This window comes from Mus caroli, unplaced genomic scaffold (assembly GCF_978045245.1).
Source record: "Mus caroli unplaced genomic scaffold, Mus_caroli_1 scaffold_11, whole genome shotgun sequence".
NCBI lineage: Eukaryota > Metazoa > Chordata > Mammalia > Rodentia > Muridae > Mus > Mus caroli.
In genome coordinates, this window is record NW_028227266.1 from 72,010,629 (window position 1) to 72,082,717 (window position 72,089).

Genomic DNA, 72,089 nt, shown 5'->3' on the forward strand with positions numbered 1-72,089 from the left:
TGGAAGTTAGTGTCACTAGAGACTGAGACTCAGTCCTTAAGCCCAGTTCATCAGGAATGAACAGACTCTATTGTTTAAAGTCACTCTGAAGTATGTGGCCCCTTTTCTAGATACTTTAGAGTCTATGTGGTCAAACAGCTTAAGTTAATGTTAATACCTGACCTAGAGAGAGATTTCTGGCTCATTGGGGAACAGTTTGCCTGATGGTTGAAGCATGAAATAACTTTCAGAGCATGAGCGATTTTGTCTCTTTATGCAAACTGAGATCATACAGATGTAAGACCATAACCACAAGGCCTAGGGAACTTATTCTTGGTTCTTATTGACAGGCTAAGCAATGTTGCATTGGGAGCAATTCTAATAAGTTTCTTTACTCCTTAGATCAAGGAGCTTCATGTACTTTCATCCCAAACAGTTTAATGTGCTACAGGAGTTAAAAACCCCAGAAAGTCCCTTTCCCATTGAGACTTTGAAGAGTTCTGCATTTCCAACTTAGTCAAAACTGAGTAGTGTACAATGTTTTTTTTTCTCATGAGTTTTTAGGGTAAGGCTGTCTCCAGTTTCTATTGCTGTGAAAAACCACCATGACCAAAAGCAATAGTCCATCATGAAAGGATGGCATGGCAGGAAGAGCAGGAACTTGGAGGCAGGAACTGAAGCAGAGGCCATGAATGAGTGCTGCTTACAGGCTGGCTTTCTTTGGCTTGCTAAGGGTACTTTCTTATGTACATCCCAGGACCATCTCCATAGGGATTAGCACTGCCCATAGTGGGATGGACTCTCCCACATCAATCCCTAATTAAGAATATGACAGAGTATTGCCTACTGGCTAATCTGGTGGAGATGATTTCTCAAATTTGGTTCATTCTTCTGAGATGACTCTATCTTGTGACAAGGTGACAAAAAACAAAAAACAAAAACCCACATACAAACAGAACAAGGGTTGGTTGTGTGGGTTGAAAACACAAATGCAGGTACTGACAAGATAGCCTCCCCATTTACAGGAAGAACAAAACCCAAAATAGAGAAAATGACAAAATTAACATGAAAAAAAGTTGTAAAGGTCTTCACTGCAATTTATAAGAATGAGTATGCTATATTAGAAGCAGTCCCAGACTGGTCCACCACTTAGCTGAATTTGGATGAATCATCCAATCTTGTAGGACCTCAGTCATAGCACTGAAGATGTCTGAACCAAATTAGTGGTTTCAAGATCTAGTCCGTAAAGGGTAGAATCTACAATGAAAAGATATAAAATTTAAGGGCAGTGGAAAACATTTTTCAGCTTAGGGGCTATTTTTATCTTTGTGAGATTAATACTGTAAGAATAGTGACTATTTTAACCCCCAACTTAATAAAATGCTGGTAGCTTTCTGCCTATGTCAGAGCTGTCATACTTTCTTTTAAATATCATTGTTTTAATAAATATTAAAAAGATGTAGAAATCTTGGGGTGATGGTACTCCGTGAGGACCAAAGTTAAATGCTGGGGGCTGTTTATATTTTCATTCTCCTAAACAAGTTTGTTTGACCCATTGCCACCTGCACCAGCTGTGGGCAGGAGGTACATGGACAGGAAATATATCAGGATGTCGGCTTGACCCTGATTGGATGTAGGTGAGAGTGGAGTGATGGTGTGGGGGATGTATATATATAGGCAGGAAATACATCAGGATATAAGCTTGCCTCTGATTGGCCTTGATGGAAAATACAGTGGCCTTATAGGATTACCTTTTTAAGCCTCTGCAAGGTGACTCTGTGGCCATTTTCTGGGAACCCAGAGATGGACCTGGCCAGAGAGTTTATCAACCTAGACAGTATTTAATTAAAGCTTGCTTGAAATTTGGCTTTAAACTATGGTAGTGATCTTATTCTTGACTGGGAAGATTGACACCTGTAGACTTTTCTTTAGCCTCCAACTTTCTATGATCATGAAATCTTATGTCAGCAACAGCCACAAGTGATAGGCTCACAGTGTAAGTATGGGTTAGCTGAGGGAAGAGCAAGACATTGGCAAGACTAGAATCTACCCCCATGACTCAGGAGAGAGGAGAGGAGATAGGCTTTCTGAGTTTAGTACATCTACTTCTCAACTACTCTCTGAATGTCTATGTGTTTCTCCTTCTTGGTCATTCATTGACTTCTAGTATTGTGGAGGCTGGAGATATGGTTCTTCAGTTAAGAGATCTTATGCTTTTTTCAGAGGACTTGAGTTCAGTCTCTAGCACTCACGTGGCAGCTCACAAATATCTGTAACTCCAGCTTCAGGGAACCTGGAGTCAACTATTCATTTCCTTTTGAAAAGAGATACATTTTTTTTTCTGAATTATACATGTTGATTGGGAAACTAACAGGCACTCAGGGCGTTCACATCAATAACTGAACTCAGTCCACATAGTAGCCCTCGAGCTGAATATCACTGTTCACATTTTAGCAACAAGAAAAGTGAGTTATCTCCAGGATTGGGACTGGGTCCAAGCTTCTGAACTTTAGGCCTGCATTCGAGTCCCTTTATCTCACTTCTAGGCAGCTGCCTGATTCTTCTTATGAGACTCTGACACCAAAAGATCCCCTTTAACCTAGTTTAGTTTCCATTAATTTTACATCACGTTATTACTCTCCACCTCCCAGCTTTGGTCTGACCTCTGTGGTGGCCACAACCTGAACCACAGGCTGATTTAAAGCAATGGGATCTCTTCTAGAGAGGTCAGAGGGGGTCAGGAAATGACATTTTTTTTCTTCTACTCAATCTTGATGTGCCTGGGGCTTGCTTGATGACTCTTTTTTTCCTTAATGTCTTAGAAATTGTGTGTGAATAAAGACATCTTTGAGCAGTAAGGACATTTTTAGAAATGAAAGCACAGAAAGGTGAGGCTGTCACATTTGAGCAGGTGGCACACAGGATGCAGAAAGAAGAATGCCTCTTCAGAATACAGAGGGGGTGGCTGTGTGATGCTCAGCATTAAAGCCCAGGAGAGAAAACCTGTTGAAGTTTTTGTTTCTTAATTCTACAACTGACAGAACCTTTGCTTTGAATCTCCCCTTTATTCCTGTGTCTCAGAAGTGACTTGTTTTAATTGTGCTTTGTAAGGCAGCTAGTACTTTTCTGTTACCTTTCTCTGGCTAATATTCCATGTAACTTTCAGCACTGTTCTGTCCTGTGATGCCACATGGTTATGCTTCATAAGGAATGCTTATTCTGCTTCTCACTGGGTAGGTATTTTCATTTCAGACTTTAATGGTTTCTTATTGCTGCCTGTGCCCTGGAACTCTCACTGCTTGACCCTACTTGCCTTAGGGGGTTGAGATGAGGTGGCATGGAATCAATGGCACAGACTAAGAGAGCAGGTGAGAAACACCACAACAAGCTTGTCTGAATGCTGCTGCAAGCTCCTTTAATGTCCTCTACCCATACCCCATTGGTCTTAAGAAAGCATCTCTTCTAAACAGCAGTTCTTGATTGGCTGGCATGGTCTGTATCAGTAATCCTTGGTCTCTCAGGCAGGCCTCAGTTAGGTCCTTCTGCAGGAGATGCTTTTGCAGCTGTGTGGCCTGTCATTTATGCAGAGGCGGCTGTGCTGTTCCTCCTACATTTCCACCCTTTTGTGTTTAGATTTTGACAGCCTAGTGGGAGTCGGAGTGCCATTGCCATCATTGTGGCCATCATTGTGGCCATCATTGCAGCCATCACTGGGACAACAACAGCTGCTGTTGCCTTGACCCAGACAGCCACTATGGTGGTCAATGTTGTAGTCTCTAAGTCAGTTGAGGTGCTACAGGTGCAGCAGATACTACATCAACATCTTTATCAAGCCATCCACATTTTACAACAACACATTGACTTACTGGCAGAAGAGTTGGCCCTTGTTAGTGACATGTCTCTATTGGCAGGAGATCCCAGCTTTCACTCAATCTACCTAACCCCTTACCAGGTACATAACACCACCGTAGCCCAACAACAGTTGACTCAATATCTTGACGGTCTCTGGTCAGACAAATTCCTTAACTGTTCTGTGCTGACTCCATTGTTGACTCCACCTCAGAGGATTCCCAGTATACTAGACTGTGCCCGTCTTAGATTGTCTTGTCTTTCAGGATCTTACATATCATTGACTACCAGCCCTCAAAGAGATATCACTCTGAAGGCATGCCATGCAAGGGGGAGATGAGGAACAGCCTACATGGTGGTCTCACAGATCTCTGCTATCTGGGCTTTGATTATTTCCTTAAGGGGGGCTGTAGTTGGGATTTTCAAGAGCCATCAGCACTTGGAGAGTTACCTTATTTATGGAGCACTGCCTGGAGATATGCTGTTTGAGACACTTAAAATAATTACTAACATGATAATTCCCCCATCATAGCATAAATGACTATCCATGAGGGGTCAAATAGTCTCTTAATATTGTCCCACACTTTTCCCAAGAATCCAGCATCTAGGGAGAACACAGATACCCTTGTCCCATTGAGGTTGGTTTTGTTCTCCTTTAACAGCTCAGCCCATTCTCATCTAAGGAGAGAAAGTTCACATGGAACAGGACCTGCACCAGTGCTAGGTGTGAATCTCTTTTGGATTCTGGGGAGTGCTCCCTTCAAGGAACGATTTGCTCTTTCTATGATTGCTTGACCTTGAGGATTATAGGGTATCCCAAAGGAGTGACTGACTTTCCATGAGGATAAGAAGGCACTGAACTGGTGAGATGAATAAACAGGTCCATTGTCAGTCTTGAGTGCCCAAGGCTCCCATTACCAGCATTGCTGATTTCATGGCCTTAATAGCATGAGGAGCCTTTTCACCTGCCATGTCCACTGCGTATATGAAGGCCAAGCGATTATCTACCACAACATGTGTGTACCTAAGATAACCAATTGGGTGACATCCACATGCCAGATTGCATTGGGAAGTAGACCTCTAGGGTTAACTCCTCATCTGCCAAGGATCCCAATGGTGATTAAGGTATGTACATTGCACAGGACCTTGCAAGATGTTTACATTGCAACATAGGCAATTCAGACAAGAGCTTATGTAAATTCTGAGGGGAAAGGTGAAATTGCTGGTGTAACATTCTGGCTTGTTCTAGCAATTCCATGTCTACAACCAATTCCAGTAGTCCAAGGCTCACACATCTGAGCTTGAGTCAAGGCAATGTATGTTTGGTTCTCTAATTGTCAGAAGCTCTAAGTCTGGCCTAGGACTTAGTTTAATGTACCTCAGGGAGAAGGATTGGAAAAGGTACACCATACCCATTGGGTTCTACAAAGCAGTACCCCGAGGACTCCTCCCAAAATGACCCTGGACTCCCGAAGCTTTGGAAGCCTTGAAGAGTCTCACATTCTCTTCTGGGTACCGAAGCAGAGATGGCAGGTCACAGGATTTCTGACTCTCTAGCATAGCTAGCATATGCTCTTTTTGTTAATGTTTTTCCAACGTCCTTGTTGGGGCAGGGGGCTATCTTATGTCTATTGACGGCACATTAATAATAAACCTAGCTATCCCAAGGGGCTGGGGGGGGGGCGGAGAAAAGTCAAGGGCAAGCAGCTAGCCAATTGCACTTGACTTTCTTCCCTCTCCCTTGGGATAGCTAGGTTTATTATTAATGTACCATCGATAGACATAAGACCCCATCAATTACAAAACTTGAATCCATCAATGAAATTAATAGCTACCGCCTTCCTCTCTTCAGATATCCAGCATGCTTTTCTAGAGGCCCTCTACCATGACTTTGAGGAGTAGTTGGTTTTCACTGTGAAAGTTGATCTGGAACGTTGAAATCGGGCAGGAAGCATTGTACCTCTCCAGGTATCTATCAACTACCTGCATCCTGATTTCTGCAAATGCCAAAACCATCTGGCACTGTGTGTACTATGACTTATGTACTTGACTTTTATAATATGAGCTCTCCTAAAGTCTATAAATATTAAACATGAGGATCAATTTTTCCAAGTGTGGCCTTTGAATTTTTGGCAGATTGGTTGCTGGAAAGAGGTCAGTGGACATAATGAATAGTTAGACAAAGGCCCAAATCTCTTGTTAGAGTGAATTTTTGAATCTTTCAGTTCATGATCTCTTCATTTTGGAGCCACGAAGGAAGATGTTTGCTTCCCTGAAGGCTGGAGTTATGTGCTCTTCCATCAGAGGAGTGGAATTACATTGTGAATAATGCATTAATTCCTATCAGAGACAAAGACACAAAGGACCATAAAGTGTATTTTCCCTCCTTATTAAAAAAAAAATCTCTGTATGTTTAGGTGTGGTTTTTCCTTCTAGTGGTTTCGTTCCTGTTAATTCCTTTTAACTAGATAAGTAGAAAGGAGTCATATTGAATCCCTTCTTTCTCTTTCTTGCAACCTGCACATCAACCCCCTCCAGTTCTTGGCATTCACTCCAAACATCTCTGTTTTTTTTTGTTTTGCTTTTTTTCCCCAGACTGAGCTCTGCTGCACCTAAGGCCCCATACTGAAGTCCTAAGCTGTAGCACTCTAGAACCGACCCTGTTTGGACAGAGGGTCTTTACAGATGTAGCCAAGTTAAAATGACACCTATTCCCTCATTTCCATCCTTACCGTCTTAGGTCACCTCCCACCATCAGCACTAACTTATTTTGTGTCAGAGAGAATAGTTTCTCATCTTGTTTTATGGTTACTCTGTAGAAAACTGCCTTTTCAAGGGAAGTCTTGGACACATATATAAACACCTATTATCACAATACTTGCCTTTTTTTCCTTCAGTGTGAGAAAAACCCTTGTTTTCCCTCTGACTTTAAAGTGGGCAGTGCTTTTTCCTGTGTTATAACTCTGCTGGCCCTTTCAAGACTGTTGAAATATGTTGAGCTACTTCTAAAAGACTGAAGACAAAAAGCTTTATAAACTCCAGGAGCTCCTTTTGTGTCTCTAGTCCTGCTTTTTTTTGTCTTTGTTTTCTTTGTGGTTTGTTTTTCTTTTCTTTCTTTTTCTTTTTTCTTTTTTTGTACTATGAAGTGGAAAATCAGGTAACAAGAGCCAACTGCCATAGTTGATGTCACTTGATCAGGTGCCAGCTGCTGCGCTAAGCACCTTGTGTGCACTAACCCACAGTGATCCTTGAGAAAGAGCATCTAATGTCTTCAGATGGCTAGAGAAAACAGCATACCCCGAATACACTGGTATTCGGGAGCAGCCATAGGGCTTCAAGACTGGAAATTGGGTTCCTGAAATTGGTCGTTGTAACTGTGACATTCGAGCTCAAACCATGAAATGCTTTCTCAGAAGGGATGCGACAGTTTCTACAAAGTCAATGTATTTAATATGTGGAATATAACCCTTATTTCACTCATGCAGAATTGTTAGTTTGTGTTAACAGGTTCTGAGCTTCTGGTCCTGGGTGTTGGTGATGAGAAAGTTGTATGACAGGGGGACTGGCGACTCAGGGATTATTCATGAGCGCATCGAGTACTTACTGTAGGACAGGTGCTGTACTAATTGCAACTGTTGGGGTTGGGGTGGAAGCTGAGAATACTCACTTCAGATATGAAAGTTTAAAAAAATGAAAGCTTCATTTTCTGAGATTTCAGGGAGCTGGCCCCTTTGGGATCTGAACTGCATCCCTTAGGGGATGCTGTATTGAACACAAAGCAAGGGGTGAGCTGGGATGATCTGTGGTGTCATCCAATTATATTTTGACATTATGGGTTAAAATAAGGGAGTACCTAATGGAGACTGGGCCATATCCAGGGCACCTGGCTTCAAGGTCCTTAATTCATTCTCTGAGAACTTAGGTCTAGAGCTCAGAGTGATAAGGAAACAAAGGAGTGGGTAAGGCATGTAGTTAACTAGGTCATAACAGGCAATTGTGAAATATATATATATATATATATATATATATATATATATATATATATATATATTACAACTTATGAACCTTGGTCTAGATAAGGACAATTTCTATATTCTTTACTGGTTAATAAATAATTAAGAAAACATTTGGGGTAGTGCGATAGGTGTTCATTCCTACCTAGGCCTGGGAACATGAACTAGTTTGATCTTGCCAGCAAGATGGAGAAGTTGTCCCTGAGATGTCTGGTCTCAGACAACTGTTTACTGTTGGGAACAAAATAAAAGGGGGGCCCAGGAGGAGGGCAGGGGAAGTGGGGGAAGGGAAAGGTGCCTAACGTCCGGCCAGAGTTCCTGTGCTCTGGGAGCAGATGCAGGCAGAGCTGACGGACAGATGCTTTTCCACAGGGCCCTGGGTGAGCATGCCTGACCCATGCGATGGGGGTGGAAAAGGGGCAGTCCCAGACCTGGACCCCCCCCCCCCACCCCCCACGTGCTACTTTGCTAAAGCCACCAGGGTTGTGGGAGAGAGGGAATAGGGGAAGAAGTTCCCAACATTAGCCAGAGTGCACAGCGGAACTTGAAGAAACAGAGATACTCTCTGGTTTAAGAGCTTTATTATAGAAATGCAGGGGAAAGAGAGAAGGTGGAAAAGAGAGAGGGAGAGGGAGGAGAAGGAGAGGGAGGGGAGGAGAGGGAGAGGGAGAAGGAGGTGAGGGAGAGGGAGGAGAGGGAGGAGAGGAGGGGGAGGAGGGGAGAGGGAGGAGAGGAGGGGGAGGAGGGGAGAGGGAGGAGAGGGAGGAGAGGGAGGAGAGGAGAGGGAGAGGGAGGAGAGGGAGGAGAGGGAGGAGAGGGAGAGGAAGAGGGAGGAGAGGGAAGAGAGGAGGGGGAGGAGGGGAGAGGGAGGAGAGGGAGAGGAAGAGGGAGGAGAGGGAGGAGAGGAGGGGGAGGAGGGGAGAGGGAGGAGAGGGAGGAGAGGAGAGGGAGAGGGAGGAGAGGAGAGGGAGAGGGAGGAGAGGGAGAGGGAGGAGAGGGAGAGGGAGAGGGAGAGGGAGGAGAGGGAGAGGGAGAGGGAGGAGAGAGAGAGGGAGAGGGAGGAGAGGGAGAGGGAGAGGGAGAGGGAGGAGAGGGAGAGGGAGGAGAGGGAGAGGGAGAGGGAGAGGGAGGAGAGGGAGAGGGAGAGGGAGGAGAGAGAGAGGGAGAGGGAGGAGAGGGAGAGGGAGAGGGAGAGGGAGGAGAGGGAGAGGGAGGAGAGGGAGAGGGAGAGGGAGGAGAGGGAGAGGGAGAGGGAGGAGAGGGAGAGGGAGAGGGAGAGGGAGGAGAGAGAGAGGGAGAGGGAGGAGAGGGAGAGGGAGAGGGAGGAGAGGGAGAGGGAGAGGGGAAAGAAGACAAAGAGAAAGGGAAATGGAGAGAAAAGTGAGAGATGAGAGGACAAAGGAGTGAGAGCAAGAGAGCGTGGGGGGGGGCTGAGCACCCCTTTTTATGGTCTTCACTGTTGCTAGGTAACTGGGGAGGAGTTTAGCCTGAAGGTCAGAAGCTTGGGCCATTGCTTCCGTGACTACTGACCATGCTTCTCTTGTGGGGGCTGTGGGAGGTGGTACCTTAGGCAGGGGCGGGAGTTCCAGGAGCATGAGGGAACACCTATCATGTCATGTAGGTGAATTATGACCATCGGGGTTCAGACCTCAGCTCGACCAGCCTGCGATTCCCCACAGTTTACAACAGAAGCTATTCAGCTATAGGGAAGTTTCCATCTCCTCTAGAGCTTGGAACTTTGAATTTAGTTCCTCCCTATGATTAAATGGTGACTGAAAAGGAAATGGTAGTGGTTAGAATACATTTCTTTTGCTTGTTCCCAACACTAGTAGTAGAGTGTGGAGTTCACTGAGTCATACACCTTGACTACTGATATAGACACATCCTCATTCTCTTTTGAATCCTGTTATCGAGTATACTCACATCATGAGAAACAAGGGGGAGGCATTATTAAAACAAGGGTGAACATGAGAAATAGGGAGCTCTCATGACAGAGGGAGGGATGAATGGAGAGATAGAGGGATGGAGAGGGAGAGGGAGAAAGTGTTACACAATTTTAACAGGAAGACCAGCAAAACCTGAATTAAAAAATCTCACCATGAGCCTAGAAAGATGAAGGTTGCTTTTAGTGACAGTTTGATGACAATTATAGACAGTGTTGCCATTCATCCCTTTGTGCATGGACCAGACTTCAGGTTAGAAATTGTGGATTTTGTCTTTGTTCTTCAACAGCCCTGTGGTTTTATTTTTATTTATTTTTGGTTTTTTGAGACAGGGTTTCTCTGTATAGCCCTGGCTGTCCTGGAACTCACTCTGTAGACCAGGCTGGCCTCGAACTCAGAAATCTGCCTGCCTCTGCCTCCCAAGTGCTGGGATTAAAGGCGTGCGCCACCACGCCCTTCGAGCCCTGTGGTTTTAGGAAAGAAGAGAGAGTAAGTCAATTTTAATGAAAGCAATGGGTTAAAATCCACAGTTGAATAAAGGAACACAGGTTTAGAATAAGTGTGCTTCCAACTAGGGGTCAGCCAAGAATGTCTCTGTACAATAAATTCTGCACGGGAGAGCTGAGTTGTTCAGTAAGAATTTATGGGGCACTGTGCAGGAGTGTAGAATAAGAGACTCAGAGAAATGCTTAGTGTCTGGTAAATCTGGGAAAAGCTGGCTTCTTAAATCTTGTGACCTTTAGTTTGTGGTAATGATACTCTGCATTTAAAAAGTGGGGCGTGGTTATATTGCTGCGGGAATTTCAATAACGGCCAAGATGAGCCTGCCCTCCTCCAAACTCTCCCTCCCAGGTTTCCAGATCTGTGTCATTTTTCCAAAATGAATCACAGTTATTAACGTTGGAGGTAGCTTGTCTGCTTCCATTTCAAGAACAGAGTATTTTGTGGTTTTAAATGTATGGCCGCAAATCTGTGTTGGTCAGCAATTTCCTTTTCATTTGTGGGATCAGGCTTCTTTTGGAGGCGGCATAGTAGGGCCACATATAAGGTGTATATATTAGACTATCCATTCAGCCCTTTGGTTTCCTTTTTTAAAAAATTATTTAATGTGCAGTGGTGTGAGGCTGTCAGACAGTTATGAGCTGCCATGTGGGTGCTGGGAATTGAACCTGTGTCCTTTGGAAGAACAGACAGTGCTCTTAACCACTGAGCCATCTCTCCAGCCCCCCATTCAGCCCTTTGTATCCACTTTTCCCTCTGTCTAAATGAAGCCTGGGGTTTCTGGGTCCACATGAGCATGTGTTTACAGCCTCAGGAGAGGCTTGAGCATTGTGCCCCAAGTCTTCCCACAGTCTGCCCTTCAATACGTGGTGAGAGCAATGTTCCCACAGCTCTGGGAGAGCTCTATATTATCAGTCTTCCACATTTTAGTCAAATAAAGCTGGACTAACCTTATTTATTACACTTGCTTTTATGCTGCTGCTACTAAACTCGTTTCCATGTTTCTATTAGCACCTGTGAGTTTCCTGAACCTTTTTTATTTTTTTATTTTACACCTTTTTACATTTTGTACCTTTTAATTCCGGTATTTTCTAAACACATCGATTCCAGATAGAACCAGTTACTGTGTGATTTGTGCTGCCAACAGGCTCTCCGACCGCTTCTCTTTTAACTCCATGACTGGTTTTATGCTTCTCAAAGTTGAAGTATTAAAATCTACTCATATCTTCTGCATATCTCTGCATTCTAGGACACAGCTAAGGGGTCTTCTTCCACCTCCATGTGGGTTTCTTGATGGAAACACAGTCTTCATTCTAATAGCTAACTGGAAACTAATATCAATAGTTCAATCCATTTTCAAAGCTGTAGAGTTTCTATTAGCACCTATAAAAATAAACTAGAATGTGAGGGAAGAGGACATAAAGAGAATTAACAACTATCTATTATCCATCTGTTGCCAAGGACCGATAAAACTTTAATTAGTGAGTTGAATTGATGTTTCTCGGTGATTTGACCTACTTTCAAATAACTTAAGGAAACGACAACGAGATGGGGGTGGGGGTAGCTGTGGACTTCCTTATCAATCTTGGGGAGGTTTGACTCATGGCTTCCAGTGTCAGTACCAGATCGACTCTTAGCCCCTAATTGAAAGTTGCCCAATCACAGCAAATAAAACCAAACCAAATCTCTAGCTAACATTTTTATTTTTTATTTCATGTGTATCAGTGTTTTGCCTGTATGTGTGTACACCAACCACATATGCACAGTGTCTGTGGAGACCAGAGGACTGAATTCCCTGGTACTGGACTTACAGATATGACTGTGGCTGCCATGTGGGTTGTTTAGGAGTTGAACTCTGATCCTATGGAAGAGCATGAATGCTCTTTCTCTGTTTTTCCAGGCGCTATCCCAACCTAAAATTTTGTATAATGAATTCAAAGACCAAGTCATCCTGGAATGTTATTACTTCTAGTTATAGGAAGTAATTTAAAAGTCTCAAGAATATTAGTTATTTATAAACAAGCTTAAAACAGAGACACCTGGCTTCTCAAAACAAGAGTTTTGGGAGAAAGGAGGCAGAACAGCGTGGCACTGCCACATGGTGGAGAGAATGCTGGTTTATGGCAAGGGCATAAACCAAGATAGTCCGTGGTTGTAGATAAGCTTGCCTCCCCTAGTTGAGTCTCTAGTGAAACTTCCAAGCATTTGGTAATGAGTTACCTCACTGCATGGATTCCTAGTCAGTTAGAATCACATAAGCCACTGAGGCTTGAGAGTTCCTCTGACCAATCCTGGCTTGTCTTAATGTTCCTAAGTCGGGAGGTCTGCTATAGAAGACCTCTGTCCAAAATGAGGGGAGGGGAGATGGGCTGTGAGGATACCCAGCTAGCCTTAGGTTTCCCTCATTTCTTAGCCCCTTTTAATATTATATAACTGTACATCTCATGCTTTAACAGAGAGAAGAATGGAGGAGGGAAGAGAGTCTTTATCCTTGGCTCTACTCTGCCGCCCAGATGTCACAGATTGTTGATTCTTTCTTCGTTCCGTTTAGGTTTTCTGGGGAAAGGGTGAAGGTGGTGGGGCCATGATACTTAATTTGTGCACAATCTCTAGTCAGGTGGCAGGAGCTCATGTAAATTTCCTTTTCCTGGGGCTTACATAGATATTATATTTAATGGAAACAAAAGCATTACATAAGAGTCCAGGAATGTTTAATGACTTCCTTAAACTTAATATATATCAAATAAATGTGTAAGATTTCAGCTTAGAAAACTGTCTTACAGTTTGTCAACCCAGAATTCTGTGTTAGAGGGGAGACCTTTGGGCTTAGAATCAGGCACAGAATGTAGCGCCAACAGCACATTGCAGAGGCTTCACGTATTGTTTCTAATGCTTTTATGTCTCCAAAAAGCTACAAGAGGTCATATTCCTGGGGTTTCCTTGTAAAAGTACTTTGTCCATGGAATCAAGATAAATGTTTGAAATTCACTTCTAAAATAAAGGGTACTCCACTACAGTAGTATGTTTATAGAATTGAGATGATTAAAATTAATTTAAAATCTGAAATGTCATAACTTTACTTAGTAATAATGTTAGTATTGATTCCAGCATCTACTTGAGTATACCCATGCTCTACTTGTGAAGGTTGTTTGTTGTTGTTGGTGGTTTTTTTTTTTTTTTTTAGTTTTGCCTTGTTTTGGTTTTTGAGACAAGGTTTCTCTGTGCAGCCCTGGCTGTTAGTATTCTGTCTGGACTCTACCCCCACAGTTACCTGCAGCCAGGTAGGCCTGGCCCTATAAAATGGGCTGCTTGGTCCCTCCTCTCTCTCTTACTCTCTTGCTCCCTTGCCTCTTGCCCCCTTGCTCCCTTTCCCTTCCCTCCTCTCTCTACGTGGTCATTGCCAGCCTCCACTTCTCTACTCTCTCCTTCTCTTTGCCTTTCTCTACCTCTACTACTCTCTTAACTCCCCTCCCCATGCCCCGAATACACTCTATTCTATACTATACCATTGTGTGGCAGGTCTTTCAGGGGGAAGGGATGCCTTAGCATGGGCCCGCTGAGGCACCCCCTTCCCCCACACCCCCATAGAACATATTTTTATACCCTTTATCTTTTTTTATAATCACATCACTGGCTGTCCTGGAACTCATTCTGTAGACCAGGCTGGCTACTAACTCATAGATTTGCCAGCCTCTTGCTTCGAGAGTGCTGGCATTAAAGGTATGTGCCACCACTGTCCAGTAGCAAAATTCTTTTCTTTCTTTTGTTTCTTTGTTCCTCCTCCTCCTTCTTTCTTTCTTTCTTTCTTTCTTTCTTTCTTTCTTTCTTTCTTTCTTTCTTTCTTTTTTTCTTTTTTTATTTTTTGTATGAGAAGATGGTTATAAGAAATCTGAAAGAATCATGGGGAAAAAATAAGTCAGGAGGCAAGTCAAATGGACACTGGAGAAAATTCTTCTCAACACAGAGATAAGCATTAGCTAATCTAAATAGTGCAACAATGTAACAAAAATGAATTAGCAATATACTGTTTCACACATCTCAACTTGGTAGTAATGGTTAGTGCCCAGTTAAACTCCCACTACTTTTCCTTGCTTGCTAGAATTCTCTTGGCTGCCCGTGAGATGCCTGTAAATCCACTGAGCACTTCTGCACACATTCTGTACCTCAGGTGTTTTCAAGCTGCATTCTCTTCTTTTGTTTAATTATTCATAGGCTTGCTTATTTTGAGGTAGAGCTGTTGTTGATATGGGAAATCCCCTGGAAGTCACGATGTTGACCAACTTGCTAGAGATAAATAATTGCAAACATTTTAGATAGATAAACTGAAAACACTCTGAGCTTTTGTGTACACACCTGAGGTGGTGGTTTCTTACCTGTGTTAATGTGTTCAACCCCTGTAATGACCTTTGGGTTAAACGCAGCCACTATCCCTGCATTTCAGATACAGAAGCAGAAAGATGGAGAGCTGCACAGCTGCAAGTCAGAAGGAGCCAGGTCCAGGGCTCCCCTGGGGGTTCTGTGCTTTAACTTGTTCACAGTCTCTGCATTTAGCAACATGCTACCCTGGAGCTGATGTGCCCAAGGCCGCCCCTGCTTTCCTGACAGTGTAGGAGGGTCATCCAGTCTGACATCCTTGTTTCTAGGTGCTCCACATTTTTAAGTTCCATTGCAAGTGTTTTGTTTGGACTTCTAGTCCTAATTCCTACTTTGCTGTTGTCTGCTTTTTGTGTGTTTGCGTGTAGGTGTGGGTGTGAACGGAGACCAGAAGTAGCCTCAAGTGCCTTCCTCAGTTCTTCACCTTAGTTTTTTTGAGGCAGGGTCTCTCAGTTTTACTGATTTAGCTGATTGACTGGCTGGCCAGTGAGCCCCAGGGACTCTCCTTTGTCTGCTTTCCCAGTAGGATTACCAAGGTAGGCCATCTCCTCCTCTTCCTCCTCCCCCCTCCCTTCTCTCTCCCCACCACCCTGTTGTCCTCTCACTTTAATCCTCTCATACTTTGCATCCAGGACCATGGTTTCCCCTCCCTCCACTCCTTCCTGTCCCTACCTCATCTTCCTTCTCCCCCAGATAAACAAATAAATAAGAGCAGGCCTCTCAGGGATATCCACCCAACATAGCTTAACAAGATACAATAAGACTGGGCACAAATCCTCATATCACGCCTGAATGTGGCAACCCAGTAGGAGGAAAGGGGTCTCAACCAAGGCAAAAGAGATACCCCACCCCCATTCCCATTGTTGGGAGTCTCACAAAAACACTAAAGTACACAACCATAAAGCATTTGCAGAGGACCTATCTCAGAGCCATACAGGGTCCATGTTTGTTTCTTCAGTCTCTGTGAGCTCCTATGATACCTGCTTGGTTGGTTCTGTGGTCCAAGTTTTCATGTTGTCCTTTACCCTTCTGGTTTGTTTCTACAATCCTTCCTCCCCACTCTTCTGTAGGGTTCTCCTGGCTCCACCTAGTGTTTGGCTGTGGGTCTTTGCATCTCTCCTATCAGTTATTGGATGACAGTTACCTCTCATCAGTTATTGATGACAGTTGGCCTAGGCACTGATCTATGAGTATAGCTGAGTATCATTAGGAATCATTTCATTGACTGTTTTTTGGTTTTGGGTTTTTTTTTTTTTTTTTTTTTTTTTTTTTTGCCAGTCATGTTTGGTTCTCTCCTGGGTCTGTGGATGTCCTGTCTCTGGTTCCTGGCCATCCAGGGTGTGTCATGCATGGGCTCCCTATTGTGTCATGGGCCTCAGGTTGGATCAGTCATATAGCTATCCCGAGTAGTAAAGACATTGAACTTTTAGGTTTATCTAAGTAACTAGAGATGTGATCTGAAGGAACATTTTATTTTGTTATAAAATTGTTAGTATTGCCTGTCACTTTAAAAAATGCTTGAAAGTGTATATGTATCTTACAAGCGACTCCATTTTCTCCTCACTACCTCATGCATATATATATTTCCAACTCACGAGTAACCACAAATACATATATATTACCTTATTTTTCATTATGTTCACTTTTATTTATGAATTTCATTTTTGGATTTGTGCAATAACATTTTATTTGGTAATATTTGTTGTCCAGATTCTTTGGGTTTTTAGTGTATTAGACTATTATAAGTAACTTTTTAAGCAATATATCTACTTTGTCCAAATAGTAATTACATCCATCTGACTTTTCCGGGTAGATTTTATTTCCCATTCCCAGTAAGTCTTCTGATTGGCACTGGAGAAATGATCATTTAGTCTTATTTACTCTGGATCGCCAATAAGGTCTTTGCCTCATTTTAGACCCCCCCCATTATATTTTTCAACGTGATAATCATTTTTATTTCTCCTATCATCATTTTCTTTTTTATCTTAATTTATTTCCTTTAAGGATTATTGCTTAACTCTTCTGCCAATATCTCAGTATTCTGAGGAATCACTCACCATCCAGAATAGTATATGGTTTGATTTTTTTTATTTTATTTTATAGGAATAGAGAGGTTACTTTAGATCTTTTATAAGAATAGATTTTTTTTTGTTAATGCAGAAAGTTATTTTTATCAAGCTTTTATCTTTCTTTGACCTTTTAGAACTTTGAAAATGAATGGATAAAAAGACACTTTTGTGAGCTCAAGGACCGCGTCACACTCAACTATGACTTAAAAAATGTTCTCATTCTCTAGATAGACTTCCTGTCTATATGCTGAGGGAAGGTTGAGCCCCACCCTCATCTCGCAGGGGAGCCTAATGCATGCCAAGCACAGTAAAGGAACACAGCCAGCACAGTGACCCCTCTGCTAACGTGGACAGCTGAGCCCTTCCTGCACTCCCCTTTATTTAGAGAAGAAAACGGACTTTATTTTCCACATGTGCTCACAAAGTTAAGGTAGAGACACAGGCTTCTGATTAGCTGTGATTGTGCCGACTAAGGGCAAGTCCTCCAAACAGGGATGTAAGGTATTGGGTAGAAGAATTGAGGTGGGGGACATCTCTAGGATGTGACAAAGACCTGGAATAAGGGGGGGTGGCCCAAGAATCAATGGGGTGACCTTAGCTGAGATTCACTACATTGGAGATGTGGAACCTGAAGAGTCCACCTCTTGTAGTCAAACAGAAACCCCAGTGGAGCAATAGAGACACCAACCCATGTAAGGAGCCGCCTTCACATTCGCCATTACAAGATGGCGCTGATGGCACTGACACCCGTGTTCTAAGTAGTAAACAAGCAATCTGCACATGCGCTGGGGTAGTTTTCCACCCCATGTGCTCTGCCTTTCCCGTGACGACAACTCCGGCTGATGGGCTGCAGCCAATCAGGGAGTGACACGTCCGAGGCGGAGGACAGGCCTCCATAAAAGGGAGGGGGCTCCGCCATCTCTCTCTCTCTCTGGCTCTCTTCTCCACTGGCTCCTGATGGGGTAAGCAATAAAGCTTGTGCTGCAGAAGATTCCGGTTGCCCTGAGCGTGTTCTTACCAGGGGTAAGTAAAGCGGTGCGCAATAAATGGTGCCGGAACCCGTGAGCTACTGCATCACGGAGAAGGAGCGGTTAATGAAGTGTTCCCGGAAACAGACTGTTGAGAAGGATCCAGTGTGGATTCAGAACTCATCAGCTGGGGAACTGTGGTTAATGAAGTGTTCCCGGAAACAGACTGTTGAGAAGGATCCGGCGTAGATTCAGAACTCTTCAGCTGGGGAACGGATGCGCGTTCGTTACAGCTTTACAAGGTATGTCTGGTCTTGAACTTTCTCTAGTGTTAAAAGCCCTTTTATTTCTTTTCATATGTCAACAAGCAGTTAAGACAGGGTGGAGAATTCTGGACAAAATTCAAGACAGTCTATCAGAAGTAAAGCGGGGAGAGAGAGCAGGAAAAAAGAGAAAGCATGGCGCGCGAAATAAGTATACAGGCCTTTCCACGGGTCTTGAACCCGAGGAAAAGTTAATGTCAGGGAAGAATACCTGGGGAGAGATTAGAAGGAAAGAGGAGAAAAAACAAAGGAAAAAAGAAAAGTTAATGTCAGGGAAAAATACCTGGGGAGAGATTAGAAGGAAAGAGGAGAAAAGAGATGAGTTTAAAGAGCCAGTTCTTAGTAGCTGTGAATCAGATGAAAAAATTAGCCCTTCTGAGAAAACAGACTTGGAGGAGGGAGCAGCTCGTTATGAGAGAGAAATTCGAGCTTTTAAGTCAAGAAAAAAGCCAAAAGCGGCTGGCAAAGGCCAGCTTGCTGCTTGGCCTCAGGGCAGTTGGCTTCAGGGTCATAGTGCACCTCTGCCCTATGCGGAGCCCCCGCCCTGCATAGGTCGGCTGTGTGCAGAGCAGCAGTGCGCAGACTCGTTCATTCCAAGAGAGGAACAAAGGAAGATACAACAGGCATTTCCGGTCTTTGAAGGAGCTGAGGGTGGGTGTGTCCACGCTCCAGTAGAGTATATACAGATGAAAGAGCTTGCTGAATTGGTGCGTAAATATGGAGCCAATGCTAATTTTACTTTGGTGCAGTTAGACAGACTTGCCGGCATGGCACTAACTCCTGCCGACTGGCAAATGATTGCAAAAGCCGCTCTCCCCAATGCGGGCAAATATATGGAATGGAGAGCTCTATGGCAAGAGGCTGCACAAACGCAGGCCCGAGCAAACGCTGCTGCTTTGACTCCAGAGCAGAGAGATTGGACTTTTGACAGGTTCAAACCTTGGCAGCCACATCCAATGATTGGGCAGTTTTAGTTACCTCCTTTTCAGGACAAATAGATAACCATTATCCAAAACATCCAATTTTACAATTCGCCCAAAATCAATCTGTTGTGTTTCCACAAATAACAGTAAGAAACCCACTTAAAAATGGGGTTGTGGTATATACTGATGGATCAAAAACTGGCATAGGTGCCTATGTGGCTAATGGTGAAGTAGTATCCAAACAATATAATGAAAATTCACCTCAAGTGGTAAAATGTTTAGTGGTTTTAGAAGTTTTAAAAAACCTTTTTAGAACCCCTTAATTTTTTAGAAATGGCTGGAGTGATTAAGCCTTCCAGTAAAGTTGCCAATATTTTTCAGTAGATACAATTAGTTTTGTTTGCCTCTCCTTTAACTGGAGAAAAGGCCTCACATGTGATTCAACATTGCCTTGAGGCATGGAGTGCTTGGGGGAAACCCAAACTCCTTAAGACTGATAATGGACCAGCTTATACATCTCAAAAATTCCAACAGTTCTGCCGTCAGATGGACGTGACCCACCTGACTGGACTTCCATCTAATAAAACAGAAAGGGGGAGTCGAGGAGGCTCTACCCCGAGTACCAAGAGTGTCTGTGTCTACAGCACTTTTTACACTCAATTTTTTAAATCTTGATTCTCATGGCCATACCGCGGCTGAACGACATTGTTCAGAGCCAGATAGGCCCAAAGAGATGGTTAAATGGAAAGATGTTTTAAATAACAAATGGAAAGGCCCGGATCCTATTTTGATAAGATCCAGGGGAGCTGTTTGTGTTTTTCCACAGAATGAAGACAACCCATTTTGGATACCAGAAAGACTCACCCGAAAAATCCAGACTGACCAAGGGAATACTGATGTCCCTCGTCTTGGTGATGTCCAGTGCGATAACAACAAAGAGAGAGCAGCATTGGGAGATACAGAATTGGACGGCTAAATTTGAACAGACCCTTCAAAAATTGAGACTTGCCCCACGCACTTGGACCTGTCCCTGACCTAAGGACTATCTTTTCAACATTTTCCTTCTTTAAAGAATGGGTGGGGGTGGAATTATTTGGAGCTGTTCTTTGCTGTGGATTAGTGTTGCTTCTCTGATTGGTCTGTAAGCTTAAGGCCAAAATTAGGAGAGACATGGTGATTATTTCCCAGGCGCTTGCAGCACTAGAACATGGTGCTTCCCTTGATATATGGTTATCTATGCTTAAGCAATAGGTCGCTGGCCACTCAGCTCTTGCACCCCACGAGGCTAGTCTCATTGTACGGGATAGAGTGAGTGTGCTTCAGCAGCCCGAGAGAGTTGCATGGCTAAGCACTGCAGTAGAAGGGCTCTGTGGCATATATGAGCCTATTCTAGGGAGACATGTCATCTTTCAAGAAGGTTGAGTGTCCAAGTGTCCTTCCCCCAGGAAAAACGACACGGGAGCGGACCAAGACCCCTTTGGGTGATGAGCCTGGGAGGAGGTTTTGTGTAAAGCCCCTATTTTACACACTGGGGATTTGACCTCTATCTCCACTCTCATTAATATGGGTGGCCTATTGCTCTTATATAAAAGAAAAGGGGGAGATGTAAGGAGCCGCCTTCACATTCGCCATTACAAGATGGCGCTGATGGCACTGACACCCGTGTTCTAAGTAGTAAACAAGCAATCTGCACATGCGCTGGGGTAGTTTTCCACCCCATGTGCTCTGCCTTTCCCGTGACGACAACTCCGGCTGATGGGCTGCAGCCAATCAGGGAGTGACACGTCCGAGGCGGAGGACAGGCCTCCATAAAAGGGAGGGGGCTCCGCCATCTCTCTCTCTCCCTGGCTCTCTTCTCCACTGGCTCCTGATGGGGTAAGCAATAAAGCTTGTGCTGCAGAAGATTCCGGTTGCCCTGAGCGTGTTCTTACCAGGGGACACAAAAGCGCGGGCAATAAACCCATCCACAAAACTTTCAACTCTACATTTATCCTGTCTAAAGGTAATGCAGGCACATGGAAGGGAGCAAGGAGACTGAGGGAATGGCAAACCAATAACTGGCCCAACTTGAGACCCATTCCATAAGCAAGCATCAATTCCTAACACTATTAATGATACCCTGTTATGCTTGCAGACAGGAGGCTACAGATACAGACATCTACAGACAAGCTGTGAATGGAGCTTGGGGACTCTTATGGAAGAATTGTAGAAAGACTGCAGGTCACAAAGGTGATAGGAACTCCACAGGAAGACCAACAGAATCAACTAACATGGTCCCTTGGGGTTCTCAGGGCATGAACCACTAGCCAATGAACATACATGGGCTGGATGTAGGCTTCCCTGATCATATGTAGCAAATGTGCAGCTTGACCTTCATGTGGGTCCCGAACAACTGGAATGGGGGGGGGTATCCCTAAAGCTGTTGCTTGTATGTGGAGTATGTTCTTCTAGCTGGGCTGCCTTGTCTGGCCTCAGTGGGAGAGGAAACACCTAGCCTCACAGAAACTTGAAGTGCTAGGGTTGAGGGAGGGGCGGGTACCCAGGGATCCTACCTGCTCAGAGGAGAAGGGAAGGAGAATGGGGTAAGGATTTAAAGAGGGTGACCGGGAGGAGGGCAGTGAGCTGGATGTAAAGTGAATAAGTAAACAAAATAAAGCTAAATATTAAAAGGAATTGAATTTGTCTCTGATGTTTTTCTGTCAGCAAGTCCAGTTAACTCCACCTTTTGAATTTACCTTGAATCTGAGTAATTCCCGTTTAGCCTGCTCATGTTTGTTTCCTGGCTGTGAAACTGAGGAAATTCCTTAACCACTTTCCCACTCTCATTTGTAAGATGGAGATCATAAAACACAGTCCTTGTGAGGGCATATGAGCGTCAATACTAAGTAGTGGCTGTGAACACATTTTCATGGTATTATAAACATATGCCCTAACTAGGAACATGGAGTCGATTGGGAGGGGTTTTGGAGATAAAGTACCTAAATGCCCTTTCTCCTCACTATATGTTAGCGAAGTTGAGGGAGCACAGTGTCTTTGAATTTATACAGTGACTTAGAGGGGTTTTTATTAGGAAGGAGATCTCTAGGATGTGTTGAAAAGCACTCTAGTCCTCTATCCAAAGCACTTTGCTTTCATGTCTGCTCCAAGGTTTCATGTCTGCTCAGAAGGCTTGTCCAGCAAGGCTTCTGAACTCTACTCATCAGTGAAGGACGCTGAGCATTGTGCCTAGCTCTTTCCTGCTCCACGAGAGCTTCCCTCTGGATTCAGTAGTGTGTATTTTCTCCTTAGAGATAACACCACATCAGATAGTATGGTGGTTTAAATGAGAATGGTCCCTACAAGGCTCATATATTGGAATGTCTGGCTCCTAGCTGGTGGGCTGTTTAGGAAGGATTAGGAAATATGGCCTTGTTGGAGGAAGTATGTTATCAGTGGTGGGCTTTGAGGTTTCAAAAGCCCATGCTAGGTCCAGGCTTATTCTCTCTCTGCCTGGTGCCTGTGGATCAGGATGAAAACTCTTAGCTATTATTCCAGCACTATGTCTGTCTATCTGTCTGCCCCTACCAGCCATGCTGGTCATGGACTAACCCTATGAAACTGTAAGCAAGCCTCCAGTTAAATGCTTCTGTAAGTTGCCTCGGTCATGGTGTTTCTTCATAGCAATAGAATAGTAACTAAAACTGATGGCTTCAAGCCATACATATGTAGTACTGTATTCCTTGTACTGCTTTGCACACAGACCATAGTCCCTTTTCCATGTTGTTCTGCTTCCCTGGCCTCTTCTCCTCAGTGCCACTCTTCAGTCACCCAGGAACCTGTTCTTCAGTGAGGATTTCTTAGTCAACTTCTCCCAAGTTTTGTAGGTGGGACTCGGGCAGTTTCATAGATGTACCTAGAACTGTGCTAGATGCTGGTAGAGACTAAGACCCAGGAAACTGAGAAGCTGACTGGCAACAGTTGGAATCCTTCACTATGCCTGTCGATGTCTTTTTGGTGTGATGCTGATCTTGAAATGAGTAAGTTCTGGTGTTGCCTAAACTAACCACCTTCCTCTGTGTTCAACTTTATACTCTAGAGAGTAGTGAGGGGTCCAGCTCTATTCCATGTACTTTCCTTTTCCTGCAAGACATTTAGTTACCCTGAAGAATTTTAGAAAAGGAACTTTAAATTCTGAAATAATAGAGTTCTTACCTCCCTCTCACCCAGTTTCCCTTAACATTCTCATCTTGCATAATGGCATACTGCTTGTCAGAAGTAAATAAATTAAAGTTTGTAGATCATGCCTCACTAAACTATGGATGTTATTCATATTGACCAAATATCACCTCTCCAAGAGCCAGCCCAGAATAATGATGTGTAGCATTTAATCTCAGTATTTTTTGAAGTTTTATCCAATAGTGTTGGTTCAGTAGCCCGAGGGGAGATACCAAGCCCATTTTCAGTGCTCTTTGACACAAGATCAACAATCAAGACCATGACCTTCTGCAGAGTTTTCATCTCGATTTGCAGGAGAAGTTGCTCAAGGGTGTTAGGGCATGGTAAAGGAAACTTAATGTGAAATGCCACCTTCTTTCCCACGAGTAATAAAATTTTAAGATCGCAATATTATTTCTATCACAGTGTAGATGGAGGTTTTATTGTCACGGAATGTTTTGTTGGGCACATTTTTATTGAATCAATTTATGTTTTAAAATTTTAGACACCGAGAAAATAGAATTGACGTGGAGCATCAAGGGAAGCTCAGCTCCTGGTCAGTTGCCCTGTCATTTTCCTTGTGAAAAGCCAGGCACCAAGCTCACAGTTCTGACCCAGTGTCATGGTGGATTTTAATTTTCACTCTTGAAGATAAAAGACTTTAGCCATCAAATACTTCTAAAATTTTCTTGATTTATATACTAGTTAGTTTTGTCACCTTGGAGCAAATGCAGGTCATCTTGGAAGAGGGAACCTCACCGGAGAAAATCTCCTCATCACTCTGGCATGAAACCAAGCCCATGGGGACATTTTCTTGATTAATGATTGATGTAGGAGGGCCCAGTACACTCTGGGTGGTACCACCCTTGGGCAAGTAGTCCTGAGAGCTATAAGAAAGAGGCTGAACAAGTCATGGAAGCAAGCCAGTAAGCAGTATTCCTCTATGACTTCTGTTTCCGTTCCTGCCCTGATTTCTCTTAGTGATGGACTATTACCTTGAAATGTAAACTGAAATAAACCCTATCTTTCCCAGGTTGCTTTTGGTCTGTGTTTTATCACAGCAATAGACGGCAACGAAGACAGTATATTAGTAGGCCACCTTTAGTAGAGAATCCATCAACCCAACTTTCACAGGTCCAAAGCCGTACTTTTCCCATGATGTCAGGACCATTCATTGTAGGATTGAGCAAAGCATGTGTGTTTATTAAAGCGCTTCTAGCCTTCAAAGTGACCCTAATAGGATTATAATCATTGCAAGTATTATAATCTGAATTTGTTCTAAAAACAATTTGATTCTGGTATGCATAGGCTTTCCTAGAGGTGCTTAGCTATTACATTCTGAGAAGGCTTTGAGCCTAAGCCATAAACCCCACTGTCGTGCATTCACATGGCAGAGGAGCATCTGCTTTTACTTTTGAGTTTCTCACGAATCGCAGAACTGCCAAAATCTGAACAACAGAATTAATATTACAAAAAGGTTTCTGTTCACAGGATGCTAAAAGTACAAGACGCCTACATGTGTTTGGACTTTCAGACATTTGCTTGAAGATTAATTATAATAATTTTGCTTTAATAACTGTAGTTTTGTCCTTTTACTAGCAAGGACACAATTAGCTGTTTACATCTGATAGGTCCTCAGCTGAGAATCAATACACTCAGCTTCTAGATCGTCTAGTAATTTGTACCTGTCCTGATCTATGTATCAGTTATTACCTTGGGGAGGATGCTTAACCTCTCTGGCATCCTTGTTCATCTTTACCTCCTGATGTGGTTGATGTGGGTCAGTAACGTCTATGTATGATGACCATTGACTGGATCAGCACCTGTGAGCACTACATAGACTGGATCAGCACCTGTAAGCACTGCATGGACTGTTGAGTCACACTGGATCAGCACCTGTGAGCACTACATAGACTGGATTGCACCTGTGAGCACTACATAGACTGGATCAGCACCTGTGAGCACTGCATGGACTGGATCAGCACCTGTGAGCACTGCATGGACTGGATCAGCACCTGTGAGCACTGCATGGACTGGATCAGCACCTGTGAGCACTGCATGGACTGGATAAGCACATGTGAGCACTGCATAGACTGGATCAGCACCTGTGAGCACTGCATGGACTGTTGAGTCACACTGGATCAGCACCTGTGAGCACTACATAGACTAGATTGCACCTGTGAGCACTACATAGACTGGATCAGCACCTGTGAGCACTGCATGGACTGGATCAGCACCTGTGAGCACTGCATGGACTGGATAAGCACCTGTGAGCACTGCATAGACTGGATCAGCACCTGTGAGCACTGCATGGACTGTTGAGTCACACTGGATCAGCACCTGTGAGCACTGCATGGACTGTTGAGTCATGAAGGCTCAGCTTCACCTTGAGCTCCCCCTCTATTCATTTCTTATCCAACCATTTTTCACCTCAGCATGGCTGAGCAGAATAATTTGTCTAAGTTGTGCAAATAGCCAGTGATGGAGAATTAGCACAGGCTCTCTGACTCTAAAGTATACTCTGCTCTCAGCACCCACTTTCCTAATGTAGCAGTTTGCGTGATGTCCTGCTTCCCTTATTATCACCTGGAACTGTTCCTATCCCTTCTAGATGGCATCTCTTTCACCTCTGTCTCCTGCCTTCTTTAAAATGACTTTCATCACTTTGAATAGTTCCCTCCCCTGGGACTCCTCTCTGTCATCTCCCATTATGACATCCCTCCTCTGGTCTCCTGTCATCTCCCATTAGGATGTCCCTCCTCTGGGACTCTGCCGTATCATTCCCTGTTATGATTACGTCTTCATTTTCACCTGCTCTCTCTCACCTCTTTCTTCATGCCCCGCCTCCTTTGTCCACAGCTTTTCCAATGACATAGGAACTAGAAGACCCCATTTAAATCCTAGCTCATGCCTTGACTCTGTTTATTTTAATTTGGCAACCAACCACGTTTTGACCTTGGTTTATCTGGAAAGTCTCATGTCATTGTTGGAACCTTAGAATACAGGTCCACCTCTGTCTTCCCTGGATGCTCAGGTTAGAGGTGTTCAGACTTCATCGGTCATATTAGTTCTGTGTTTCTGTTGGCCTGGCCCACCCCCATTGCTCATTAGGCTCATCTTTTCTGCAAGAGTTTCAATTTTTTTTTTCTTAGACAGCAAAGAGCAACACCAGGTGTTCAATTAATTCATTACATAGAATAGGTTAGCTTCCTGCTTAAACATCTTGCATCTGAGCTGTGGTCTAGAGGTAGCCCTTGGGCTCAAGTTTGTAGAACTCTTAGGTTTGGGGCAGATCTGAGGGAGGAGTGTTCTAAACAAAGCAGCTGTGTGAGGGATGGACTGAGGAAGAAGAGGTGGAGTGAGGGAAGCCTGTCTTACTAGCTGAGGGAGAATGAGCCTTGGGGATGCAGAAGATTTTCAGTGGAAGTGGAATTAAATTTGGGGCCAGAGAAGGGAAAGCCCAGTAGTTAATAACTATAAGGTTCCAGGCTTTGGTGGTTGAGAGGATGGTGGCAACATTAGAAGGAAGGAATGTGGTCGGGTGAGCAGCATCTGGGTTAGTAGGACCCCTGACTGTATAAGCAAGATTGTATCTTATCATGGCTTCACATTTGCTGGGCTAGACAAACAGTGAAGGGCACAGATTCACGACTTTGGGACCCAGCTGAGGAGAGCATAGCTGTGCATGCAACTGGATGGTCATGTCAGACAAAATGTTCATTTCTTTGAGAAGTGAGGGAAGAAATAAAAGTTGGCAAGAAACCAGATGCTGTTCAGTGGTGAGAGGTGAATGAGGCATGTGGACCTTCACAAAAGCAGTCCAGGCCTTGGCTGTTGGGTAGGGCTGCTGGATCACTCTCAGCAAACATCGCTCAGGATGGGCGAATCAGCTTGGAGAGGCATGCCGGGCTGTGATGAGAAAAGCCAGCGGCCCGTAGAGAAGCACTTTCATTTTTCTTTTCAATTTGTTTCACCTTCATCGGTATGATATCCATTCCTTGCCACAACAAGCAATTCCTCATGCCCGGCTTAACCTCTCGCTCTGGCGAAGGTGCCTCTTGCATCTTTGTACCATCTGCTTCTGCTTTCGCCTGTTTCAGTTTTGGAAATGAACTCTGCTCTGTTGAAAATCCTCCAAGCAAATTTGCCCAACAGAATTCTTTGAACCCTCTCTGTCTTAAGATGAAGGTCTGGAGATTATTTGCTACAAATGAGCATGGGTTGGGAAAAAGCAAACAAACACACAAACCAAACAAATCAACAAAGCTAAAGGGTTCTGGGGCCGTGTGTCCAAACCCTTGACATTGTGACAGGCATTGCTGTTTATAAATTCATGCTTGAGAGACACACAATGGAAGAGTGGGTGGGTGACGTGTGATCATTTCCCTCTGAGAATTACACACTACCACTATAAAGCAGAAAGTTATCTGACATTTAAAACACATTAGCATCTGTAGTTCTTAAGTTGGGAAGCTCTATGTTCACACTTGCCCAATGACTGCAATTGGAATGTTTTCACTAGACTTATACAATATTATGTTTTACCATCCTTTTTCCTGGCCCCTTCCTCCTCAGCTGCCTTGTCTACAGCATGAAGGGGAAAGGCCATTTGCAGTCTAGTTTTCTACTTCATTGCTAGAGTAAGAGCCAGGAAGTGTGGCCACCGTGGCAGCGGAACAACAAAACCCTAACCCAACAAAACAAGACCTGGGCTTCACTGATTGGTTCTTTTCCCAAGTGTTCATAAGGAGTGGCAACCTATTCAACCTCTGCAGGAGAGCACGCATCTTGTCTAGAAGAGTGAGGCTGCTGGCGAGAACCATTTAGTCACACCCTGCATACAAGTTGCTTTAGAACTGTAGTGTCTGGGGGTCAGCTACAGTCACCTCTGTTGTCATCTCTGTATAAGGTGCAGACCTTGTCTAAAAAGGACAACATGGTGAAATGTGTCTATGGGTGGCAGTGTCCTGTGCTGACAACTCTAAGACAGAGAAGCACATCCCAATCCATGGAAAGCATTTCTATTAGCTTCTGTTGGGATTTAAGGAGGAGGTTATTTCCATGTGAAAACACACTGAAGGAAAAAATTAACAAGATAGAGGAATAGTTTTATTTAAATGCCCACAACTTACAGTTTGAGTGTGAAATATCTTCAATGGGTACCCATATGAACAATTTTTCCCTAGCCAGTGACAGTGTTTTGGGAGATTGTTGAACTTTATGAACATGGAGCCTAGCTGGAAGATACAGGGCTATAGCATTCCATTGTATGGATTATATACCAGTCCCACTTCTGATCCTGTCTCTTCTTTATGCTTCTCTAAGTTGTGATGATGTGAGGAGTCTCAATTGCCCGTTAGAGCTGCCTGTTGACATGCCTTTCTCTCCTTAAACCATAAGTCAAGACAAATTCATCTCCCTCAAGGTGCTTCTTGTCAGGTCTTTGGTCACAGTGACAAGAAAAACAGCTTAATACAGAGCATGTGTTTACAAAAGGAATATTTGTAATATAAAAGTAGAGGATGCTGGATGCTGAGGAAGTCTGGCATTTCCAAAACTAGGAGTAGGGAGGGAGAGGCATAGTCTGGTGATGAGTGGAAAGGGTGAAAACCAAGGGCTCAGGAGCCTAGGGAATGGCAGCTGCCAACGCACAGGATGGGCTCCCCCTCCCCCTGTGAAGGCTTCACAGCTGGGGTGAGCCTGACCAAGAAAGCAAATCTAGACTGATGACCAGGAAGAAAGAGTCATGGGAAGGGAAGAGGCTAGGCAAGGTGTTTTGTGTGTGAGTATGTGCGTATGTGTTTGTGGAGGCCAGAGGGGTGGACACTGTGTTTCTCTCTATAATTCTACACCTTAGTTTCGAGACAGGGTCTCTCTCTCTGAATCTAAAGTTTGCTGACTATCTAGGCTGGTGGGGCAGACCCTGGGTCCTTCTGTGTGCACCTCCCTAAATTCTGTGATCACAGGTGCACACCACTTTTTAAGTAGGTGATGGGATCTGAATTCAGGTCTTTAGGTACTTTATTGACTGAGCTATCACCCCCTCCTCTTGGCAGGGTATTACGTGTATCAATCTATGTAGGACAGCAGGAGTCATGTTTTGGAGTTTATATTCTGTGACACAGAATTATAATAAATATGATCCATGGAAAAATGACATCTTCTTTGGCCTTATTATCCCTATTTGTAAAATGTGTCTAATAAGGTTTTTCTGAAAACTTAAGAGAATTAAATTGGATCACATGACAGTCCTTTGGAACTGGTAACAAAATATGTGAACTAAAGATAAGTTTGATTTGCTATAATTAAGTATGAGTGATGGCTTTAGGCTATATGTGGCCATCTTAGTTCCAATAAAACCATTCTAAAATAATTATAAACTCTATGTGTGGAAGAGTTACCAGGAAGGGCTGGGGGCTTATCTGAGTTCTTACTTAAGCAGAGGAAAGTTTCTAATTTTAATAAGAAGCAGTATTTCATTTATATTCATTTTACCCCTTAAGATGTAAGATTGTAGGTATAGAAATGTCAGTTGTGAAGGGAGAATTCACACATTTCTTCTGCAGAGAAATCTTTGCTCTGTCCCTGGAGCATTGGCAGGTTCTATCATCTATGTAGCTTTTATAGACTCATTTGGGAAATGTCATGGCTTATCAGAGTTATGTAAGTCAGGGTTGCATGGCTTTAATATTTAATTCTTCAAATGTCACCTGGTGATGAGGGAACAGTATTGAGTGATTTTTTTAAAAATTATTATTTGTGTGTGTGTGTGCTTGCTCATTGGTGCAGACAAATTTAAATAAAACCAGTAAGAACAAGTAAGAAAAAAAATAACCAAAATTTAAGAAAAATTACATGAACCAGAAATTGATCTCTCTCAGTATAAGAAATTTGAATTTTCTTAAAATTTTAAGTTCATAAAACTGGTACCATATTCAGTGGCTTCCAGCAACAAAGGTTCATTTTTGACACCCAGGCCATCAGTTTTTGACTCTGCATTGTTTTCACTAACAGAATAGGAAACTTCCTTCGCTAAGTTTAAGTATGACATCTGAGCTTATCAATAACTGTCCTGTCAGCTGGAAGAAATGTTAGCAAATGAATTAGCATATACTGCCTTGAAAAGATAAGGAAGAATGGTTGTTGTCTGAAGCTGTGAGATTACCTGGTCCTGACTGGGAGCATCATAGTGGCTTTAGAATACAGCCAGAGGGGAGGAGGAAAGAAGAGGGTTCCACCATCCTCCTGTGCTCAGCTGATAGAGCAACCACCATCATTCAGATACCTGTATGTTCCCCGCTGCCCACTGTGGAGAGCTAAGGCTAACGGCATGGCCACTCCCCTTCCACTCAGAGGCAAAAAACAAGTCACAGAAATTCCTGTGTGTGAGAAGAAAGATGTGAATTCTCCTGCAGTGTGGGTGATCGAGTCATTTTCAATAACATCCCAAGCTATCGTTCATATAACGTGTCAAGGTGTATGCTGCCTGAGAAGCAGTCACCAAGCCTCCAGAGACAGAATGAGATGCCTGTGATGTGTCTTTTCCCCTGTCAGGACATCTTATGATTGTTTGTGACCCACGGGGTCTGAATACCTCTGATTTCCTCCATGTGATATCAGGAGGTGAGGTATTTGCCACATGGTTAGTTCAGAAAGCCCTCATAGATGTTAGGATTAGTGGGTGTTGAGGTAAATATTTAATATTAATTGGGGATTTCTAGTCTGCCTTTGTTCATTCAGTTCCCAGATAAAAGACACAAAATCTTAACATTTATAATATGCCTTAACAGCACTAGAGCTGGGCAGATATCAACCCTCTAAGCTATGTATCTATGTCCCCATCAATAACCCTAACATATGACTTGCCATGTTCTGCCTGGGATGCTCTTATTCCAGTTGACCAACCCTCATGGCCATGTTTTCATGAGTCACCTACCTCATGGCATCCTCAACTCTCCTCACTTTCTCTCTCTTCTTCTCATGGACCCTGCCTCAGACCCAGACCCCGGAGCCTGGGAACCAAAGCACCATCCCATCTACCTCTCTTTTGCCCAACTATAGGCTATAGGCATCTTAATTCAACCACAAGTTTAAAACTAAGGAGCAAGGTTACATAGCATCACTTGTTATATGTGAGGATCTCCTTGTCCCTGGGGGCAACCAGACTTTGGGGACCAGTATTTAGCATTACAGTACATAGCAAAAGACCAAACCTCAACTGAAGAGTCTACTTTGAAAGTGTTGAATTCTTTGGAATGATAACCTGGAGACTTCAACAAAACTAACCATAGTGAATGTGCCTAAATCTCAAAACATGCTATTCTCATGTTAAAACTAAGTACTGGCTGCTAGATGAGACCAAAGAAGATGGGGAGAAGCATGGCTTAAAGCTTTGTAAAGTGCTGCGTCTCCAGAAGCAGAGACTTTCTGTTGAATCTCAGTGCTATTCTAAAGATGTATTGTTCAGGCTGGGTGATGACTCAGTCAGAAAAGTGTTTGTCTTGTAAGCAAGGGGACCTGAATTTTATACCCAAAGCCCACATGGAAAATCTGGGCATAGTGGCAGTACAGATGTGATGCCAGCATGGGGAGGCAGAAACAGGAGGACCCCTGAGGCTCCCCACCCAGCCAGCCTAGAGAGACTCTGTCTCAAAAGAAGGTGGACAGTATTTCTGAGGATGACACCTGAGGTTGTCCACTGGCCTCCACTCACGTATTTACCCACACATGCATGAAACACACGTGAATAAATACTCAATAAATTAATATTTCCTATCGAACAAGTTCATTTTGTTCCTAGGCTTCTGTTTCCCCATATTTGAAGCAGGCATGAGGCACATGTGCCAAAAGGGACATTCAATGACATGATGCATATTATAGGGAATTCCATCCCATAGTGGATGTGGAGCAAATGCTAACTCTTTTTTTTAATTTTTAATATTTTTTATTACATATTTTCCTCAATTACATTTACAATGCTATCCCAAAAGTCCCCCATAGCGCCCCCCACTTCCCTACCCACCCATTCCCATTCTTTTGGCCCTGGCATTCCCCTATATTGGGGCATATAAAGTTTGCAAGTCCAATGGGCCTCTCTTTCCAGTGATGGCCGACTAGGCCATCTTTCGATACATATGCAGCTAGAGACAAGAGCTCTGGGGTACTGGTTAGTTCATCATGTTGTTCCAACTATAGGGTTGCAGATCCCTTTAGGTCCTTGGGTACTTTCTCTAGCTTCTCCATTGGGAGCCCTGTGATACATCCAATAGCTGACTGTGAGCATCCACTCCTGTGTTTGCTAGGCCCTGGCATCGTCTCACAAGAGACAGCTATATTTGGGTCCTTTCAGCAAAATCTTGCTAGTGTATGCAATGGTGTCAGCGTTTAGAAGCTGATTATGGGATGGATCCCTGGATGTGGCAGTCTCTAGATGGTCCATCCTTTCATCACAGCTCCAAACTTTGTCTCTGTAACTCCTTCCATGGGTGTTTTGTTCCTAATTCTAAGAAGGGGCACAGTGTCCACACTTTGGTCTTCATTCTTCTTGAGTTTCATGCGTTTATCAAATTGTATCTTATATCTTGGGTATCCTAAGTTTTGGGCTAATATCCACTTATCAGTGAATACATATTGTGTGAGTTCCTTTGTGATTGTGTTACTTCACTCAAGATGATGCCCTCCAGGTCCATCCATTTGGCTAGGAATTTCATAAATTCATTCTTTTTAATAGCTGAGTAGTACTCCATTGTGTAAATGTACCATATTTTCTGTATCCATTCCTCTGTTGAGGGACATCTGGGTTCTTTCCAGCTTCTGGCTATTATAAATAGGGCTGCTATGAACATAGTGGAGCATGTGTCCTTCTTACCGGTTGGGACATCTTCTGGATATATGCCCAGGAGAGGTATTGCTGGATCCTCCGGTAGTACTATGTCCAATTTTCTGAGGAACCGCCAGACTGATTTCCAGAGTGGTTGTACAAGCTTGCAATCCCACCAACAATGGAGGAGTGTTCCTCTTTCTCCACATCCTCGCCAGCATCTGCTCTCACCTGAATTTTTGATCTTAGCCATTCTGACTGATGTGAGGTGGAATCTCAGGGTTGTTTTGATTTGGCAAATGCTAACTCTTAAAGTCAAAGCAGAAATAAAATGGCCTGGACTCTCCGAGACATAGGCAGTTGTCACTTGAGCTATTCATTTTTAAAAATTCCAAGTTCCTCTAGTGAGCCTCTTTGATGAAAATCTAATGAAAGTGTTCTCTGAGTAAAATTCACTCCCCACCCAACCCATGCCCACAGTTAGGCTGAAAAAATTCCAACAAGCCTTTCAGGAGCCAGCTTCCCAGCCTTCTCCTCACTTCCTGTCAGAACTCCTTGCTTCCTTTTTAATTCTCCACAGCACCTGCAGAGGCTTTATGGCTGCAGCCCTGGCTCTCAGTTGCTTGCTCTGAGCAAACAACTCACTCTTCCCACTAGCTCTGGAGTTTCTTAAGGTGAGGGTTATGTCTTATGTATCTCTATACTGCTCTAGCCTGACATCAAATCAAAGATAAATAATGGATTAATGTCTGAGTAGAATACAGCACAATATAAATAACCTGTGTTGGAAAACCCGAAGAGTCAGTTGTTTGAACAAGGTATGGTGTCTGTCTTTCCAGATGAAAGTTCAAAGATAGGCTGGATAGTTTTAAGTCAACTTGACACAAACTAAAGTTGTCTGAGAAAAAGAAACCTTGATAAGAAAAGGCCTCTATAAGATTGGGTGGTAGGCAAGCCCGTAGAGCATTTTCTTAATTAATTATTGATGGAGAAGGGCCCAGCCCATTGTGAGTGGTGTCATCCCTGGGCAGGTGATCCTGGGTTCTCTCAGAAATTAGGCTAAGCAAGCCACAGGGAAGAAGCCAGTAAGCAGAGCCCTCCACGTCCTTTCCACCAGTTCCTGCTTCCAGCATCCTGCTTGAGTTCCTGCCTTGACTTTCTTTGATGAGGGACTGTGATGTGGAGGGTCCAAATAACCCTTTCCTCCATCAGCTGCTTTGGTCATGATGTTTCATCACAGTAATCGTAACTGTAACTGAGACAGGTGCCAACACATCAATGTTGCATCACTCCTGTGGGGATGTGGCCTCATTTGTGCTCACAGCTTCACTGCCCTAAGGATGAGGCTCTCATCAAACACAACTTCATTTTCCCATTCTTTTCTAGCACAGAAAGGAAAATGAAGGAGAATGGCCCAGTTCTCTTGAGACAATGTCTCAGAGGCCTGGGGAGATGGTGCATAGGCTTGTTATGCAAGCAAGATGTCTTCAGTTCAAATTCCCAGAATCCACCTAAAAACCTAGGCACGACAAGGTGTGTCTATAACCCTGGCACTGTCAGGGGTAGAGACAGAAGGACTGCTGAATCTTGATGGGGACCAGCTGAGCTCCAGGCTCAGTGAGAGACCCTCACTCGAAGGAATAAGGCAGAGAATAATAGAGGAAGGGTATCTGACATCCTTCTCCAGCCTCAAGGCATGCATGCACATGGGCATTCTCAACACACACATGTACTCATCCACGCATGCACCCACATATAGAAAGAATAAGACAATTTCTGAGAGGTACTACAAAACAACGCTTGAGCTTTCTGGTTACAAGATGTCACATGATCACATACTCTAAGATGTTTGTCAATGGCAAAAGATAAAGCTTTCCAATTTGGGTTCCATCTTCAAAGAAAAATGAGTGAGCTCTTACTGAGAGCTCAAAGGAGGAGTTCAGAGACTAACCTAATTACTCTTCTTCACGTGAATTTATGAGAATATTAAACCAGGAGACCCATTGGAGGGCTTATTAGAATAATGAAAAGAAAGAGGAGGAGGAGGAGGAGAATTTTTCATAGATCTAGTGGCTAGATATGGAGATAAGGTTCTAGCATGGGGGATCTGGTGAGGACCCACTTCAGATTGATGGTTGCAGACTTCTGGTCTCTACAGCCAGTGAAAGGAATGAGGTGAATGCCTGAAATCACTGTCACAAGGACACTCACTTGTTGAAGTTTGGTTCTTTGACATGTATTGTAATGCTTAATACTGGTCCCCAAGGTCTGGTTGCTCCTAGGGACAAGGAGATCCTCACATACACCAAGTGATGCTATGTAACCTTGCTCCTTAGTTTAAAACTACTGGTTGAATAAAGACACCTATAGTCTATAGCTGGGTAAAAGAGAGGTAGATGATGCTTTGGTTCTGGGCTCCAGGGTCTGGGTCTGAGGTAGGGTCCATGAGAAGAGAGAGAAGGTGAGGAGAGTTGAGGATGCCATGAGGTAGGTGAATCATGAAAACATGGCCATGAAGGCTGGCCAGGCAGAACATGGCAAGTCATATGTTGTGGTTATTGATGGAGACATAGATACTAATAGTTTAGAGGGATGATATCTGCCCAGCTCTAATTGCTGTTAAGATTTATTATAAATGTAAAGGTTTTGTGTCTTTTATCTGAGAACTGAACGAACAAAAGCAGAGTAGAAACCCCCAATTAATATTAAATTTTTACCATAACATTTTGTCTTTTCTTTTCAACTCCTTTTCCCTTACCTAAGGAAGAAAAATAGAGAACAGGAAAGGAAAGAGAAAAGAAATCCCAGAATCTAACTTCCCAACTTTGTTTCCTCTGTATCCAAGACTGTAATTATTTGTAATCATTCCCTAAAATGACAACAAATGTATAATTCATAAAATTACCAAAACCATCCACTCCAACTTAAGTGACTGAGACAACAGTCTTCTTATACTCTGCCCATTGTTCATTATGTTGGCTATTGCCACAACCATTTAAAAAATACTATTAGATGAAATTTGGTAATTTACAAAGGTTGTATATACTTACGTGCATCCATATTTATCTATACATGGCTATGCTTGCTCCTTCCCTCTTGTGGGGGTTTAAATATGCTTGGACCAGAGAGTGGCATCATAAGGAGGTGTGGCCTGGTTGGAGTAGGTGTGGCCTTGTTGGAGGAAGTGTGTCATTATGGACATGGGCTTTAAGACCCTTTTCCTAGCTGCCTGGAAGCTCGTCTTAGCTGCCTTCAGAACAAGAGGTAGAACTCTCAGCTCCTCTAGTGCCATGCCTGCCTGGACATTGCCATAAGGATAATGGACTGAACCTCTGAACCTGTAAGCCAGCCCCAATTAAATGTCTTTATAAGAGTTACCATGGTCATTGTGTCTCTTCACAGCAATGAAACCCTAACTAAAACACCTTTCCTCTTTGTTTCCTTCCCTTTTTGTTTTTTCTCCATCTTTCCCTTGCTTTCTCCTTCCATCCCTCTTTTCCTTCCTCCTTTTCTTCCCTTCCTTCCTTCCTTCCTTCCTTCCTTCCTTCCTTCCTTCCTTCCTTCCTTCCTTCCTTCCTTCCTTCTTTTCTTCCTTCCTTCCTTCCTACCTTCTTTTCTTCCTTCCTTCCTTCCTCCTTCCTTCCTTCTTCCTTCCTTCCTTCCTTCCTTCCTTCCTTCCTTCCTTCCTTCCTTCCTTCAAGAAGTCATAGAAATACAGACCCAGAAGTCTCCTTGGAAAACTGTCTGATAACTCTCAAAGCTTTAAGAAAGCAATTAAGGTTTTAAAGACAAATTACATTTTTGAGTTTTTGGCTTCTTAGCAAATGGTTTCTCATTCACCAACAGCCAGAAACTTTTTGATGTATATTCAGACATCATCTGCTGATTTCCTGATGAAGGTGACTTGGTGCCATTTAGAACAGAGGGCACATCTGTTAAGTCATCAATGTCTGATGAAAATGCAAACTGAATGATGGTGGCTGTTCTGAGGGGCCAAGAGAGTTGCTGAAAGTTCACAAGAGATGGTACTTTGGTAGAGGAATCTCAAAACATCATTGGGAACTTGTATGTAGAGTCAGACTGATGTGAGAAATGTCACAGTCATCTGTGCAGAAGGTGGGCGTCTGATGAATATGCAAACAAAAGAAACTGTGACTTGGTGACAGAAGCGGAGTTTGTGTCTGCCTGCCTGCCTTTATGTTGTAGCATGATATTTAGTGTGTATTCAATACCACCTTTGCTTCTTTTCTGACCTTGTGGCTTATGGCACTGGAGCATCCTTGGAGGATTCTGAGGTTCATGTGTTCCATCTTGGGTTTCATATGCTCACAGCACTGACTATTAGAGCTTCCATTTTTTCTTTCTTTCAGTTTTAACTCCAAAATGTTGCCTTGTTTATTTATTTATTTATTTACTTATTTATTTTAAATTTAGCTCTAGCAGAAGTTCCCACCACCTCCATAAATAGTGCCACCAGTTGTACTAGCCCTCCAATCCATGATACTTTTAAGGGGATACTTGATATATAAACCCTAACAAAGTCTGTAGTAACTACATGCATAGATGTATCTTTTTTTTTTTTTTTTTTTTTGGTTTTTCGAGACAAGGTTTCTCTGTGTAGCCCTGGCTGTCCTGGAGCTCACTCTGTAGACCAGGCTGGCCTCGAACTCAGAAATCCGCCTGTCTCTGCCTCCCGAGTGCTGGGATTAAAGGCGTGCGCCACCACACCCGGCTGCATAGATGTATCTTATACACGACGTCCAGAGCCACGAAGAGGAGAGACCAGCAAGATCGCCTTACCAAGAGAGCCAAGATTGTATACTATATAGAAAAATAATTATCAGAAAGATACTAATACAAAGTATTGTTTTGATATTATATTAGTGAAGCTTTCATTTTGTATCAGATTCATCACAAAAGCATGTAGAATTTGATATATAAAAGACAAAGTAGGAGCTGCAGAGATGGCACAGGAGTTAAGAGTATCTGTGCTCTTCCAGAGAATCCACATTTAGTTCCTAGCCCCATTACTGGGGTGCTTACAACCACCTGTAAGTTCAGTCCCAGGGGATCTGACACCTTCTCCATCTATGGGTACCCACATATATGTGGCATATAGTAGCACATAGATATATGAATTATTTAACAAAGCATGATGATTGGCCTTGGAGTAGAGATGGTAACCTCTTCCTAGGAAACAAGAGATCCACATTATGACTCTGTCACTATGATGAGCTATGTGATGGAAATAACTTGAGACTGTTTACTATGTGAGATTTTTGGTGGGGGCTTTTGCTATCTAAGCCATGACAAGGTCTGTAATAGAGATAAAGCAAGCATATGGGGTACCAGGGTAGCACTAGGGTGTTCACATCAAGGTGCTGTAGTTTAAAGAGTACTTTGCACTCCTTTATTGACTTGAAAACCACCTCAAAGTATCAGACAAATAAGAAGTGGAATTAAATTTTTTCAGCCAATGAAAATGTGCTAATTAGAAGATGGCCTAGTCAGCCATCATTGGGAAGAGAGGCCCCTTGGTATTGTAAACTTTATATGCCCTAGTACAGGGGTATGCCAGGGCCAAGAAGTGGGAGTGGGTGGGTAGGGGAGCAGGACAGGGGGAGGGTATAGGGATCTTTTGGGATAGCATTTGAAATGTAAATATAGAAAGTATCTAATAAAAAAAAGAAAATGAGTTAATTATAATCATAATGCTGTATTGTAATTATGATCATAATGCTGTATTGCAGCTGAGAGAAACCCAACATGCTTTCCTTTGTGATTGAAATAATAATTGTGTGTGCCAACTTGGCTGGGCTAAGGAATACCCAGGGATCTTATTTTTAGGTACATTTGGGAGGGTTCTTCAGGAGAGAGTTAGCATTGAGTTGGTGGGTTTCATAAGCATACTCATTGAGAGGGATCTGAGGCATCTGTTTTCTGCTTCTGCTCTTTGGTCCTTGTGGTGGTTTGACTATGCTTGGCTCAGGAGTGGCACTATTAGGAGGTGTGGCCTTGTTTCGGTATGTGTGCCCTTGTTGGAGGAAGTGTGTCACTTTGGGGCTGGGCTTTGATACCTTCCTCCTAGCTGCCTGGATGAGACACTTTTGGATGAAGATGTAGAACTCTCAGTTCCTCCAGTGCCATACCTCCCTGGATGCTGCCATGCTTCCTGCCATGATGATAGTAGACTGGACCTCAGAACCTGTAAGCCAGCTCCAGTGAAATGTCTTTTACAAGAGTTGCTTTGGTCATGGTGTCTCTTCCCAACAATGGGAACCCTAACTAAGACAGTCCTGTAGTCCTGTAGATGTAGGCCAGTGGTTCTCAACCTGTGGGTCATGACTCCTTTGGTGGTGGTGGTGATGGTGGGGCGTTGAACTAAGACCATCAGAAAACAGATATTTACATTATGATTAATAACAGTAGCAAAGTTGCTACTATAGTTATATAGTAGCAGCAGAAATAATTTATGTGTGCTGTCACCACCATATGAGGAACTGTATTAAAGGGTTGCAGCATTTGGAAGGTTGAGAAGCACTGATTTAGGTCCATACTCACATGTCAGCATTTTCATCTTTCTCTTCTCATGCTTCAGACTTGGACTGAATTGCACTGCTTGCTTACTTCCCTGGAGCTCCAGTTTGTAAGCAATTTTTAGTTTTCTTAGTGTAAGAGTTGATTTGCATAGAGTTTTTCTTTGTTTTCTTTCTTTTTTTTTTTCTTCCTTTTTAAAAAAAGTTTTTCTAGTCAGTGTTTTTCTGTGTAGCCCTAGCTTTCCTGGAACTTGTGCTATAGACAGGGCTGGCCTTTAACTCAGAGTTCCTCCTGCCCCTGCCTCTCAAGTGCTGGGATTAAAGGCCTGTGTCACCACCACCTGGATTTCTACCCTTCTGCTTGTTTTTGTTTCTTTTAATCATCTATCTGCCACGTATGTATCTATGCATGTATCTATCTTTTATTTGTTTTTCTTGCATCTATTTGTATCATGTGTTTATTATTTGTCTATGTTTATAATCTGTTATCTCTCTACCATCTTTTGTTGGTTGTATTTTCCTGGAAATGTCTGGTTAGTACAGTATTATTTTTACCAAAAATAAGACAGCTTATACCCCCAAATGTAGAGAGAAGCCATGGTGGATAGATTGAAAATCTATATCAATAGAAATTGTGATTCCAGGCTTCAACATACACAGTGGTTATCCATTCTGCTTCCTACAACAGACTGCAGATACATTCTCTGAGGGGGTGGAACCATAGAGATCATAAGTGTTAGGATATGAGGGAGATGGGGCCCCTATAAAAGTACAGGGATTAGAGTTGTACACCAAATGGGAAGCCCCAAAGCTTTGTTTCCACCATCTCCAGATCTGAGCAGCCATGTTTCCTCATGCTCACCCACCTACAGTACTCAGCTGACTTGTTCTCTAAGACCCTGTCTTAGTCAGGGTTTCTATTCCTGCACAAACATCATGACCAAGAAGCAAGTTGGGGAGGAAAGGGTTTATTCAGCTTACATTTCCATACTGCTGTTGATCACCAAAGGATGCAGGACTGGAACTCAAGCAGGTCAGAAAGCAGGAGCTGATGCAGAGGCCATAGAGGGATGTTTTTTACTGGCTTGAACCCCTGGCTTGCTCAGCCTGCTCTCTTATAGAACCCAAGACTGCCAGCCCAGGGATGGTCCCACCCGCAAGGGGCCTTTCCCCCTTCATCACTAATTGAGAAAATGCCTTACAGCTGGATCTCATGGAGGCATTTCCTCAACTGAAGCTCCTTTTTTCTGTGATAACTCCAGCTGTGTCAAGTTGACACAAAACTAGTCAGTACAGACCTCTACTTCTCCCTCCTCTGCTGGCGAAGCCCCTCTCCTGTCATCTGACAATGGTGTAAGCCCTGCCTGTAGGAGAGACAAACACACAAGTCAGTATCTAAAAGTATTTTCTGATACTGGGAGGTGCAGGGTAAGCAGAAGGAATAAACCTGGAATCAAACAACAACCACGGGCACCAGCCAGATGTCTGTTGTACCTACCACAATGTTAAAAACAAAAACAACAAAACAATACCTGAATTCTGGCATGGATGGGGGAGCTGCTCATGAGACCCTACTTCTGGCTGAGAGTTGTTGGCATTTGGTGTCGATCAAGGCTGGAAGAGGGGGAGTCAGTTTTGTCCTAGGATGTGGCCCCTGTAGGTTTTCCATGTTCCAGTGGATGGCCCCACACTCCTGTGCATATGGGAGCACTGTTTAGACTTGGTGGGGTATTCAAAACCAAAGTTAGAAGAGGCTAGGAAGTTAGGAGGGAGCTGGGGAGCCAGAGGAGTATCAGGGATGGATTGGGGGTGGTGGAGGAAATGATGGAAGTACATTTTATGCAAGTATGTGATTCTCAACCAGTGAATGGATATAAAACTAACTCTATACAAAGTAAGTATCACTAGAGCTTCATCCTAAATGCATAATGATAATATATTTTGTTTTGGAAAATCTAGAAGAAATGGGTTTTGAATGTTTTAACTTCAGAATGATAAATGATTGGGGGAAAGATGTTTTATGTAATTTAAACATTACATTGTGTATACATAGATTAAAAACTGCACATACCACCCCCTAAGTATTTATAGTTATGTTCTATATCAGTTAAAATACTTACTTATGATTAAGAGAGATCAAAATATCAGGAAACAGGGTTAAATAAGTGGAAGATATATTTGAATGATATCATATAAAAGGAAATAAAAGTCTTTAAAAAAATAGCTAAACTTTGTAAACATGATTTTAAGAGTCAAGGATTGGCCAGGTGGTGGTGGTTGTGCACTTTAATTTCAGCACTTCATAGGCAGAGGCAGGCGCATCTCTGAGTTCAAGGCCAGAATGTCCTACAAAGTAAGTTCCAGGACACCTAGGGCCACACAGAGAAACACTGTCTCAAAAATCCAAATGAGCCAAAGGAGTAGATTTTCTAGTGTATTTTTTATTTTGTGTATTTTTCTTTTTTTTTTAATATTTTTATTACATATTTTCCTCAATTACATTTCCGATACTACCCCAAAAGTCCCCCATAGCGCCCCCCACTTCCCTACCCACCCATTCCCATTCTTTTGGCCCTGGCATTCCCCTATATTGGGGCATATAAAGTTTGCAAGTCCAATGGGCCTCTCTTTCCATTGATGGCCGACTAGGCCATCTTTCGATACATATGCAGCTAGAGACAAGAGCTCCAGGGTTCTGGTTAGTACATCATGTTGTTCCAACAATAGGGTTGCAGATCCCTTTAGCTCCTTGGGTACTTTCTCTAGCTTCTCCAGTGGGAGCCCTGTGATACATCCAATAGCTGACTGTGAACATCCACTCCTGTGTTTGCTAGGCCCCAGCATCGTCTCACAAGAGACAGCTATATTTGGGTCCTTTCAGCAAAATCTTGCTAGTGTATGCAATGGTGTCAGCGTTTAGAAGCTGATTATGGGACGGATCCCTGGATACAGCAGTCTCTAAATGGTCCATCCTTTCATCACAGCTACGAACTTTGTCTCTGTAACTCCTTCCCTGGGTGTTTTGTTCCCAATTCTAAGAAGGTGCACAGTGTCCACACTTTGGTCTTCATTCTTCTTGAGTTTCATGCGTTTATCAAATTGTATCTTATATCTTGGGTATCCTAAGTTTTGGGCTAATATCCACTTATCAATGAATACATATTGTGTGAGTTCTTTTGTGATTGTGTTACTTCACTCAAGATGATGCCCTCCAGGTCCATCCATTTGGCTAGGAATTTCATAAATTCATTCTTTTTAATAGCTGAGTAGTACTCCATTGTGTAAATGTACCATAATTTCTGTATCCATTCCTCTGTTGAGGGACATCTGGGTTCTTTCCAGCTTCTGGCTATTATAAATAGGGCTGCTATGAACATAGTGGAGCATGTGTCCTTTTGACCGGTTGGGACATCTTCTGGATATATGCCCAGGAGAGGTATTGCTGGATCCTCCGGTAGTACTATGTCCAATTTTCTGAGGAACCGCCAGACTGATTTCCAGAGTGGTTGTACAAGCTTGCAATCCCACCAACAATGGAGGAGTGTTCCTCTTTCTCCACATCCTCGCCAGCATCTGCTGTCACCTGAATTTTTGATCTTAGCCATTCTGACTGGTGTGAGGTGGAATCTCAGGGTTGTTTTGATTTGCATTTCCCTGATGATTAAGGATGTTGAACATTTTTTCAGGTGCTTCTCTGCCATTCGGTATTCCTCAGGTGAGACTTCTTTGTTCAGTTCTGAGCCCCATTTTTTAATGGGGTTATTTGACTTTCTGGAGTCCACCTTCTTGAGTTCTTTATATATATTGGATATTAGTCCCTTATCTGATTTAGGATAGGTGAAGATCCTTTCCCAGTCTGTTGGTGGTTTTTTTGTCTTATTGATGGTGTCTTTAGCCTTGCAGAAGCTTTGTAGTTTCATGAGGTCCCACTTGTCAATTCTCGATCTTACAGCACAAGCCATTACTGTTCTATTCAGGAATTTTTCCCCTGTGCCCATATCTTCAAGGCTTTTCCCCACTTTCTCCTCTATAAGTTTCAGTGTCTCTGGTTTTATGTGAAGTTCCTTGATCCACTTAGACTTGACCTTAGTACAAGGAGATAGGAATGGATCGATTCGCATTCTTCTACATGTTAACAACCAGTTGTGCCAGCACCATTTGTTGAAAATGCTGTTTTTCTTCCACTGGATGTTTTTAGCTCCCTTGTCGAAGATCAAGTGACCATAGGTGTGTGGGTTCATTTCTGGGTCTTCAATTCTATTCCATGCAGTTTTTATCACAATTGCTCTGTAGTAGAGCTTTAGGTCCGGCATGGTGATTCCACCAGAGGTTCTTTTATCCTTGAGAAGAGTTTTTGCTATCCTAGGTTTTTTGTTATTCCAGATGAATTTGCAGATTGCACTTTCTAATTCGTTGAAGAATTGATTTGGAATTTTGATGGGGATTGCATTGAATCTGTAGATTGCTTTTGGCAAGATAGCCATTTTTACAATGTTGATCCTGCTAATCCATGAGCATGGGAGATCTTTCCATCTTCTGAGATCTTCTATAATTTCTTTCTTCAGAGACTTGAAGTTTTTATTATACAGATCTTTCACTTCCTTAGTTAGAGTCACGCCAAGATATTTTATATTATTTGTGACTATTGAGAAGGGTGTTGTTTCCCTAATTTCTTTCTCAGCCTGTTTATTCTTTGTGTAGAGAAAGGCCATTGATTTGTTTGAGTTAATTTTATATCCAGCTACTTCACCGAAGCTGTTTATCAGGCTTAGGAGTTCTCTGGTGGAATTTTTAGGGTCACTTATATATACTATCATATCATCTGCAAAAAGTGATATTTTAACTTCATCTTTTCCAATTTGTATCCCTTTGATCTCCTTTTGTTGTCGAATTGCTCTGGCTAGGACTTCAAGTACAATGTTGAATAGGTATGGAGAAAGTGGACAGCCTTGTCTAGTCCCTGATTTTAGAGGGATTGCTTCAAGCTTCTCACCATTTACTTTGATGTTGGCTACTGGTTTGCTGTAGATTGCTTTTATCATGTTTAGGTATGGGCCTTGAATTCCTGATCTTTCCAAGACTTTTATCATGAATGGGTGTTGGATCTTGTCAAATGCTTTTTCCGCATCTAAGGAGATGACCATGTGGTTTTTGTCTTTGAGTTTGTTTATATACTGGATTACGTTGATGGATTTCCGTATATTGAACCATCCCTGCATCCCTGGGATGAAACCTACTTGGTCAGGATGGATGATTGTTTTGATGTGTTCTTGGATTCGGTTAGCAAGAACTTTATTGAGGATTTTTGCATCAATATTCATAAGGGATATTGGTCTGAAGTTTTCTATCTTTGTTGGGTCTTTTTGTGGTTTAGGTATCAGAGTAATTGTGGCTTCATAGAATGAGTTGGGTAGAGTACCTTCTGTTTCTATTTTGTGGAATAGTTTGTGAAGAACTGGGATTAGATCTTCTTTGAAGGTCTGATAGAACTCTGCACTAAACCCATCTGGTCCTGGGCTTTTTTTAGTTGGGAGACTATTAATGACTGCTTCTATTTCTTTGGGGGATATAGGGCTGTTTAGATCATTAACCTGATCTTGATTCAACTTTGGTACCTGGTATCTGTCTAGGAACTTCTCCATTTCATCCAGGTTCTCCAGTTTTGTTGAGTATAGCCTTTGGTAGAAGGATCTGATGGTGTTTTGGATGTCTTCAGGATCTGTTGTTATGTCTCCTTTTTCATTTCTGATTTTGTTAATTAGGATGCTTTCCCTGTGCCCTCTAGTGAGTCTGGCTAAGGGTTTATCTATCTTGGTGATTTTCTCAAAGAACCAGCTCCTTGATTGGTTGATTCTTTGAATAGTTTTTCTTGTTTCCACTTGGTTGATTTCACCCCTGAGTTTGATTATTTCCTGCCATCTACTCCTCTTGGGTGAATTTGCTTCCTTTTGTTCTAGTGCTTTTAGGTGTGTTGTCAAGCTGCTAATGTGTGCTCTATCTAGTTTCCTTTTGGAGGCACTCAGAGCTATGAGTTTTCCTCTTAGAAATGCTTTCATTGCGTCCCATAAGTTTGGGTATGTTGTGGCTTCATTTTCATTGAACTCTAAAAAGTCCTTAATTTCTTTCTTTATTCCTTCCTTGACCAAGGTATCATTGAGAAGAGTGTTGTTCAGTTTCCACGTGAAGGTTGGCTTTCTATTATTTATTTTGTTATTGAAGATCAGCCTTAGTCCATGGTGATCTGATAGGATGCATGGGACAATTTCAATATTTTTATATCTGTTGAGGCCTGCTTTGTGACCAATTATGTGGTCAATTTTGGAGAAGGTACCATGAGGTGCTGAGAAGAAGTTATATCCTTTTGTTTTAGGATAGAATGTTCTGTAGATATCTGCCAGATCCATTTGATTCATAACTTCTGTTAGTTTCACTGTGTCCCTGTTTAGTTTCTGTTTCCATGATCTGTCCATTGGTGAAATTGGTGTGTTGAAGTCTCCCACTATTATTGTATGAGGTGCAATGTGTGCTTTGAGCTTTACTAAAGTTTCTTTAATGAATGTGGCTGCCTTTGTATTTGGAGCATAGATATTCAGGATTGATAGTTCCTCTTGGAGGATTTTACCTTTGATGAGTATGAAGTGTCCCTCCCTGTCTTTTTTAATGACTTTGGGTTGGAAGTCAATCTTATCAGATATTAGAATGGCTACTCCAGCTTGTTTCTTCATGCCATTTGCTTGGAAAATTGTTTTCCAGCCTTTCATTCTGAGGTAGTGTCTATCCTTTTCTCTGAGATGAGTTTCCTGTAAGCAGAAAAATGTTGGGTCTTGTTTGTGTAGCCAGTTTGTTAGTCTATGTCTTTTTATCGGGGAGTTGAGTCCATTGATATGAAGAGATATTAAGGAAAAGTAATTGTTGTTTCCTGTTATTTTTGATGTTAAAGTTGGCATTTTGTTCTTGTGGCTGTCTTCTTTTAGGTTTGTTGAGGGATTACCTTCTTGTTGTTTCTAGGGCGTGGTTCCTGTCCTTGTATTGGTTTTTTTCTGTTATTATCCTTTGAAGGGCTGGATTCGTGGAGAGATAATGTGTGAATTTGGTTTTGTCGTGGAATACTTTGGTTTCTCCATCTATGTTAATTGAGAGTTTGGCTGGGTATAGTAGCCTGGGCTGGAATTTGTGTTCTTTTAGTGTCTGTATAACATCCGTCCAGGATCTTCTGGCTTTCATAGTCTCTGGTGAAAAGTCTGGTGTAATTCTGATAGGCTTGCCTTTATATGTTACTTGGCCTTTTTCTCTTACTGCTTTTAGTATTCTATCTTTATTTAGAGCATTTGTTGCTCTGATTATTATGTGTCGGGAGGTATTTCTTTTCTGGTCCAGTCTATTTGGAGTTCTGTAGGCTTCTTGTATGTTCATGGGCATCTCTTTCTTTAGATTTGGGAAGTTTTCTTCTATAATTTTGTTGAAGATGTTTGCTGGTCCTTTGAGTTGAAAATCTTCATTCTCATCCACTCCTATTATCCGTAGGTTTGGTCTTCTCATTGTGTCCTGTATTTCTTGGATGTTTTGAGTTAGGATCTTTTTGCATTTTACATTTTCCTTGATTGTTGTGCCGATGTTCTCTATGGAATCTTCTGCACCTGAGATTCTCTCTTCCATCTCTTGTATTCTGTTGCTGATGCTGGTATCTATGGTTCCAGATTTCTTTCCTAGGGTTTCTATCTCCAGTGTTGCCTCATTTTGGGTTTTCTTTATTTTGTCTACTTCCCTTTTTAGGTCTATTATGGTTTTGTTCATTTCCATCATCTGTTTGGATGTGTTTTCCTGTTTTTCTGTAAGGACTTCTACCTGTTTGATTATGTTATCGTGTTTTTCTTTAAGGATTTGTAACTCTTTAGCAGTGTTCTCCTGCAATTCTTTAAGGGATTTTTGTGCTTCCTCTTTATTGTCTTCTGCCTGTTTAGCAGTGTTCTCCTGCATTTCTTTAAGTGTGTTATTAAAGTCCTTCTTGAAGTCCTCTATCATCATCAGGAGATATGCTTTTAAATCCGTGTCTAGCTTTTCCGGTGTGTTGGGGTGCCCTGGACTGGGCGAAGTGGGGGTGCTGGGTTCTGATGATGGTGAGTGGTCTTGGTTTCTGTTAGTAAGATTATTACATTTACCTTTCGCCATCTGGTAATCTCTGGGGTTAGTTGTTATCGTTGTCACTGTTTAAAGATTGGAGCAGAAGCTGTGTTCCACTCACCAGCAGTCTCTAAATCCTGCGGCGGGGGTCGTGGGTAGCTGATGGTACCCCGGTGCTGGTCCAGCCGGAAGAGGCCTGTGGTCCTACTCAGGCCGTTTTTCTGCTTCCCTAACTAATGCTGTCTCTGGTCCCGCGTGCAATTGGATTGGAGCAGAAGCTGTGTTCCACTCTCCAGAAGTCTTAAGATCCTGTGGTGGGTGTTGTGGGTAGCTGGTGAGTGTCAGCCGACCCTGCGCCCCAGCTGCCCCGGTGCTTTTCTGACCGGAAGAGGGTTGTGGCCCTATGTAGGCCGGATTTCTCTCTCCCCAACCAGAGCAGTCTCAGGTCCCGCGTGATTGGACTGGAGCAAAAGCTGTGTTCCACTCACCAGCAGTCCCAAAATCCTGCAGCAGGAGTCGTGGGTAGCTGGCGGGTGTCAGGCAACCCTGCGCTCCCGCTACCCCGGCGCTGATCCGGCCGGATGAGGCCTGTGGCCCTACTCAGGCCGGTTTCTGCTTCCCTAACTAATGCAGTCTCAGGTCCCGCGCAATTGGATTGGAGCAGAAGCTGCGTTCCACTCACCAGCAGTCCCAAAATCCTGCGGCGGGGGTCGTGGGTAGCTGGCGGGTGTCAGGCAACCCTGCTCTCCCGCTACCCCGGCGCTTATCCGGCCGGATGAGGCCTGTGGCCCTACTCAGGCCGGTATCTGCTTCCCTAACTAATGCAGTCTCAAGTCCTGAGCACTTGGATTGGAGCAGAAGCTGTGCTCCACTCACCAGAAGTCTTAAGATCCTGTGGCGGGTGTTGTGGGTAGCTGGCGAGTGTCAGCCGACCCTGCGCCCCAGCTGCCCCGGTGCTTTTCTGACCGGAAGAGGGTTGTGGCCCTATGTAGGCCGGATTTCTCTCTCCCCAACCAGAGCAGTCTCAGGTCCCGTGTGATTGGACTGGAGCAGAAGCTGTGTTCCACTCACCAGCAGTCCCAAAATCCTGCGGCGGGGGTCGTGGGTAGCTGGCGGGTGTCAGGCAACCCTGCGCTCCCGCTACCCTGGCGCTGATCCAGCCGGATGAGGCCTGTGGTCCTACTCAGGCCGGTTTCTGCTTCCCTAACTAATGCAGTCTCAGGTCCCGCACAATTGGATTGGAGCAGAAGCTGTGCTCCACTCACCAGAAGTCTTAAGATCCTGTGGCGGGTGTTGTGGGTAGCTGGCGAGTGTCAGCAGACCCTGCGCCCCAGCTGCCCTGGTGCTTTTCTGACTGGAAGAGGGTTGTGGCCCTATGTAGGCCGGATTTCTCTTTGTGTATTTTTCTAGTGTAGCTAGTGCAGGTAGTTTTGTCTGCTATTAAATATTATTTGCTATGTGTCTATCATTTGAATCATCTAAGGAAGTAGGACTAGGGTCTTTGTGCTCATCTTCACAGAGAGGGGCAGGATCCTGTTGGAACAACATGGGCCTCCTGCTTTTCCACAGCATAAGCAAATTGCTCACTGGAGGGGCAGGTGGGCTCAGTTTATACAGTTCATTTGGTATGGTTCTGTTGGTATGGTCCCTTTTGTGTGGTGTTAAGATCAAAACTCTAATCTTATACAGCTTAAAAGTGTTTCCTTATTCTCTCCAGATGTCAAGCATAAAAATCTAGTTTTAGGATAGATCATGTGAGAAGCAGAATTTTATAATGTGAGGTTCCTGAACTAGCCTGAAAGACACAAATGGCTTGAGAGTGCCATATGTTTTCTGTAAGACACCATATGGTTTTGTTGGTGGCCATTATAGAAATGTGGCATGAACCTAGAGTGTGAGGTTATGGACAGTGTCCTGTTTTCTTCCTGGCTCTATCACACCTACACATGCTCTCACCCTTTACCCACCGGCAAGAGTTCATGGGGCTGGAGAGATGGCGTAGTGGTTAAGATCTGCTTCCTGCTCTCGTGGAGGACCAGGGTTTAGTTCCTAGTGCCCACGTTGGGTCTCCGTCGGCATCTGCACTCACATGAATATCCTCCCAGGAATGCATGCACGCATATGCAATTAAATGTTTTCTTCCAAAAAGAGCTGACTCTTAGTCTGTTTCAAGAATGCTGTCATTCAGTCCATGAAAGGGTGGTTGTATTTGGAGCTGTACTGATTAGTATCAGTATCAGTATCAGTATCAGTATCAGTATCAGTATCAGTATCAGTATCAGTATCAGTATCAGTATCAGTATTATTAACCTGGAGGGGGAAGCCGGACACACAGTGACCCTCTGATCATCACAAGGCTTTTCCTTTTCCTCCTCCTCCTCCTCCTTCTTTTCTTTTCTTTTTCGAGACAGGGTTTCTCTGTATAGCACTGGCTGTCCTGGAACTCACTTTGTAGACCAGGCTGGCCTCAAACTTAGAAATCTGCCTGCCTCTGCCTCCCAAGTGCTGGGATTAAAGGCGTGCGCCACCTCTGCCCTGCTGGCTTTTCCTTCTTATTTCACATAACTTGAATTTCAAGCAAAAAGCACTGCTTTTAAAAAACACATCTTAGAGAATTTATTCATTAAAAATATATTCATGATAAAAATATGTTCAGTATCACGGCTTGGTGTTGCGATGGTCAGGGCTGTCGCCATCACACTTTATCCTGAGATGTCATCTGCCAAGCTTCCTGTGCTCTCCAAAGTGAAAATGTAAAGATGTTGCCTTTAGTAGATAGTTCTATGTTTAACCCAAGTAACCTTCCAGACAAAGACAAGATACAAAGGACTGAGCCTACTTCCCTCACACTGAGGAACACATGAAAACCAGTGGGTTGATTTAAATCAGTTCTTTCTTCAATAAACAAGAGATAGACACATTTAGTGTGATTTAAACATCATGTAGTAGACACATAGATCAAAGCTGCACACAGTATCCAATGCCTATGTATAGTTTATATATTTTCTGCATCGATTAAATATCTATACTTAAAATATAGATTTAAATAACAATAAAAGCTAAATGAGTAAAAGACATATTTGATTGACTTTATATAAATGAAAAATAAAAGCATAACTTTTAAAAAACGTTTTAAAAAAGTATATATATATATATATGTACATATGCACACATTCATGCATGTATGTATGTATGTATATATGTATGTATTTGTATGTATGTTGTGGCACTTGCCTGATATCTGTCTCACATTGCTGAATATATACAGTGTATGTATTAAGAGCTCCTGTTTCTAGGGAGTCAGAAATGTCCAGTTCTCAGCCTGTGAACTCCAGAGACTCTCAGCTTGTGGTGGAGACACCAAGGCAGATAAAAATAATGCTCCTTATAGAAGACATAACATTGAAGTGGAATCAGGCACTATGCTCTGGGATTGGTTAAGAGAAAATGAAGACAGATCAGACAAAGAGAGTAGGCATGTTTATAAAACAGTCAATATAAAAATGCAGAATGATTGGGAGAAAATGCTGATGGAAATCTATTTGTAGTACTGAGGATATAACCCAAGCAAACAGTGAACAATGAGCTATTCCTGCTAGCTCATTTTGACAACTGTTTTCTCCTCTAAATATAGGGGGTTAATATTTTTTTTGAGACAAAGTCTTATGTGGCCTAGGCTAGTTTTAAACTCACTATGTAGTGCAGGAGGATGACCTTTAACTCCTAATCTCCTGTCTCCCCTTTGAGTGCTGGAACTATAGGAATGGCTCCGACACCAGGTTTTATGCAGTGTAGAGGACTGAACCTGGGACTTTGTGTGTGCTGGGCCAGTACTAACTATTGAGCTGTTTCTAGCAGGCAGGTTTTTGGCATCATTATCTGTGTATACCTGTGTGAAGTAGACTGCCTCCAAATGTATTAATGAAATGTCTTTGAGCTTGTATGAGAGACACCTAAGTGAAATAAGTAATATTAAAAAATTAAAGATAACTTTTCGGGTTGATACGGCCTAGAATACACACCAGCAACAGCTAGTGTGCATTGGTTTTCTTTTCTAGTCTCCCTTTTAATATCTAAGTCAAATCACAAAAATCATTTTGCCTGAAAGAAATCTTTGTAATGTCAATTAACAGCTTAACTTGTGATTAAACATTTACAAATTAAATTTCTCTCCAGAGAGTCTTACAGCTGGGGAACCTACCTCCTCCACAGACATCTTTTACAAGACATCTTTTGCTATGCAAACATACCTTGCTTTATTATGTAAATAAAATGTATTTTAAAAATCTGATTTTTTTTCAGAAAAGATGACATATGCTGTCTCATCATATATTTTAAACTGATCATCTAAAAATATAACAATATAAAGACTTGGCCAACTTGCTGCCATAATTAATAAAAGGCTGAGCTTAACCCAGTTTTATGAACTTCAACTGACCCAGAGCAAACAGCAAAGACAGAAGCTAATCAGAAGAATTGCCTTCATATCTGGGCTATGTGAGTTAGTGCATCAGGACTGTACAAAGCACAAGTGGACTGTTTGATCAATTGCAGTTTTTATTGCTATTTAAAAAATTATCTCCAGGGTTTTGCTTTCAGAGAGTAAATTCTCCTTTAAATGAAAGCACAAAGATTATACAGATTTATAGAAGGAAGAAGAATTGAGGAGAAATTCAGTTGAAAAATTTCAAATTTTTTCATAGGCTAGAAGCTAAAGTATTATTTTTGACTGTTCAAAATGCTGCCTTAGAAATGGTCAGGTCAGGACAGAGGCTGGGAGCTGTGTAGCATTAGTTACATCTGCCAGAAACAGAGCAAGCGGCATCAAGGCGACTAAGCTTCAGTGGGAACTGCGCCCCTGTCTGTAAAACAGTTCATGTCTCCTGTGTTCCTGCACTCGTGGCAATGGCTGCTCTGTCACCAGTCTCCTGTAGGGAAGTGTGTGGCAGCATGTGCCAGCATGTGGCAGCATGTTGGTTGTCTGAAGCTACTCTGACAAGCTGCCATAAGCCTAGTGACTTCAGTCTCTACAAGTGTGTGCTCTTATAGCACTTTAGCTCTGGCTTAAAGGGTAACAGGTCCATTCTTTGCACTTTGTCATTTAAGAGATGAAACTTAAAAACAAAACTCCCTCATGCCTTAGATGTGGCTAGTTAGAAGCAGAAGAGGCAATGGCTCCAATCTGTGTTCCTTGCCCATCCTTTTTGGAATTCAAGATAATGTCCCTGGGAAGCTTTGTGAATTCAGATGTTTTTAAGTACCTCATTTGAACATTTTTTTTTTTTTAATGTGCAAGCAAGTTTGGAGAACTCAGATGTAAAAACATTAAGTAGCAAGTAGTTCTCAACACCGGCTGCACATTTGAGTCCCTAGGATGTTTAATATTCATGCAAAGGCTCTATGTGAGACAGTTTGCCGAGGCTCATCTAAATGAGCCTGGGCATTGTGACCAGGAGCCAGTGTAAGCTGTTGAGTTATGATACTAGGTAGCATGTTGGGACAAAAACCTGCAGAAATGCCTGTGACAGAGGTAGACAAATCCCAGGCATGTGGTAAAAGTGATCTGTAATCTAAATAAAGACAAGTGGTCCAACATGACATTGATAAAGCCATAAGGCATGGAACCATACCAATAACAAGTGCTGTAAGAGTCCACAGTGCCACCCAGGCTTTGAAGATGCCAAAGGCTAGGAGAGGTCTGGCTTTTCGAACCTTTCAGCCATCTTTCTACCTATCATCTATGTGTCTGCCTGTCATCCATCTCTCATGTCTGTCATTCATCCACCATCTGTAATCTGTCCAGCTGTCTGTCATCTGTATATCTATCAGTCATGTATCGTCTAACAAACATTCTTATCTTTCTATAGTCTGCCAGTCATCTCTCATATAATCTGTAAAAGTAACTTTCATTTGTCTGATGTAACTGTCATCTCTCAGGCTTACTTCCTCCTTCTGCTAACTTAGGCTTAGTCCTGGAAGGACTTCTAGCCTGTGTACAATATAATCTAGGCCTAGAATATTCTCAGCCTCTGAGACTTACTGCTGAATAAGCTCACCATTTCTAGCTCTTTCTGAACTGTGGCTGGCTGGTTCAACTCAGCCATTCTGGTACAAACTCCTGTCCATGATGACTGATTGAAGCTGGCTTCACCCAGCTTCTGGCTGAATTGCTCTGTTTGGCTTCACACTAATTCTGGGAATTTGTTCAAATCTTCTGTCTCCTTATCCTCTGGCTTCAACCTCTTCTGCTGCATGAACAGAGCTGAACTCAACTCCATTGCATTGCTTCCTGTATTGATTGCCAACTCACTGACTCAACCCACTGGTTTTCATGTGTTCCTCAGTGTGAGGGAAGTAGGCTCAGTCCTTTGTATCTTGTCTTTGTCTGGAAGGTTACTTGGGTTAAACATAGAACTATCTACTAAAGGCAACATCTTTACATTTTCACTTTGGAGAGCACAGGAAGCTTGGCAGATGACATCTCAGGATAAAGTGTGATGGCGACAGCCCTGACCATCGCAACACCAAGCCGTGATACTGAACATATTTTTATCATGAATATATTTTTAATGAATAAATTCTCTAAGATGTGTTTTTTAAAAGCAGTGCTTTTTGCTTGAAATTCAAGTTATGTGAAATAAGAAGGAAAAGCCAGCAGGGCAGTGGTGGCGCACGCCTTTAATCCCAGCACTTGGGAGGCAGAGGCAGGCAGATTTCTAAGTTTGAGGCCAGCCTGGTCTACAAAGTGAGTTCCAGGACAGCCAGTGCTATACAGAGAAACCCTGTCTCGAAAAAGAAAAGAAAAGAAGAAGGAGGAGGAGGAGGAAAAGGAAAAGCCTTGTGATGATCAGAGGGTCACTGTGTGTCCGGCTTCCCCCTCCAGGTTAATAATACTGATACTGATACTGATACTGATACTGATACTGATACTGATACTGATACTGATACTGATACTGATACTGATACTGATACTAATCAGTACAGCTCCAAATACAACCACCCTTTCATGGACTGAATGACAGCATTCTTGAAACAGACTAAGAGTCAGCTCTTTTTGGAAGAAAACATTTAATTGCATATGCGTGCATGCATTCCTGGGAGGATATTCATGTGAGTGCAGATGCTGACGGAGACCCAACGTGGGCACTAGGAACTATTCAACTGTCTGAATAGAACTGACATAACTATCTCTCTCTCTTCCTGTACCGCTCTTAAGTAGCTTTTCTTTCCTGTGCTGTTCACATGAGTTAGGCATATCCTCATTCTGTTAAATCTTTCTCTGATTTGTCATTCTGTCTGCCTCTCAATTAGACATCATTTTCAAACATGGTTGCTTCCTTCTACCAACTAACCTTACCTACCTGTCTGTATTCCAGCCAGAGCAGCCATGGTACTGGATTAAAATTCCTCTACAATTGTCTGTCTGTCTGTCTGTCTATCTATCTATCTATCTATCTATCTATCTATCTATCTATCTATCTATCTATCTATCTGTCTGTCTATCATTTATATCACAACCATCTACCCATCATCTGTTACTCATCTATCAAATAACTTGTAAATATCTAATATCTACTTATTGTCTATCAAATATCTGTCATTTATTGTATTTCTATGTGTCTATCAATCATATACCTGAGTTACTTTTGCTATACAGAGCTTGGTATATTTAAAACGTAAACATTTATATTTAAAACTTATAATTTAAGAATTTGACCTATTTGTAAGCTCATGAAACCCTTGTATAAACTTAGTAACTGACACCCTTCACTTCCCACAGCTGCTTTAGGCCCCTCTGTCATCCTTTGCTTCCAATTCTCCTTGATGTTCATCCCCATCTGCACCGAATGTATTCCCTTTTGGGTAGTGTATGTGTATACATATATATTATATGTGTGTATATACTTACATGTATATGCACACACACACACACACGGGGGGGGGGTCAGGTTCTCTAGCTCAAGCTAGTCTCAAACTTGCTATGTAGCTGTGGCTGGTCTTCAATGTATAATACTTCCCCCACTTCCCACTGTCACCAAGTTCTGAGATTACAAGTGTGAACCACCAGGTTTATTCAGTACTGAGTATAGAACCCTGGACTTTATGAATACTCTAGACAAGAATTCTACCACCTGAGCTCCAATCTCAGCTCTGCCTAGCTTATATAAAATTTATGTTGTGGTCCACCCACATGTTGCTTACACTTCTCCATCTCCCATTGCTTCTGACTAACAGTTTGCTGTCCTTAGACCATGGAAGGATGTGTATTTCTGCATCCAAGACAATTTTGACTTTCCAAAACTTCTGTGAAGAATGCCTCACCACCTTATCCTGTGGTTATATTAGGAACTGCTCCATGCTTAGGACCCCCAGCCTCCCCACCCTACCCCAATCTCCAGTGGCTTCTCTGGCTTTCATTATTCTTCTGAAAGCTCACTCCCAAGATGAATATGAATCTCCTCTTTAATTTACCCCAATCATATGTAGGATGAGATAGTGGAACATCATAAGGCATTAATAAATGTTTCTAGAAGCAAAATAGAGAAATGTCTTAGCAGTTAAGAGTGTTTACTGTACCAGGCAGTGGTGGCACACACCTTTAATCCCAGCACTTAGGAGGCAGAGGCAGGTGGATTTCTGAGTTCGAGGCTAGCCTGGTCTACAAAGTGAGTTCCAGGACAGCCAGGGTTATATGGAGAAACCCTGTCTCAACAACAACAACAACAACAACAACAACAACAACAACAACAACAACAACAACAAGAAAAGAGTGCTTACTGCTCTTGGAGAGGACCTACATAGCTGCTTTCTGTAGGTCCAGTTCCAGGAGATCTGATGTCTCCTTCTGGCCTCCATGGACACTGTAGCCATGTGGTGCATTGGCATACATGTAGGTTCACACTCATACACATCAAAAAAAAAAACATAAAACAAATCAGAGGCAGGATATTACATTCTCCTAGTGTCTCTCTATATAAAATCAACCCAGAAAGCCTGCCCAATGCCAGGTAGGCTGCTCTTTGGTTGTGAATGTGAGTTCTACTGACAGATCTCAGTCATCCTGATTCACACATACCAGAAGGTAAACAGCTATGATGCTAGAGAGGGAAGTCCTCTTCTCCTTTTGTCTGAGATGTCTTGGTCATTTGCTAGTCCTGGATGGACAGTAGGGCTGGCATCCCTCTACCATGGGAATCCATACCCTATCTGCAAAGACTTTCTCAGGTTTCTCCTGCCCAGGAAATATTTGTAGTATTTGCCCAAGCCAAGTTGGAAATGCTTATCGCTTGCATGTAATCTCAACAATTCAAAGTAACTATATTTTTGGGAAAAATTGTTGAGGGTGAGATTGACCTGAGTTTTTCCCTAAGGCCTGGATGTCTGAAAAGCACAGCTCCTTCTCTAAAACCAGGAACATGCTTGGCAGAGTCGGTAATAGGCTGGGGCCAGGAGCTTGGGAGCTTTCCCCTGAGGCTCTGATGTGTGAAGAAGGACCGGAGCTGCTGCTCCAGAACCAGGGGTGTGCTTGGCAGAGCAGAGCATGCCTGGGGCCAGAGCCTTGGGGGAGCTTCAGCTTTGGATCCTGAGAACCCAACTTTTCCCACCCTCAGAAGCTATGGGGATTATTCTCTAGGCCTGTGTGTGCTGGGTCTCTGATGTCCTTGAGGTATTCTGTGTTCCTTGTGCAACACTGTTTGATTAGCATCCTGCTGACTCCATCCCATTGTATGGGAATTTTCTGCTGATGTTGATGCTGTACCTCTTAATAAACTTGCTAGGCATAAGCCATCAGCTTGTGCAAGACCTCCTGACTCCAGCTTTCCTATCCTTTTCTTTATCTTCTCATCTCCTGGACATCCCACTTAACATCCTGGCACTGAAGAATGACCTGCTGGTCCAGGTCAGAAAATGATTTATGTCTCCAAAGGTTCATGATCCTGAAATGCACTCAATTTACATTCAGATACAAAACATATGCTGCATCAGCCTTCAGGGTCTCTATGGAAGGTCCTGAGTTTTTGAAATTGTTCTGAATCAGGAGGTGTGGAACCACCCACATCACAGAAGTAGCCAGCATTGTGGTCTCATTTCTTTATTCAGTTGCATTTGTTTGAAAGGAAAATTATAGTTCCTATCAAGGGAGAGAGACCTGCTAGACACACAGGTAGGGTTGTTTCCTTTTATGAACTCGCTTTACTGAGACGAATTCACCTAGCATCAAAGTTACTCATCTATAGTGTTCAGTTCTGCATTTGTTGGTATACTTGGTATTATGTGAGTTCATGGCAGTCTTAAGTTTTAGCTCCTTTAAAAGATCCCAGCTCTTTGGCTACAGGTCCTCTCTTCCGGATGCATAAGACTATACTATGAGCATTACTGTGTGTGTGCTCACCCGAATGCCCTCCAGTTATCTTAGGGATGGGATTTCTGAGTCATATAATTAGTGTCAAAGGTCATATTTACTTTCAAAAAGTATCATTGTAGTGAATCCTGCTACAACTGAGAGACATATAATTTTTTTCGCTTATATAAATAGATGAAGTTGATATCAGTGGAGTTCTTTATGGAGAGAAGATTGAGGAAGAATAAGACATATAGCTTATTTAAGATAAGTACTACTGATATCAAGAGATGGTACAGGAAAAGGTAAAATAATGAGCACCGAAGGCCCAGGGTGGGACACACACACACATACACACACACACACACACACACACACACACACACACACATATATATATATATATATATATATATATATATATATATACACACACACACACACACTCCTTGGTGCACATTTCCACACATAAACATATCTAATTTCACACACACACACACACACGTATATACATATATATTTAATTTCATGTCATCATACACACACACTTTTATGTCTATCTTTTAAAAGCTATTTATGTGTATGGGTGTTTTGTCTGAATATGTTTGTTCACCATATACATGCCCAGTGCCCATGGAGGCCAGAAGAGGGTGTTAAGCCTGGAACTGTATTTACATGATTGTGAGTTTCCATGTTAGCACTGGGAATAGAACCTAGGACCTATGGAAGAATAGCCAGTACTCTTAACCACTGGGCCAGCTCTCTAGCCCAATATATCTTTCTTTGTTCCTTAGTATTTTTTCTGACATTGGAATGTATAACTGTAATGGATTTTCTATGCCCGCCCATATATATATATATATATATTGTTCTGCTATGTGGATTGTTAGTTACCTCTCCTTCAGTCTAGGCCTGCTTCTTCTATCTGGCTGGTGAATTCTCCCACCTGATTCTTTCTCAGATTTCCTATCTCTCCTGAAAGTTCTCTCCTGCTTTGCTATAGGCATCAAATTTTTATTAAACCAATCAGAAAGTAAGAGAGGTAGTGTTTACAAAATATAATGTAGCCATATGAATAACAATACCAAAGTACTGCCTGCTCTCATCTCTCTGTGGACACAGAAATCAGCATTTGAATAATACAAACACAATCTTTACATAGTGCACAAAAAGATCACCCCAACAGGAATGAATTACTATACTACATTGATATGCCCTAATTTATTTATTTATCTAGTCTCTTATTATTGGGCACTGTAGTTCTTTTAAACCTTAATGCTACTAGTGTTTATTTTATTATTTTTACATAAAAGATATATATATATACACATATATATATGTATATACACACACACACACACATTTATATATATCTCCTTAGTATAAGTTCCCGAGTGGAAATTATGGATCGAAAATTGTAACATTGATTACAACTGCCAGATTGAATTCTATGACACTAGGGGATTGATGGGCGGATGGATGGTGTCTTAGTTAGGGTTTTACTGCTTTGAACAGACACCGTGAACTCTCTCTTTTTTTTTCTTGTCCTTGTTTTACAAATTTTTGGATATTTTCTTCATTTACATTTCAAATGTTATCCCCTTTCCTGGTTCCCCCTCCCTGCTTCTATAAGGGTGTTCCCCCACCCACCCACTCCTGCCTCCCTGCCCTCGAATTCCCCTACACTGGGCCATAGAGCCTTCACAGGAAGAAGGGCCTCTCCTCCCATTGATGCCCAACAAGGCCATCCTCTGCTACATATTCAGCTGGAGCCATGAGTCCCTCCATGTGTACTTCCTGGTTGGTGGTTTAGTCTCTGGGAGCTCTAAGGGCTCTGATTGGTTGATATTGTTGTTCCTCCTATGGGGTTGCCAACCCTTTCGGTTCAAGGCAACTCTTTTTTTTTTTTTCAATTTTTTTATTAGATATTTTTTCATTTACACTACAAATGCTATCCTGAAAGTCCCCTATACCCTCCCCCTGCCCTGCTCCCCTACCCACCCACTCCCACTTCATGGCCCTGGCGTATCCCTGTATTGGGGCATATAAAGTTTGCAAGACCAAGGGGCCTCTCTTCCCAGTGATGGCCGACTAGGCTATCTTCTGCTACATATGCAGCTAGAGACACGCGTTCTGGGGGTACTGGTTAGTTCATATTGTTGTTCCAGACCCCTTCAGCTCCTTGGGTACTTTCTCTAGCTCCTCCATTGGGGATCCTGTGTTCCATCCAACAGATGACTATGAGCATCCACTTCTGTATTTGCCAGGCACTGGCATAGCCTCACCAGAGACAGCTATATCAGGGTCTTTTCAGCAAAATCTTGCTCAAGGCAACTCTTATAAGGACAACATTTAATTGGGGCTGGCTTACAGGTTCAGAGGTTCAGTCCATTATCATCTAGGTGGGAACATGACAGCATTCAGGCAGGCCTGGTACAGCTGGAGCTGAGAGTTCTACATCTTCATCTAAAAGCTGCTAGCAGAATACTGGCTTCCAGGCGGCTAGAATGAGGGTCATAAAGCCCACACCCACAGTGATACATCTATTCCAGCAAAGCCACACCTACTCCAACAGGGCCACACCTAATAGTGCCACTCCCTGGGCTGAGCTTATACAAACCATCACAGATGGATGAATTGAAAGAAGTTCTCATATAGCCCAGGCTAACCTCAAACTTGCTATGTAGTCAAGGATGACCTTTGACTCTCCTGCCTTCATCAGTAAGGTATGGATGTGCACTGCCATACTCCATTTACGGGGTGCTGAGACTGAACCCAAGGCTGTGTGCATGCTAGATGTAAGCATGAGTAGTTTTGTTGTAAGAAGTATGAAGACCTGTGCTGTATCTCTATGAGGTTAGTCCTCATTTAACTTGGTGGGAAGTCCTGTTTGTGGAAAGGGTGGTACTCTGACACTTACTCTCCTTTCCTTTCAAATAATTGGTGCGAAGTGCGGATGAACCTTGTAAACAGCAGGAGTTGAGCAGATGCTCAGGATCCACAGACCTGGCCTCTGAGGACAGCAGGAAGCAAATGATGAGAGAGGAGTGTGGAGCTGGCTGTACTAATGCATTCCTGATCCTGGTCTTGTAATTACGGAAACATCTGTGCTCATCTCATTGAGGCTTTGCTTAATTGGCTGTGTGTGAATTTAAAAAACAGATGACAGGGCTGTTGGCTCAGTTGGTAGATGGCTCACTTAGCATGCATGAAGCCCACTGTTTGATCCTGAGCACTTCAGAAAGCCGGTGTGGTGCAGGATTCCCGTAGTCAGTGGAGGCAGGAGGATCAAAATCAAAAGTTCAAGGTCATTCTTGCCTACATCATGAATGAAGTGCCTGGTCTACGTAAACAACTGAGCCCACAGACAGGTGTGGCTCACTCTTCAGCATGTGGTGGCGGCTCTGCTGCTGTCTGCAGAGATATGTCTGTCCTTTCAGAATATGAATAAAATACATTTAACACCTGCCCCTAGCACCGGTCTGATTGGCTAGGAGGTCAAACCATGACTGCACCTCTCCCTTGCAGGAAAAAAAAATAGAGAAAACACTCATGCAAAAGCCATTAAGCTAAAAACCAAGGTAGATTGGTTCAAGTGCTTTTGAAAGAAACAAGAAGAGACTTATGGAGGCAGATAGGATCCTGACACTGTTGAAGGCTTTGTTGGAAAGGTCAGGGGAAGCTGATTGAGGATGAAGGATGCAGTAGGGAGTGTTATTCAAAGCTCTGCTTGGGAGGTAGAGGCTCACTTCAGAGTGATTATTTGCATACCCGTACCTGTCTGTCTCACATAGAAGGTTTATATTGAAAGACATGTTTTTTTTTCTCCCCCTAGCTGTTTTCGTGGCCCCCTCCCCCACCCATGATGGTTTGAATTTCAATGTGTCAGCTGTGACTTTATCACCCTTAATCCTTTAAAGAAATTCTCTTCTCTGTGTTTAAAGGCAACTACAATCAGGGACCTGGAGGCTTCAGGTGAGCCTTGGGGGGCTTTTACAGGGCCAGCCTGAAAACCAAGCAATGCTTGAAGCAAAGCCAAACTCTGTTCTTAAATCTGGAACACAGCTCTTCTGGGACCATTTAGTTGCTACTTCTATGAGAAATAAAATAAGTGCACACTGACTGCACTGTTATATCTGGGGGACATTCTAGAAGGAGAAAGGCCGTGTAATGTCGCCGAGGAAGCAGAGAGCAGAGGAAAAGGGAGAGAATGACAAAAAGAAGTGTAGCATGGTGGGACATGACCCAAGGGTGAGCCAGTCTGTCTTCCCTTTGTTCCTTACCCTGAAATCCATGGCATTAGCTGGCAAAGCCATCATATGTCAGCAAACAGCTAGGCATGAAGGCTTTCTGGGGGGTCTTGGGCCACAAGCTTCGACAGGGTTCGTAACCCCCTGGGCTACCGGTCCTGTTGCAGTTCTTTCCCTGGGCATGCCACTTATACTGGTTTCTCAGAGCAGATTCAGCAGGATCCCATCAACAACTTAAAAATGTCTCTACTTATTTTTCATCTCTGGTTCTCAGGAACACCCTTTAGCTGGTTAAAATGACTCAGAAGGTGTTTATTGGTAAATTTGGTAGCTAAATGTGAAGCGTTCACCTGGCTTCATTTTCAAATGACTCCTAGAAGCAGGCTGGGTATCTGTTATGGTTGGAATGTGAAGTGTCCCCGATAGGCCTGGAGTTTGAAGGCTTGGCTCCCACTGGTGGTACTGTGTGGGGAGCTTGTGGGACTTTCGGGAGGTAAAGCTTTACTGGAGAAAGTGTGTCTCTGAGCCTAAGCGTGGCATGGTGTCTAGCCTGGTCCCACTTCCTGTTCCCTCTCTGCTTTTGTGGAAGCTAAGTGACCCCTGTGCATCCTGCTTCTATGGCTGTGCATTTCCTCTGAAGCTGTGAGGCAGGTCGCAGCATCCTCCCTCTGTGAAGTCACATCTTCTCAGGTACTTGGTCACAGCAAGGAGGGAAGAAATGCGGGATCCTCAGAGTAAGGCCCAGTGGGTGTCTCAGCCCTGCACAGGATGTATCTGAGCACATCAAGGATGCGATTCACCCCCCCCCCCCCGCTCAAAACGGGTCGGAGTAGTTTATTTTTGCATAACAAACATAGGGGTGTCAAATTAATTGTTGGACACCCCAGCCAAACTATCCGGTGACTTCTGATTGTGCCTGTCTCTAGCCTCATTGTTTCTATTGTTGGCTTGCCTCCTAGTGTACTTGCATAGAGGTCCCTGACTAGCCTGGACATAAATGTGGCTTGTCATTTTTCTCCTCTTCCTATGTCCTTTGTTTTTTTCCTGATGTAGTGTAAATTGGTCCCTGAAAAGGTCTTGAGATTGGGGCTCAAGAAGGACACTGAGGCAGTGCCATTTAGGAGTTTATTAGGAGAGCTATTGATGGGGTAGATGACAGTAACATGGTGATGGCTTTGAGGGGGGCTCACGTTCTGAAAGTGGGACCCAGTCTTACAGGACTCTCAGAGAGAATGGGGAGGGTGGGTGCCCATGCACTCGATGAGTCAGGTTGTCTCTGATGGTAAGACAGTAGGGAGTGGCCAAAGTTTTGGTCCTTTTAGGTAGCTGTGTGTCCATCACATAGGATGTGTTATCTGCCCCTTGGTGGCAGAGGGTAAAAGTCCCAACAGACTCTCAATGTGTGTGCTGGGAGTGCCCGCTATTTCTTTACCATAGCTCTGGGGCAGATTGAGACAGAGTCTGCTGCCAGTGAGCATGGACTCAATAGCCATTAGCCCAAGCCTAACTCACCCCACCCACATTTCTAGGCCAAGGCCACTGAACTATCGTCTCAGCTACTCAAAAGGAGGGAAACTTTGGGGTGAGAGGAAGCTCTGAGTTCATTAACACAGTGACCTTAGCCCAGTTGCTTAATATTTTTGTAAGCTTTTAAAAAACGTAACTCCTAAGAGTACCTGGTTCAGAAAGGGTTTGATAAAAGTTACCTGGGGAAGGCTTGCCCTATCATTGGCCTGTAGTGACATTTCAGATGACTAAGCAATAACGATTCTAACTGCCATGGTCCAGCTGTCTTACACTTTATTTTGTGTCAGTTCGAAAGGTCTTCTGTGTTTAGTAAAAGGTTTATGATAGGATGGGGGGCTGGAGAGGGACTCAGAAGTAGAAGGGAAGCAGAAGACGTGGCCACCAACACCTGTTTTGATAAAATCTTACCTTGCCAGGTGAGAGAGCCAGGCTGCTGGATGTGTGCTAACTGGGGACTCACAGTGTCTCGCAGGTGTCTGTCAGTGTCTGTGAGAAGGGAAAGGTGCTGTCTGAGCAGCAGCTGCATTCTAACATCCCATGCAGACAGCGAGAGAACTCACTCGCTTTTCCTGTTCAGACATCAAGGCCATCTTCTACCTCTGAGGATAGGAAGCTGGTCTCTAGGGAACAGGCTCCTGGGTTTGGGCGCACAGTATCCTTGCAGCTGCAGATCCCCTCTTCTCCTTTTCTATGTTTTATTTCTCTGATCGATTTTAGCCCATACTTTGTCCCCATTCCATCATAGCTCACAGCAGTAAACGCATTTCGCTTTAATTGAGATGCGGTGTACGCCTTTAATCCCAGCAGTTGGGAGGCAGAGGCAGGTGGATTTCTGAGTTCCAGGACAGCCAGGGCTACACAGAGAAACCCTGTCTCGAAAAACCAAAAAAAAAAAAAAAAAAAAAAAAAAAGATGAAGTTCTGTCATCCTGATCAGCTTATGGATTTGGGGGGGTAGGGCGGTATTAGGTGGGCCAGAGGTCTGTAGTGAGCCCACTTGATCTTTTTAGACAGCACAAACCTAGGTTCACAAGGACAACAGGGCACTTCTGGTCAGTTACTGAGCATCTTCTTCAGACCACAGTGTAACGATTAGGTATGCAGATAAATTTGGGGACATTTTAATGGATTCCATGCTCTTGAAATCAGCTCGTAGAACTCATTGTGGCTTCTGAAATTTCCTACAGTGAACAAAACCAGCACATCTGAACTTTGCAAAATTTGAATGTTTTCTCGTTGGAGGGGCTGGGTTATTTTTAGAAATGCCAAGGGCACTGAGGTGGTTAACAGCTCACAGGCAGATAATTTTTGGTAATTATGACTACTAAAATTACAGGTTTTTTTTTTTCCTCAGAATTTTATCTGGATTCCTAAAATATGTTTCCTTCAGATTTCCCAGTAGAATGGGACACTTTTTTTAAAATCCTATTTTTATTGAAAATTTATGTTTTTGGGGTATTTATTATTTATCACACCAACTGTGATTATTGCATAAGGATGTGCGGGACTGTTCCCACTTGCCTTGGATCTTGGAATCATTTGAGGTTCCATGTAAATTTTAGAAGTCTTGTTTCTGTGAAAACAGTTAGAAGGTGGGAGGGATTATATGGAATCTGTGTATTACCATGTGTGTTACCTACTTTTCTGTGGCTGTGATAAAACACCATGACCAAAACAACTTATGGAGGGAAGAGTTTACTTATTTTTATGGTCCCAGAAGGACAAGATCCATCATGGTAAGGAGAAATAGCAGCAGGAACTGAAGCAAGAAGATGAGGGGTCACTACTTCAACTGCAAATACAAAGCAGGAAACAAACCAGAAGTGAGAGAGGCCATGAACTCTTAAAGCCTGCCCCCAGGGACATGCTTCCTACAGCAAGGCCACGCCCTCTAAGCCTTCCCAAACAGGGCCACCAATCTGGGTCCAAACGTTCAAATGCATTAATTAGCCTTGGGGGACATTTTTCATTCAAACCACCACACTTTGACTTGTGTGAAGAGTGACTCAATCCCCAGGCAAAGGATGTCTCTTTACTGTGTCCTCTTTGGTTTCTTTCACAGATACTTTGTAATTATAAATGGATATATTGTATCCTTCTTTGGTTATGTTCCCCTCCCCAGGAAGTATATTTAGTTACTTTTTGGATGCTATTATAAGTGGAATTTTCTTGATTTCCTTTAAGATGTTTCATACTAGGGTAAAGAAATACAAGTATTAATGTATGTTCATTACTTCCTTGCAACTTTATCAAATTTATTTACTTTTTCAAGCTTTTATTTTTAATTGGTAGATGCTTGGGGTTTTCTTTGTATAGCATCATAGTAAATGAATGTAGGGCTGGTTTTATATCTTCCTTTATGTTTTGTGGTTTTTGTTGTTGTTGTTCTTGACTTACTGGTAGCCTCTAGTTCTGTGTTTTATAGGAATGGGAGAGTAGACATCTGATTTGAAACAAATCATTGAGGAGAGACTACAATATTTCCCATTGTTCTAGTTTGGTTTATGTTGCTGTGATAAAAACACCAAAACAAAAAGGAAAGGAGAAGGTTTATTTTAGTTTACAGGTTACAGTCCAGCACTGAAGGAAGGAAAGACAGAAACCTGGAATAGAAACTGAGGCAGAACCTGCTTCTATGAGGGGGCTCCCCCACCCATTCACCTAGTCCCTGGCTTACTACCCTACCATTCTCCTAAGGGAATCAAGCCTTCTACAAAGATCACATCTTATATATTTATCAATAAATACTGGAACTGTTAAAAAAAGAAAAAGAAAAAAGGAAAAGAAACTGAGGTAGAGACAAGGAGGAAAACTGTGTACTGGCTTACTGCTTCTGGATTGCTCGACCACTTTCTGCTTATGTAGCACGGGACCACTAGTGATGAGATTGCCCATAGTGGCCTGTGCTCTCTTATGTCAATTAGAAACCAAGTAACTATCCTATGGACATGCCTATAGGCCAATATGAGGGAGACAATTCTTCAACTGTGATTTGCTCTTCCCAGGCATGCATGTCAAGTTGACAACCACAATTAGCTGTCACTCACATTGATTATAATGCTTGCTGTGGGCTTCTAAAAACTGGATTTGTCATGTTGAGGAAATTTCTTTTTGTACTTAGTTTGTTGAGGAATTTTTTTTTTCCAGGAAAGCATGTTGAACTTAGTTACATGGTTTTTAAGACTCAATTGAGATAACACATTTCATAGCTTATTTTATTGGCGTGTCTTACACTAATTGAGTGGTCTGTGTTTAAAGCAGTCTTGCATCTCAGAAATCAATATCACTTGATCGTGATGTATGCTCCTTTTAATGTACTCAATCTGTTGGTATTATTTTGTTCAGTAGATTTGTATTGTGTGTATCAGAAGGGCTAGCCTGAAGCTTGCTTCTGTTGTGTTCTCATTGTCTGACTTTGCTATCTAATGGTGCCAGCTTTATACAATGAACTTTGAAGTTTGGCTTTGGCTTTCTTTTTGAGAAATTTATAAGTAATTTGTGAATTATTCTTGGAATATCTGGTAGAACTCAGTGTGCTGCCATTTGAACCTAGGCTGTTGTTTAGTGGTGTTTCTTGGGTGTTTTGAGTTTTTCAAGACAATGTCTCATGTAGCTCAGGCTATCCAAGGGTGATCTTGAACTTCTGATATTACTGCTCCTTCCTCTTCAGTGCTAAGATTATAGGGGTTTACCAACACTCTAGCTCTATGTGCTACTGAGAACTGAACTCAGGGTTTCATGTATGCTAGTTAAACACTATACCAACTGAGCCATGTCCCCAGCTCTCTTGAGAGGCTTCTCTCTCTCTCTCTCTCTCTCTCTCTCTCTCTCTCTCTCTGTGTTTAATCCCATCTCTTTCAGACTATAGGTTTTAACATGCAGTAACTTTCTGGTTGGTAGCATGTTACTATTTTTCCTCTATTCTCCTACATTATAATTTTATTCTTTCTATTATTCAATTAAATTCAATTCTTTCTATGATTCTTTTTTATTCTCTATATTCTGATTATTGAATTTAAGCCATTTACATTTACTGTAATAGTATGCGAGGATTCACTGTTGGCACTTTGAATTCAGTTTCATAGATGCTCTATTGTTTTCTTCCTCTGTTGTTCTGGCATTTTGATTCCTTTTCATTTTTTTCATAGACCTTTGCTTTTCAGTTTTCATGAGACTTATATAAATCATCCTTTGGTTATCTTAGTCTAATTTTCACTGATACTAACTTTACGTCTATTCAAGAGACAGGCCATTTTGAATGAAACTTATACTGGGATCACAAGTTTTTCATATTCTAGAAAGCATTTACAATTGTTACTTGCAATGTTTGTCTTTGGCCAGTCCAAGCTACATGTCAGACTGTCTTAAAAACCCCAAAGCACACTAGAAACTTGTATCACATAAATGAGAGGTCTGGGTGATACTGTCATGGACTGGAAGATTCCAGTCCCTGTTATAGAGTGGCCATGGCATCTCTCACTTATAGAGTAGAAAGTGATAGTCATTCGGTCATTTCTCTGGTCACTCAGTCACTGGGCATGTATTGGACACCAGGGACCAGGCATTTCCCTGTCTTAGTGTCACAGCTGTAAAAGTAGCAGATTCCCTTCCTGCCTTCTATAGCCAAGAGGCTGCAGCTTTCTATCATCAAAACAGTGTGCTTGTTTGTTAATCCAAACCTCTTAGATATGAATGACGCCAGTTCTACTAGGGAGAATGATAACTGCTCTGGTGACTGGATAGGACAATGATATTAATTTGTAGAGGACAATAAAAATAATATTAGTATAAGCCTTATAATTTTTATTTTAAATATAGAAGTTTGATGGTCTATGGGTTTACAAGCAAGCACACTGGCTCAAGTTCTCTGCTCCGTAGAAAACGAGAGCATCAAGAGGCTGGATGTTTCCTCCATCTTCTAAAATTAAGTTCCTCATGGAAACTGTCAGAAATGAAAACACAAGGACACGACTGGACTCAGACCTGTTAGAAAACAGGTTGATGGAGAGAAACGTCTGTCCAGAGCCTCAGCACTGTCAGCAGGAAGACTTAAGTTCTTCTCAATTTCCCACCAAAGAGCCTGTTTCTGAATCTTTATAAATGTATATATAACTCATAAAACCATCCAGCATGCTTAGACTTCATAAGGCTCTTTCCATCTTTCCATTTACTGCATCTGCAAGGCAAAAATGGCCCTCAGAAATGCAGTAATGCTTTCTTATTCCTTAAGGAATAGCTTCTTAAGTCTTCTTAAGGATAGCTTGCTCTCTAGTTGGTAACATATTGAGCCAATATATTTAAAAACATTTGCACAGCTTGGTAAGTTTAAAGGCATGAGTTCTTCTGACCCAGGGATATTTTCAGAAATATCCAACAGAACGAGAGGAAATAACGCTCCTCTAATGTACCTGCTTATAATTTATTAAAGTCATTTCACCCAGATTAATTACTAAGGGAATGAATTTTAAAATGTCACATAACTAATGTGTTATGGTGAACCTGTATAATTAAAATGTGGCTTACTGATACATCCCTTCACATTATAAATTATTGACATGGTGATTGTACTAGTGCAGCTGTGTTAATTTTTCTTATGTTGATAGTTTGCCCACAGGGATAGATTTTCTTATAACTTCAGTGAACCAAAAGGATGATAAGATTCCATTACTCTGACTGTTCTGACCTGTGGAAAAACTAACAGACTTGTGTTATAGCATAGCAGGCTATAGCATTAGGTGTGTTTCTCTCTTTGATATTAAAATACAGAAAATGAATACATTGAAGGTTCTTTCCAGGCCCCAGCGCCCCCATAAAACAGCAAAGCTGGACACCAGACATTTTCTGAGCTTTTTAGGTGGTTGGATATGTATAAAGAGAAACATCTAGAAAAATTGAAATAGTCACATGAGGTAGCTTCAGGGTCATGGTTTCATGGAGATGATGTGTTTTCACAGATATTGACATCTGTTGGGGTTAATTGATCCCACAGTTATCCTTACCTATGCAACATCTGATGAATCTAATTGTCTGCCTGCATTTAATTGGTAAACATTAAATTACATGTTGTGACCAATTCAAAAAAAATACACACACACACACAAAGGTCAGGAGGAAATGATCAGTTAAGTCATGGAGGTGAGTGGACCTATGCTTCTGTTAGTGGCAAGGATGCAAGAATGGCCTTTGCCCTAGTGACTCTTTAGTTTCTTGTGCCTTGCTAAGTAAGTTCACCTTCAGTTATTACACATTGTATTGGTTTCTTTTCTGTTGCTCCTATAAAACACCACGACTCATAGAAAGAAGTGTTGATTTGAGTTTAGAGTTTCCAAGGGATAATAGTTGTTTATGGTAGAGCATCTTGGTAGATACTTGTAGACATTACAGTAACAGCAGGAACCCGAGAACTCACACCCTCAACAGCCGCAGAAGGAGAGAGAGCAAACTGAACATAGGCTGAGGCAGTCAAAGCCCTTCCCTGGTGACCTAACTTCATCCGATGAGGCCACAAATTCTGAATCTCCCTCCCAAAATGCATTGCTGCTCGAAGAACTTGTGTTTCAAATTTTCACTGGTGACATGTACCACCTTCTGTGAATCACCCCGAGAGTCGGACACTGCTCTTAACTAATTGTCAAACTATATGCTGTTCACATATTTTTAAAGCAAAGGATTCAGATATGTAAGTGAAAGAAAGATGAATTTTCAAGACCTGTAGGTCATATAAAGTACACAGAAATTGCTGGTTGTTTGTGAGCCTAGAGGCTGCCTGGGGCTGAGAAAAAAAGAAAAACAAACCTGGGTATGCCCTGTAGTTAAAACATTCCTGGGAACATCTTGACCATAAGATAAAGAGGAATGTGAAGACATAACAGGGCTATCTAAACTGAGTCAACAACTCACAGAACTCTGACACCCTGCACGTACATGTAATTTTTCTGCTGATGTTTGAATAAGCCAATAGTGTGTTGCTATACTGAATTCCACACCCCTAAGCCCCTTACCCCATAAAACTCCCTAGCTTTCGAGCCTCGTGGCCGACATCCCTTATCTCCTGTGTGGGATGCATGTCGGTCCGGAGCTCCGTAATTAAATGTCCTCATGTATTTACATCAAGATGGTCCTTTGTGATTTTTTTGGGTGCACGTCGAATCGGGAATTGGGTGGGGGTTTCCCCACTAGGTTCTAACATAAGCATTTTCAAAGCTCAACATTTGTTATTAGGACTGGAGAGGTGGCTCGGCCATTAAAGGCTAGGTTCACTACCCAAAATATACAATTCAATGTTAACTGAGAACAACTTAATCCTAAGGCTGGTAATACTCTTCTATCTAGATTTTCATTGTGTGTTGTTGGAGATTGGTGTTGGTATCATTCACAGTTTGTGAACACTGACTCTGCATATACACAGTCTGATGAAGGAAGGCTAGGAGAAGCTCCAGGGGGAACCAGGCATCACTGCTTGTAAAGGTTGGGGTAATAGATACAGTTTCCAAGTGAAAACGAACACATTTAGTCTGGGCTTGCTATGCAATTTAGAACCTAAAACTAGGTCTCCAATTGAACAAAATTGAGTGGAATTTCTGATTATATATTCCTAAGACTTTTTAAAAAATGACCAGTTGCAAGCTTAAAGACTTCTATGAAGAGGCATGGGCAGAGACATGGTGCTCTAACAACTCTTGTCAAAAGAGGAATTGGGAGACTGGCATAAAGAATGTGGATCTCAATTCAATTTATTTTGATTTTGAGAAATAAAGTAAAGGCTTAATTCAACGAGTCTGCGAACACAGGCTAAGAAAACATCTCAGATGCTGAGACTTTGTTGGTTTTGTTGTTTTAACTTCACAAGAATGGAGAACAAGTAAAAATGGACCCTGTAGAAAACCCATCTCCCTCCACAAACCTTTTCCAGAGGGACAAACCTTTTCCAGAGGGATCTGAGTCCCTGTGTAGATTCAGTCCCGTGTCTGCAGTTCCCACACTGTATAAGGTAAATAAGGTAAACTGATGCCATCATTTTCAATCTTTATCCTCCTCTTTAGAAGGCAAAATGTACTAGTGTGTTAAAAAAATTTGAACAGTCAAACACAAGAGACAGGTTTTCCACACGAAGAGGAAGTTAATTGACTAACCCACTTCCCAAACAACTCACTACTCTATTTGAATGAAGCCATCTTTCCTCCATAACTTCTGGGTCCTCAGAAGTTAAGACAGATTTCTCTTACAGTCCCAATTTCACAGTGGGGTGGGAACATTTCTGAACGGACTTCTTCAGAGTTCACCCTCCACTTATCTTTAGGGGTCATTTAGATGTTCTTGCTTCCCGGTTGTCAAACATTACTTCTTTAAGAAATTTAT